Raw genomic sequence first — 69,721 nt, forward strand, 5'->3', positions numbered from 1 at the left:
TAAAGCAGCTAGGATGTTCATGGCGCTCTGAGGAACTCAAAGAGACATACAATGCCTTTTATTTGAAGAGCATTAAACAGCTTAGCAAGCACTCTAATATATTGGACCTCATTTCACCCGTGACAACCACGAAAGTAGCTGGCAGGCATCGTTCCTCTTGTTACAGAACAGGAAACTACCTAAGACCACACGAATAGGAGTGGCAGAGCCAGGGCTGGAAGCCAGGTCCCCTGGCTACCCGTCCACAGGCCTCCTTGGCACTGCATCCCTATTGCCCCCAAACCCTCCTGGACAGCAGTCTGGGGCTCAGTCAGGCACATTTTCCCAGGTTGAAGGAACAGAGAATTGGGGAAGAGAAAGGGATCACAGGCGGTAAGTATGTGTTGTAGTCACGGGCCCTGAAGTCACCTTCCCAGGTTCGGGTGTGGCTCTGCCTCAGTTGTAATAACCTGGCGGTTACTCGCCTTGCCGAGCCTTGGTCTCTGCCTCTGTAAAGGGAGATGCTGTGCTGCAAAGAGCTGCTGTAAACCTAGGGGAGGGGCGGGCTTTGTGACTGCCTTAACAATAAAGCACGGGGAAGTGACCCTCGGAGATTCTGGAAGCTAGATGGAAAAATGCAAGCTCTCTGCCTTGCTCTCCGTGAAGCAGTCTGACCTCCCCGAGGCTGCCAAGCTGTGAGGAAGCCAAACCAGCGCACACAGGGAGGCCACACGGAGGGGCCCTGAGGCCACATGAAGAGGGAAAGGTGCCTGGCTAGCCTCCAGCTGCCTCAGCTCCACGCTGGTCCAATTCTCTATCCGACTGCATCTGTATGAAAGATGGGGAGCCAGAACCGCCCAGCCAAGCCCTGCCCGAATTCCTCACCCAAAGAAACCATGAGCGATAAGAAAATGGTGGCTGCTGTTTGAAGTCACTACATTCTGGGGTTATTTACTGCATAGCAATGGAGCTGGAACAGAGGTGGCTGGGGTTGAATGGTATCTCTCCCTTCCCCCTCAAAAAGATATGTTCACCTGGAACCTCAGAATGTGACCCTATTTGGAATAAGGGGCTTTGCAGATGTAATTAAGATATGGATCTTGAGATGAGATCATCCTGGATTAATGGGGGCCTTACATCCAATGACGAGTGTCCTGACAAGAAACAGAAGAGAAGACACAGGGCTGGCCCCGTGGCTTGGTGGTTAGGTGCGCGTGTTCCGCTGCTGGCTGCCCGGGTTTGGATCCTGGGCGTGCACCAACGCATGGCTTCTCGGCCATGCTGAGGCCGCGTCCCACATACAGCGACTAGAAGGATGTGCAGCTATGACATACAACTATCTACTGGGGCTTTGGGGGAAAAAGTAAATAAATAAATAAATTGAAAAAAAAAAAAAGAAGAGAAGACACAGAGGTACAGAGGGAAAGGCCATGAGAAGTCAGAGGCAGAGACTGGAGGGATGTGGCCACAAGCCAAGGGACGCCTGGAGCCACCAGAAGTTGTAAACGGCAAGGAAGTATTCTCCCCCAGAGCCTTCAGAAGGACATGACCCTGCTGACGCCTTGATTTTGGACTTCTGGCCTCCTGAGCTGTGAGAAAGTAAATTTCTGTGGTTTCAAGCCCCTGGTTTGTGGTAGTTTCTTGTGGCAGTCCTAGGAAACCAACACAGGGGACAGTTCAGGACCCTCTGCCCTCATGACTGGAACTATATTTACGGCTCCTAAATCAGATGCAGAACTGACAGGCAGAAGTTCTGGTATCAGGACTCTGATGATGAACAATGCCTGTTTGCCACAGCTAGAGTGAGGCCCAGAGCAGACAGAAGTATCAGGGCAGGAAGCAGAGAGGAGCGGCTTGCCATCGGGCACGCTGTCTGTCACAGTTCCTTACAGAAAAGTTCACATAAAACAAAAATAAGCAAAAGTATGAATGACCTGTCGAGGGTTTCAGTTTCTTTATTATTTTTTTTTTTACTTATTTATTTTTTCCTCCAAAGCCCCAGTACATAGTTGTATGTCATAGCTGCACATCCTTCTAGTTGCTGTATGTGGGATGCGGCCTCAGCATGGCCGGAGAAGCGGTGCGTCGGTGCGCGCCCGGGATCCGAACCCAGGACGCCAGCAGCAGAGCACGTGCACTTAACCACTAAGCCACAGGGCTGGCCCAAGGGGTTTCAGTTTCTTGATCTTAGAGTTCAGGTTACCTCCCTCCGATTCTTGTAATTCAACTTTTTGGCAGAGTATGGCCAAAAATGCTCCCCCAAAAAATGTTGTATGGATTTGAGATTAAATCACCATCCAGCTGGAATTGATGTAACCAAAATACGATGCTTTAGAGAAGTATGAACATCTGCAACGGCAATAGGTTTTGAAAAAGGGGCTGCAAACTTCAGTGCTGACAGGGGCCAGGCAGGCAGCATAAATGAGAAAAGGCTGAGTATGAGAGACAATAGGGAGTGGTGAGAAGTGGGGCAAACTGAAGTGCTCCAGCTGCTGGTTGTTGTATAAGAATGTGTACCGAGAGCTGGCAGATCTTCCAGTTTTCTAAGAGAAGCTGGAAGTCCAGATTTTTATGTAAAATCTGATTTTTAAATTCTGTTTTGTGTGTGTGAGGAAGACTAGCCCTGAGCTAACATCTGTTGCCAATCCTCCTCTTTTTGCTGAGGAAGATTGGCCCTGGGCTAACATCCGTGCCCATCTTCCTTTACTCTACATGTGGGACACCTGCCACAGCATGGCTTGATAGGTGGTGCGTAGGTCTGCACCTGGGATCCGAACCGGCGAACCCCAGGCCACCGAAGAGGAGCATGCAAACTTAACCACCACACCACTGGGCCGGCCCTGATTTTTAAATTCTAGCAATCAATTGAAATTTGAAACACTGGGTGGATAAAACAAAACATGTCTGTAGGCTGAACTGGGCCTGAGCGCTGTGTTTGACATCTGTAACTGGGACTATCTAACTCAGCTTGGCACTATGGATGCCTTGCTTGTCTTTCAAACCCTTCACAGCAGTTCAGCCATCAGTTCTGAAGGTTCTGACTCTACCTTAGAAAAGGTCTTGCATCTGACTTCTCTTTTCCACCCTAAGTGCGATCACTCCGCGTCTTCTTTCATTTGGATCACCAACCCTGGATCCCAAGAGGCATCTCCTTGAGGGGCCAGGTCAGCACCTCTGTGGCCTTGCCCCATCCTCATCACCAGCCTCCAGTCCTCCTCTCTCCCTCTGTGGTCCCTTTCATAAGCCAATTGGGTTATTGTTGCTTTCTGAACCCGCTGAGACCCATAGGATCCACGTGTCCGTTCACACCATTCCTTCTGCTTAGAATTCCCTTCCCTCCCGCCTCTGAGTTCCTACCAATTGCTCCTGGCCCAGCTCGACTCTCACCCTTCTCATTCTCTCCTGAATTCTTCCATCCCCATTCCCAGCTCTCGTGGAGTCCCCTGTCCTCATTCCACGGCACTTAGCGTACTTCTCCTGTAACTGCTATCACCCAGATCTCAGCAACTGGTTGACTTTAGACTCCCTGATTAGATCTTGGAGACAGGAACCATGACTCAGTTTCTTTTGTACCTCGTGTCTGGCACATTGGGAAAATTCAGTAAGCGTCTGAAGAAATGGACCTGACAAATCAGGAAGCTATGGTAGGAAGAGGCAAACAAACTTGCAGAGGTCACCCAGCTGATCAGAGGCAGAGCTGGGACTTGAAACCACTTCCTAGCTGGCATTTTTCTGGCATTATCACTGAGTGGCTGGCTTGGCTGAGGAGTCAGTCAGTGAGTGCCAGGAACGAGGGGCTCAGATGTGTTTCTTGGCAGGGTGCCAGGACCCTGCCAAGAAACAACTTTTTGAGAAACGGTGACTTCAGAAACAGGGAGGGAGACATGGGCCATGAAGATGTTTGGGGTGGTCAGGTGAGAAAGTTCTGGAGCAGAATCAGCCTCAGCAGAATGGAGTGTCCAAGGAAGAACTTGATAGAGACAAATTCTGTGGCCAGGATCCAGAATCCACTAGAAACCATGAGGAAGTCCAGTGAGAGAGAGTAGTCAATGTGATCGACTAGGCTGGCCATTCTAACCGCCAACTCCCATGATCACTATTTCTACCAGCACCACAGTGATCTAAGACAATACTGACTCATATGTATACAGGCTTTACACATTACATAGCACATGTGTAGGGTGAATTGTGCCACCCCCTCAAAGAGATATGTTGAAGTCCTAACACCCAATACCTGTGAACACGAACTTATTTGGAAACAGGGTCTTTGCAGATGTAATGAAGTTAAGATGAGATCATACTGGGTGGGCCCTAAATCCAATGTGACTGGTGTCCTTATAAGAAGGCCATGTGAAGAGACAGACACACAGGGAGAAAGGCATGTGAGGACAAAGTAGAGATCGGAGTGATACAGCTACAAGCCAAAAAACACCAAGGATTGCCAGCAGCCAAGAGAAGCTGAAGAGACAAGCAAGGATTCTTCCCTAGAGCCTTCAAAGGGAACACGGCCCTGCTGACACCTTAATTTTGGACCTCTAGACTCCAGAACTGTAAGCGAATAAATTTCTGCTGTTTCAAGCAACCACTTTGTGGTACGGCAGCCCTAGAAAACTCATACAGCATGTTTACATCTATTCTTTGATTTGATCCTCCCAATGACCCTGTTAGTTGCTATATGTTACTATCTGTGATAGCAAGCCTCCAAGATGGCCCTGATGGTCCCACCTCCCAGTATTCACTTCTCTATGTAGTTCCCTTCCACACTGAATAGGGCTGACCTGTGTAACATATTGTAGAAATAACAATGTGTGCCTTCCATGGCTCAGTCGCTATGTTTCCGTTTCTGCCTTGCCCTCTCCTGGAACACTTGCCCACAACCATGTCCTGAGGCCACTCAAACAACCTGTGGAGAGGTCCATGAGGTGAGGAACTGAGGCCTCCAGCCAGCAACCAGCTCCAGCTGAGGGGCATCTTGGAAGCAGATCCTCCCACTCCGGTCCAGCCTTCAGATGAACTGCAGCCCCTGCTGACATCTTGGCTGCAGCCTCAGGAGAAACTCCAAGGCAGACCCCCCAGTTAATCCACTCCCTTATTCCTGACCACAGAAACTGTGTGTCATAATAAATGTTTACTGCTTTGTGCCACTAAATTTCTTGGCAATTTGTTACACAGCACCAGAGAGTGAATACATTGTTTCCTATCTCAACAGAGGCAGCAGTATGCATGGTAGTTAAGAGTACAAGTCCTGGGTCAACTATCACTGACTAGCTATTGACCTTGAACAAGTGACCTCAGCCTCTCTGAGTTTCCTCATGTATAAGCAGGCAGAATAACTGTATCCCCCTCATAGAGTGTTAGGAGGAGCAAAGAAGTTAATGCATAACTTATAATAGTCTCTGATACATAGCAAACATTAGTTATTGTTATTATATGGGTGAGAAAACAGCTCAAGAGAGATGAAGAGACATCTCCATGTTACACAGCCTGCTACTCAGCAGTCAGGCTGAGTCCTGAACCCAGGTCTCTCCCGACTCCCGGCACAGTGCTCATGGTTTAACCGAACAGCTGGGTAAGTCAGGCACTCTGTGAGTCTATAACTTCTATCATTCCCTCCCCCTGCAGCAGGCCATTTTAGTGGGATAACACTGTCAACAGCTGGCTGTGCACATTGTGCTGGAGGTGGGGGGAGAGCCAGCCGGGTCAGACTGTGGCTCTGGACCCTCAGCCCCTGCAGGAGGGGAGTTAGAAAGGCATGCAGGCTGGACACTCTCTGAGGGGGGCTTCTCTGGATCACATGTCATTGCCAGAGTGGGTCCAAGGGCAAGGAATGAGCCGCTGTTTTCAGCCTAGTTAGGAAGTGGCCAAGAGAGCAAGACAACTGTTTTGAAATGCAATACGGTATTAGGGCGAAAGGGCTGTCGGGAGTAAATCTCTACTGCACAGGCTGTTTAGTTTAAGCAGATCAAAATGACCTCGGACAAGAAGAGGCCCAGGAGCCACGAGCCCCCCTTCAAGTGTCCACTCCAATTTTTTCTCTAAGTCTGTGGCTCCTGCCCCACATCGATAGCAGGGAACAATGAATGGTTGTGGTGAGTGAGGCATAGGAAAAAAAGAGCAGAAGTAAGAAAAGGCAGAGGCATTTGAAACTTACCTTTGAATGAGCAATATCGTCTACGAAAATTGGATGCAAAGAACCTCCAGGTGTGTTGGTAGCTTTCTAATGACCCTCCTGCCAGGTGTAGCCCTTTGGGAAACATCAAGAAAGGTTACTGGGTGTGGTTTTCCCTCCATTGTCGCTGAAGAGTGGCAGCCTATCACACTCCAAAATACGCCTCTTTGGCATAAGGATTATTTTGAGCTGATTATTTTGAGCAACAGCAGACACAGAAGCTCTGAAAACAGAGTGTAGTTGCCCTTTTGTAAGGGAAATCTGCATTTATAAAGGAAATCTCCATTTGTAAGGGTGTCTCCCTCTCTGTACCAGGAAGAGAAGGATGCCGCTAAATCAAGGGACTCTTATCAATGCAGAAAGCCTGGGCGGAAATCTGCATAACAAACCTTACTCTTGTTTACCCCACTTTTCCTGGCCACCTCCCCATTAGTGGCCTCCTTCACAACTTTCTTTCTTTTGTCTTTAGCTGAAGGTGGTATTTAAGTCTGAGTTCTAAGCCACCTCTTTGAGTTACTCATTTTTCCCTGCGTATCTCCCATGTATACAGGAGGTATACATGCTAACTTCTGTTTGTTTTTCTCTTGATGATGTGTCTCGTGTTACAAAGTTCCCAACAGTGAACTTAGAAGCGTAGAGGGAAAATTATTCTTCCCTCCCCTACATCACTATGACCTAAAATGCCCCATACCAGCACCCAACGCCTTAACATCACTTCAGCTCTGGAGCTTACCGTTTCTAAGAAAGAGGAGTTTGGCTGTGAAGGGGGAAGATCAGACACCAACAGAAAATAATTCCATAACTGCCTCTGACCTTCAGGGAGAGGAAACCTACAAGGGGTCAGCTCCAGAAAAATGTTTGTGAGGGCTTGTCTTTGGGGCTGGCTCACATTTTCTTCTTGAGTTCTGCCCCCTCCCACCTCTGGGATCCTCACCCTGCAAGAGGTCAGAATCCAGGGCCTTCAGATCCTGTGAGTCCCGCCGACACTAGTCACTGCAGCGCTGCCCCACCCCGCAAGGACTCTATGCTCTAATTTACTTTCACTATGTCTCTCCCCATCAAAACCCCATTCCCAGGAGTGCGTCCATTTAATCAGACCACTCACTGACCACATGGCCTCCGGTCAGCTCTGCTCATCACTTTACCCTCCTGTGAAGTGTCTGCTCGTATTCAAGATAGATTTGTATTTCAGCAGCTCTCAAACTTTATTAGAGACAACCATCACCTGGAACACTTGTTAAAGTACAGAGTCTCTGAGGGTTCAGGAATCTCTAGTGTTAATACGCTCCTGAGCACTGTGATGGCAGTGAGCCTTGAGCTCTGAGAAACTGTGCCCTGAGATGATTTCACATGGGGCTGGAACACATTTGGGAACGGGGCAGGAGGGCAAGACAAAGGGGAAGCCTAACAGCGACTTCCTGATCCTTCATCATGCCTTCAACACAGGAGGGTGAAGGCAGGGTTGGGGAGGCACAGAGAAAACCGCAAGGCTCTCATTTCCTGGAACACTTCCTTTGTGGATCCACTCTGTGCTTCCCCACCCCGGCTCCATCCTTTCGATGTTCATCCTCCAAAGTCCCTCATTCCCCAAGAAGCAGGGAAGCTGCCCACCCGGCTGTGACGACACAGAACCCATCAGGGGGCACCCACACCTTTTGTATTGGCCTCTATTTCTCCTTCCTTTCCTCCTAACTTGAACAATTCTAGGTTTAACTTTGCCTCACTTGTTCTCAAGGTCAGTGTGCATGATTAATCACATTTGGGGGGCGTGGATTTTGTAAAATAGGCTCTCAGGCTTCTTGGTTAGAGACTCAGATTCAATAGTCCAGAATGGGACCAAGAAATCAGCTTTTGAAACGAACAACACAATTAATTCTGAGGCTGTGTGCTGAAGTTTGAGAAAGCCCAAGAACCAGCTTCACCACGATTTTTCTTGTTCTTTATTGATGTTTTAATGGTTTTTAACATTGTGAAATTTTGGGTTGTGCATTTTTGTTTGTCCATCACCACATATATGACTCCCTTCACCCCTTGCGCCCACCCCCCACCCCACTGCCCCTGGTAACCACAGTACAGTTTTCTCTGTCCATGTGTTGGTTTATATTCCACATATGAGTGAGATCATACAGTGTTTGTCTTTCTCTTTCTTCACCACGATTTTTTGGAGCCACTTTCTCCCTTCACAGATGGGGCAGTGGAGGGAAATGAGCCTGGGACCAGAAAGTCCCAAATCATTCGGCACTCCGGCCAGGGGCTCTCAGATCTATGGTTTCACATAATCTCTACGACAATCATGGGGGGCAGGGATTATCACCCCATTTTACAGAGAAGCGAGTTCTGTGCTCTTTGGACAACTCTGCTGCTCCTCCCAGCTCTAAAACTCTAGTTCCGTGACAGGAAGTCAAAACACCAGGCTTAAGCTTTACTTCCATCACTCTGTGACCTTGGGTAGGCTCTCTTCCCATCCTGGCGTCCAGTTCCCATCACCTCGGGGGCTTCTATGAGGGCCATCCAGAAACAGGTTAATCCCGGGGCCTAACTTAACGTGGTTGTGAGTTGGGTTTGCTTGTGACTCCAATCTTTGTCACCCAAACTCAGTCTTCACACTTTGTTGCTTACATTGGAGAATCAAACCAACCAGTCTCAATTAAAAAAAGAAAGAAAACAGGCCCTCAGAGAAAATCCATCATTGCATTTCATTGGGAGGGCCTGGGCCAGAATGCCTGTGAATGGGTTAACATAGCGGGGCGGGTATGATGACAAATTGTAAAACTAAAGGAAAATGACTATGGGCCATGTGAGTGACAGCAAGAATGAGGGCTGTTGCATCAGAGGGCTGAAGTATAGACTGTTTACAGCCAGGGCCCACTTTAGCATAACCACAGCTGCTATTAAGACCCTCAATGCGCCATCAGTGGTTCTGAACTTTGCGTAAAGGTTGAACTCTGCCTTATCATCAGAGGGGAGGAGGAGAACAGCGTGGAAACCGAAGGGGCTGGAATTTCAGCTGCTGTCAGGCATCCCGGAGCTCCATCACACTCCCAGAATAGCGCGGCCAGGTTCCCGGCAGCCTCCGGCTTCACCGCAGCTGGGCTTCCGGCGAGGGAGTCGGAGTCAAGCCCCAGGCAGTGCCCGGAACAGCTGGGACTGGACGCCACCCAGAAGCCAGCTGGCTGGCCCTGCCCTGCCGGAGGCGCCATCTCTGGTGAGTGCGAGCATGTCTGCCTCTCCCCCGGCACCCTCGCTCTCCCCCTACCACCTCGGGGTCCTGGCTGAGTTCGAGAGTCAGGGGCACCCCCAAATCCCAGGCGAGGGGGCGGGAGCAACGACTGGGTCTTTTGAATGCTGTTGCGTGAACCAGGTTGGTGGCTGGTGAGGCTCGTGAACGGCTGAGTGGCCCTGAAGGCAGGGCAGGCTGCAGTGTGTGCACAGAGGACGTGACCATAGGCGGCGAGCGGCCACCAGGAGAACAGGGTTGGAGAAGGAAAAAGGGGCAGAGAGGGAGACACACAGCCCTGCCACAGGCCAGGCAACTGCCCAGCGCAGCGCTGTCTTGAGCCTGGCTTCTGAAGGTGAAGGGATTGTCGGGAGAAGGGAAGGGAGCTGAGACGGGAGGCTGCTGGCTTGACACCAGGTCTACGCTGTAGCCAATGTCCTTCTCTTGTGCAGGCCTGTGCAGATCCTTCATCTCTTTATTCCCTCACCAATATTTATTGAGGCCCTATTGTGACCAAGGTACCAAGGGAATACAAAGATGCACCCATCTTTCCCTCAAAGAGCTTATACCGTGGTTGGGCACATAAGACACGTACATAAATAAACATTAATGAGGCAGAAAACATAAGAGCGATACAAGAGATGACAAAAGTGCTTTGGGATGTAGCACAGTGAAATGCAACTCCAGTGGAGTTAAAATAAACAGGTTCGGGGGGGCGGCCCGGTGGCATAGTGGTTAAGTTCGCGCACTCTGCTTTGGAGGCCTGGAGTTCGCAGGTTCGGATCCCTGGCGCAGACCTACACCCTGCTTATTAAACCATGCTGTGGCAGGCGTCCCACGTACGAAAATAGAGGAGGATGGGCACAGATGCTAGCTCAGAGCCAAGCTTCTTCAGCAAAAACAAAACAAAACAAAACAGGTTTGAATCCATGGCTAGTCCCTTATGAACCTCACTTTTTAAATCTATAAAATGGAGATAATAATATCTGCCTTATTGAACTCAGAGGGTTGTAAAGATCAAATATACATAAAAGACACTTTGAAAATCGTACAGTGCAGAGGAAAGCCATTATGGGCATCGCATTCTCAGACTAGCCAGTGTTTCTCTGAACTTCTTGGCCCGGGATTTCGGGCGCCAAACGGAGCCAGGGGTCTGAGTGCCGCGTTCATGACAGCAGCAAGGCCAACCCTGGACCCTGGGCCTTCCCTTTCCCCTCAGAGAAGGCTGATAGCCCCTCTCAGTTCTTGGCCAATCAATCCAATCATTCCACTGATATTTACTGCCCATTTTTTTGTGTGTGAAGATGATCAGCCCTGAGCTAACATCCAATGCCAATCCTCCTCTTTTTTTGCCGAGGAAGATTGGCCCTGGACTACCCATTTTTATTCTATGTATAAAGCACTATCCTAGGGGCTGCAGGCAAGGATAGGCTTGAAATCTAGAGTCCATTGCCCATTGAGCCTATCTCAGAATTAGGGAGGCAAGATATCTAGGCATAGATATCATTAACACTACAAAGCAGTGCTGGACAGGAGCTCCAGGAGAGCAGAGGGAGGAGGAGGCCCATGGGGTGGGGTCGCCAGCAAAAGCTTCTGGGAGCAGCAGAGGGCTTTAAAGGGGGATTGATTCAGAGAGGCCCAGAGGGGGCGTCCTGGATTGAGAGTGGGGGACAACGTGAGTGAAGCCACAGGAAGGCAAGCCCAGTGGCCGGACTCGAGCTGACCTCTCAGGCTGGAGTGGCCATCTGCTGTGGGGAAGAGGAGAGAGAGGAGGCTGGAGCCCAGGTCGAGTACAGGCTGCAGAGCCCTTGAAAGCTGGGTGAGGGAGCCTGGTGTTCCACATAAAGGCGGCAGGAGCCAGTGAAGGTGTTATGAGCAAGGAGTGCCAGGGTGAGGTCAGGGAATGTCGCACAATGGATGGGGGTCTGCAGAGTGACTGGAGGTGTGGTGGGGAGCCTGTAGGTAGGGGTCATCAGTTTGGGGTCGTGTAACCACTGTGGGGAGGTAGAGGGTTCGCCCACCCCTGGAATGTTCTCAGACCGGGGGTGAGACTCTTCCTGAAGGCAGGGTGAACTAAACGCTGCCTCTGTACACATTTCTGTTTTGTTTTTGGAAGCGGTGGGTAGGTTGAGTGGCCTGAATCCCTAGACCCTCAGCTTTGACTCTGGTTCCTAGGGTCACTCAGTCTGTTGATGGAAGCTGTCCAGACCTGGGCAGCTCAGAAAATCCAGTTCCCTCCTTCCACAGGGCGTTGATTAGTGGTCACTGAGCCATGGACAGGAGTGAGGATAGGGAGAAGCAGATTTTGTGGCCACTGTGGATGGGCTCAGCATCAGGTGACATTCCAGCTGGCTCTGCCCAAGGCCCCCTTCCAGGTACCTTTCCAAAGGGATCATCCATGGGCAGCTGGTTGTGGTGAAGGAGCGTTTAACTCGCCTGCTCCCCGGCCCCTGGCTTCCTGTTTCTTAAGGGGCCACCTTGTTACCTGGGTCCTTTCAGAAAACCAGGCGGTACCTGCTGCTCCGAGTAGGCAGTCCTATGAGCCTAAGAGAAAAGGAGACAGCCAGACACTGCAGCCCGGGCAGTAACCAGTTAAGGCCCGGGAGCAAGAAGAGGTCAAATGCAAAATCTGTTTACCAGCGGGTGTGGGGCACAAGATTCCAGGCACCTACTTGTCAGGGAGCCAAGGGCCCCACCCTCAGCTCAGCAAGGGACTGTTCTCACTCCACTGAGGCCAGGCACTCAAACTCCTAGGAAGGTGCAGCAGGCCTCCCACTCTCCCGAGGAGGAAATGGCTCCCAAAAGAGATTCTGCAAGCTGAAACTGCAATCCAGGACTCCAGCAGGCAAAAGGGAAGTCCTTCTAGGGAGCAAAACTGACCTCCGGCCCTCCGGGGTAGCCTCCTCCAGTGCCCCAAGCCGGGTTGCCAAGGCCCCCTACCCTGGACTCTGAACACAGGGCGTTGCTGGCCCTGGCGGAGGTGGGCTTCTCCAGCAGGCATTGGGGCTTGCCTGCTTCCCAGGAGGGCCTGGCACCAGTGGGCCGGGCATTTCAAGGCCCTTGGTGTGAGGGGGAAGGTCAGCAGGGGGTTACCCTCCAGGGAGGATCTCACCTCCTGCTGCTATTGTTCGGACCACAGAACAAGGGATCTACCACGTGCCAGGTTCTGTGCCAGATGCCGGGGACAACAAGATGAGTGAGACAGGCCCCTGCTCTTGAGAAGGGCACAGTCTCATTGGGAGACAACATTTCAGAAGGCTAATTAAGATACACTAGGATAAATGATAAACAAACAAATGCATAACAGGCCCTGGCTCAACAGGGCAGCTCACAACGTTCTTTCTGGGGAAGGTGAGGAAAGCTTCGCAGAGGAGGGCTATTGGAGCTGGGCCTTGAGGCAGGGCAGATTTTTAAAAATTTGGGTCAGACAGAGAAAGGAAGGTGGGAAGGACAGGATGTTGGAGGTACAAGGAATAGCACAGGCGAGGGCCCAGAGCATGGCATTGCAAGGCTGTTCAGATAATGGTAAAACAGAACTGGAAGAATGTCAGAGAAGCAGCTTCTACAAGAGTTTGGGTGAAAGACTGTTAGGTGTCTTTAACTCACAGGAGTAAGGTTCAGAGGGGGTGGACCAGGAAAGGAGAGGCTGACCACTGAGCATCTCTAAGTGCCAGGCTTGTGTGAGGAACATTTTAGACACAGCTCCATCCAGATGTGACAGCAAGATGTGGGGTGGTGTTGTCATGAACTTTTTACAGTATAGGAAAGTGGGGCTCAGAGAGATGAAGCGACTTGCCCAGGTCATACTGCTGGTGGGTGGCAGAGCTGCTCTCGACCTCTGGGCCTGGTCAGTACCTTAGACTCTTGAAGTACAAAGAAGGAAGTGTTCCAATGAACAAAGGTAGTTTGAATGGCCAACAGGAACTCCAGCACCATAGTAGGGGAGGGAGGGAGACAGACTCCTCCACAGTCCATTACTCCAGGATCTCTCTGCAGAGTGGGTGAGCAGTACCCACATGGGACCACTTCTCAAAGTATTTTTTGGTGAAAATAGGAATTCATAGGCTTATATGCCTGCGGATTATTAAATTGGGTGAAGGGCATTTGGGGGCGCAGATGACCCTGAAGTTGAAGTCTTGGAAAGCAACAACACCTCCCACAGAACGTCCCTTCTAGCCATTGCACCTGGCTGTGTCCAATAGCCCCCAGCTCCACCTGACTCTCCAGAGTGGGGGAGGGGCTCTCACGATCTCCACCTCCAGCCTTCCCGTCCCCTGACCAGGCACAGGTCTCAGGACACTAAAGGGATGTTACCAGGGATTCTGGGGACCCAGAGGCCCAGGTCATCCGCCCCAAGGTCTTGCTTTGTTTTGAAGGCAGATTGTGTTCCAGCGTGAGATAGGGTGAACAGTCTGCAGAAAAACTGCCCTACATTTCCTCTGCTATCTACCGCTCAGGGCTGGCGGAGGCCGGGGCTCAGCCCCTGCGGTGTCCAGGCCTCTTTCTAAACGACTCTCAGGGCGTGGCCACGCACCTACTTCCCCCGGCCTGGGCCGGGCGTGAGGGTGGGGAGAGTTGCCTCTTGGGAGAGGTCTCTGTATGGTTCCCGGAGCTTGAAAGCGAATTGAGCCGGTCTCGTGGATCCACAATTCATCCTAGGCGTCTGCGTGAGGTCACATTTTTCCCAGGCTCCGAGACTATTTCCTCTACACCTACCTTTCCCTGGCTCTTGAATTGGCTTTTCACGGACGCTAATGAGCGACCCCTCCCCGTAAACTGACTTCAGCATTAGTTGCCTCGTTAATGAAAACCGCAGTCAGTGTGACTTACTGGTCTCAGTAAGTCAGTAAGGTCTGACCCGCTGCTTGCCGTTCCAGGGTGGGCACCCAACTGCCTGGACCTTCCAAGGCCCTGCACACCCTCACACCGGGGCCTGGGGAAGAGGGGTGGGGGTAGAGTTGCGGGGGGAGGGAGACCAAGAGTAGAGCACAGCTTTGCAGCAGAAATGCGCTCTTCCTCTTAATATCTAAAAGAACTGAAACAATTTAGTCTTCGCCACATTTCCCGGACCAGCCAGCGAGGGCAAGGCGCAGGAAGGGATACAGGGTTCTAGAAAACCAGGGCCCCACCGCCAGCTCCGGCGGCTAAGCAAACACTCCCTCTTGGAGTCCGAAAAGCCGGTGTGCGAGGGGAGGAGCCGGCCTGAGGTTTATCGCTCCGGCAGCACCGGGTGATTCATAGAGTTTGACTCCTGGTTGTCATAGATTGAGGCGCGCAAACAAACAGCCCGGGAGGTACCTCTCCCCTTTCCCTGCCCCCGCAATCCCCTTGCTACCCCCTAGCCCGTGACCAGCTGCCTCCCCTCCCCCCCATGCCAGGCGCTCCGGGCTGAGCAAACACGCCCCACCGCCCGCCCCGCCACCGGCTGGCTCCGACCGCGCGCTGCTGGCGATCCCTCAGGCAACTCCGCGTCACGGGAACCAGCACCCCGGAGACCCGGAGCCCTGCCCTCCCCCCGCGTCCCCTGGGCTCCAGCCAGGCCCAACAACCTCTCCCTTCTCAGTGCGCGGGGCCCCTCCGGGCCTCCTGCGCTTGCTAACTAGGCCCCGCTGGGCGCCCCGGGACTGCACAGCCCACCTCCTGCAGAGCCCGTAGCCCCGGGGGAAGGCGGCCATAAAATCTCTTGTTTACTGGGCCCGGGAGGCCCCAGCCTGGATTCGCTTCCCCCTTTCTGCGCTTCCCTCTCTGCTGATTCCTGGGGCGGGAGAGGAAAGTGTGGCAGCCCGCTGATCCACCCCTGGGCAGGCAGTGGGGTGGGGCGCGGAGAGGGGCGGGGAGGGGCCCCCGAACTCGTGGAAAAGAGCCGGGGCGGCGGGAGCAGCAGGACTCGCAGTCAGGGCTGACGCGTCCCGGAGCGCAGAGACAGCGGGGGCCGGGTTAAACCCATTGTACCCCGGGGAACAGAACTGTGAAGGCTAATTAGGACAAGTCGGAACAGGGAACCGGGACGCGGGGAGGGGAGCGCGCGTTGAGTTGGACCGTGTCTGGAGCCGTAGCAGGAAACCCGGGCGCGGGGTAGTCGGGCCGGGGCGAAGTTTGCCCGCGGTCCTGAGTGGTTCTGGGCTCGGCCCACGGTGTTAGGGGCGCGCCCGGTGGCGTTCCCACGCACACTTGGAGACCCGTATGCCCGGGAAGGGCCGCGGATGCAAGAGGTGGACACTCAGTGTGTGGTGTGTCCACGTGTGCAAGCTCGGGGAGGGGAGGGGGCGCAGAAGGCGTGACTGAGTGTGCGCCTCGCTCCAGCCCCGAGCAGCCAACTGTGCCTGGCGTGTGTCTCACAGGAGAGCCAGGACGAAGGTGACAAAGGCTAGGTGTCTGCCTCGGAGAGACGCACCAAGGTGGTCCCCGCGCGTGTCTGTGAGCGCGCGCTGGGACATGCGGGGAGGGAGAGCCCGCCAGCGAGGTGTGCTGCGGTGCACCCCAAACCGCTTTCCGGAGAGAAAGCCAGGTCCAGAAAGTGAGTGCGCGTGAGTGTGCGCGCGCCCGCGTGCGGGGGCGTGGCAGTAAACAGCAACAACCCACACGCCAGCTTCGCCAGAAACTCCGATCTCCCTCCCCGGCCGGAAAGAGCGACTCGCCGGAGCCTGGAGGTGAGTCGGAGGGGGAGCGCCGGGCGGGCTTTGTTACTGTGTAAACGGACTGCACGTACCTGGAGCGCTGCGGGCGCCCGATAAGCGCCTGAATGGAGGTGATGTCACGGTGAGGCAGGCGCCGGCCCACCCTCGCCGAGAGAAAGGAGCCGAGCACCGGGAGGCCAGCGCGAGAGCGAGCGACCGAGCGCGGCCAGCTTAGCCAGGGTCCCAGGGAGAGGCAGGCCCTGCGCCCTGAGCCCCCGCCCGGACCCGCCACCCCAGGCCAGGGCTGGGCCTGGCCCCGCGCCCCGCGCCCTGCGCCCAGTCCCTCTCACCCCGCCCGCGCCCCGCCAGGGGCTGGAGTTGGCCCCAAACGCCGAGCCGGAGCCGGGCCGGCGGCGCGTCCCAGGTAAGGGTTGCTGCCTTCCGCTCCGCCCTCCCCTCGCCCGCCCGGAAGAGTCGGGTCGGGCTGGCGGGTGGTGGGTGAGGACAGAGGCCGGGGGGTGGAGAACCGTAGGGGGGAGGTTCGCCTCGCCAACTCCGCTCGGTGGCAGAAAGTTTCCAAACCAGAGCAGCCTGGGGACTGGGGGTAGGGAAAGCCCGGCACTGCGGCCCGGAGTGGGGGTCGGGGGAAGAACTCCACAATCGGGGTCCCCAAGGGGTGCCCCCTCCACTCCCACTGCCTCTCTGCGCGAGTCCACGGTCAACAGTGACTAGTGGGCCGGCCTCCTCTCTAATGCGGGGGCGTGAGGAGGGCAGGTTTCTGTGGCCAGCGGAGATGGAGGAGAGAGGCTGGCTCCCGGGCTCTTTCTGTTCCGACGCCAGGCGAACGCTGATGTAGACCCTAGGAGTGGGGAGAGGAGTGCGGAGGAGAGGACTCAGAGCCCTCCTGCGGGAAGTTTGGAATTTCAGACCATCAAAGAACCTCTACTTCTGCAAGCTTGGCTTCTAGACCACCACCTCCCCCCTCCCCCCGCGCCACCGCATGGTTTTTCCAGGGCCCTTTGCAGCCATAGAGGTTGGGTAGCGCCCCTGCGTCCCACACCCTCAGTTTTACACCCAAGAAAACCCAATCATTAAAAAATTTCACGATCTTGATCCCGAAGCAGGGGAACCAGAATATGTTGAAATAGGGTTTTGTGCTCCTGAAGGTTCCTCCTATGTGCCTCGTTAGTGGCTGGGCGAGGGAGTGCTGTTGGGGGGTGGGGCGCATTCCGGAGTGGCATTCCAGAGCAGACCCTTAGATTGAGGACTTCCAAGTTTCGGAATGCTCAGGGAATTTTGGCCCAAGTACCCACACTCAGTGTGGGGTTCTAGGCTGGGGTTCCAGGAGACCCCCAACCTGGGTACCTCAAAGAGAGGTAGCTCTTTACAGGCACAGGCATCTCGGGTCCCTCTTCTTATTGGTTGATTTATACACCAGAGCCCCCTGGACAGAGGAGTAAGATGACAGGACTCAGCCAGGGATGGAGAGAAAGGAGGAGATGGATGGGAGAAGGGGAGGAGGTGGGAAGGCTGTCAGTGGGTCCATCCATCTCTCCTGATTGGCTGCAGAGTGGTGGCAGATGCTCTGTGTTATCCCTGGGTGAGCTTGGGTGCCTCCGAGAGGGGGCTTGCAAGGGTCGTGGCACCCGTGAAGGTAACCACTGGCTGTGGGGCTACATCTTACTCTTGAGCTTGGGAGACAGACCCGGGCGGCGATGTGAAGCCCTTGGTGCTTTCTCTTCAGGATGGTGTCCTGTGCCTTGGGGTTCTCAGCCGCTTGTGTGGATGGTGGGGGGTGAGGAAGGGGGTTGCTCCGGAAAGGTGAGGGGGCCTGGCTGCCTCATCCTTGCTGGGTGGAGCTAGTTGTGGCTGGCTGGGCCTCCCAGCCCACTGCACTGCTGAGGCCTCTCTGCTCCCCCTGGAGAGGGAGAGAGGGAGGAAGGGGATTCTGGAACTGGATTGGGCTGACTCAGACCAGAGCTGGGGGCTGAGTGGCTGAGCCTGGGGAAAGGCCGATTTCAGAGGTGATTAAAAATATTTGTATTACTGATTCCAGGGAGGTGAGGCAAAAGGGCCCCTTTGTCTAGAAAATAATCTGAGGCTGGGCTGGACTGCAGCCGTGGTGTGGGGGAAACTCATGGGGCAGGAGGAGGTCCCCCTCCCTCTCCCCTCCTTGGTCCCACTGAGAACCTTAAAGCAGAAGACATTACTCCAAAATGAAGGAGGCAGGAGTGGGATTGGGGTGGAATGGACATCCAGTCCATTCAGCAAATCATTTTCGAACGCCTACTGTGTTCGAGCATGGTGCTAGATGCTGCAGGGACACTAACACAAACAAGTCTTGTTCACTACCCTCAGACCTTACAGCCTGGTCAGGGAAACACGCACACACACGATTCTAACGATCTCAGGAGACTCAGCCTGGAAGTAAAGTCTCCAGGGACCCGCAGGAGGGAGAGTCTCCAGATAGAGCTGGGTCCATTGCATGAAAGTCCTTTCCCCTTTGCCACCCCCTTAAACGGTAGCATGAGGGGACTGGCTGAATCTGCACTCCTCGAGATGGAGGGACCGGAGCTGAGCTCTTATGAGCTTCCTTCGCTTTAAGTATCTTGCTGGCCTCCAGGGGTCGCTGTTCTAAGCTGTGGTCGAGAGCCAGCCCCACCTGGCCCAATTTCCCCACTTGAGTTGGTGTATTCCTGTCTCCCCACTAGCCCTTCCATTTTCCGCGGAATGGAAGTAATGAGGCACTTCAGGGTGGGAAAGGTTTGTTTCGTCTGGGGCTGGTAAGTTTCAGGGCCGCTGGGCAGGATGGTACCTGGATGGGGAGGAGGGGCAGGTACGGGTTCCTGTTTCCTTCCTTGGAAGTTCTCATGTTGGTGGGGCAGACAGAGGCAAGACTTGAAGGGTGAGGTCCAGGACCAATAGCAAAGTTAGGAGGAAATTGGGGTGAGAGCTGTGAAGCTTCTGTGGACCTGGCCCAAGTGCCTGTGAGGCGCTGGATTCTGGCAAGGTATAGGCATGTATTTCTAAGAGCAAGATGGATCCAGAATGAGTGACAGAGGGGTTGCAGGGCTAAATGGGACCTGGCTTGGTGTTTTGAAATGATATGGCCGTTATCAAATTTGAACTTGTAGCATCTTTTCCCTTCACCTTCAACCAGGCCTGAGATTTTATTTTGGAAAGGATTTCTTGGATCTGGCCATTATGCCTTACCTTTGGCCTCTATCTTTAAACCAGGATGAATGTGTTCTCAACAAATCAATTGCCAATGCTTTTTGCCAGACTCAAATCTTAAAGCACAACCTGGTTATGCCCCCATCATGCTAAAAACAGCCTTCAGTGCCTCCCCGTTGCCTTTAGAAAAATGCCCCAAACTCCTTCCCTGTAGCATTTCTAATCTGTCGCCGGCCAGTCGCAACCTCCCTTTGCTAACTCAGTTCATACTCGGTGAACTTGATTTTTTTTCTCTTGCTCTGACCTTGACCTCATCTCAGGGCTTTTATTTATGCCATCTTTTTTTGTGTGTGTGTGAGGAAGATCAGCCCTGAGCTAACATCTGCCAATCCTCTTCTTGCTGAGGAAGACTGACCCTGGGCTAACATCCATGCCCATCTTCCTCCACTTTATATGGGATGCCGCCACAGCATGGCTTGACAAGCTGTGCGTCGGTGAGCGCCCAGGATCCGAACCCGCAAACCCCAGGCCGCCGCAGCGGAGTGCACGAACTTCACCCCTTGCGCCACCGGGCCTGCCCCTTCATTTCTTGAAATTGTCAATTTCACTTGATTTATGAATTTCATTTCTCCTGATTCGGTAGCTGGGCCCTTCTGCTTATCAATTATGGAGAGACAGTTTCTATTGACTGAGATTTCGGAATTTTGTCTGCCTGTTAGAAATTAAGTTACTGGGGGGCCGGCCCCGTGGCTTAGCGGATAAGTGCATGCACTCCACTGCTGGTGGCCCGGGTTCGGATCCCGGGTGCGCACCGACGCATCGCTTCTCCGGCCGTGCTGAGGCCGTGTCCCACGTACAACAACTAGAAGGATGTGCAGCTATAACATACAACTATCTACTGGGGCTTTGGGGGAAAAAATAAATAAATAAATAAAAATCTTAAAAAAAAAAAAAGAAATTGTTACTGGGAATGGTGAAAACATAAGGGGGTAAACTGTGCAAATGTCCCCCTAAAAAGGAGGAAGAAAGGTGGTGGGGAGGGTGGAGTCGGATCATGCCATTCCCCTGCCGGCCACTAGTGGTCACTTTCAGCCCAGGAAAGCTTGGTTGCTCTTTCCAGAGAGTTCCTGGGCCCAAGAGGTGAGGGAGGATGAGGCGGGGTTACAACCAGTCACTTGAACCTAAGGGATAATTTAAATGGAGAGTACTCCCATTTCATAGAATTTTGGAATTTGTAACTTGCTTTTTAGAGCATTTAAATTTTCTGTTTTCCAAGTAATTTAGTCTTTGATTGGAAAACTCACTGATTTGGTCCTTAATTTCTCTTGACCTGCCGAATTCTTTACCTCCACTTCCCCGGGGGAAATCCAGTTGGTGTGGAGAAGAGGGGTGTGGTTTCTGGTAGTGGCCTACAGCACAGGTAGAGTTGCTGTTGGGACTGGTCAGGACTGGTCGGGACTGGTCGGGACTGGTCAGATGAGGACCTGGAGTAATGAGTACCTTCCTGGTGTGAATAAAGATCTCTCTCCTGCACCCTCCACCCCCACCCCCACCTCCGAGCTACGAGCTACGATGCCTTCAAGGCCTCTTTTAGCGATTAATTCCTTTGGGTTTTGCCTTGCCCTTGCCTGGTTCTTGCTTTTATTTATTTATTTATTTATTTATTTATTTATTTATTTACTATTATTATTATTTCTTGGTGAGGAAGATTAGCCCTGAGCTAACATCTGTTGCTGATCCTCCCCTTTTTGCTGAGGAAGATTGGCCCTGGGCTAACCTCCGTGCCCATCTGCCTCTATTTTGTATGTGAGACTCCACCACAGCATGGCTTGATAAGTGGCGCGTATGTCCGCGCCTGTGATCCGAACCCGTGGAGCATGCGAACTTAACCACTATGCCACCGTGCCGCCCCGGTTCTTGCTTTTAAAACGTTAATGCCTCATTGGAGACTTTTTGCATTAAGTTGTTAACTCCCTAGCTGGGAAATCCGTTTATTTTATTCCTGACTCCAGCAACTGAGCTAGACAAAGCACCTTGGATTCTGAAGAGGAGGGTTGGCACTAAAAGTGGGGAAATGAAGGCACAAAAGGGAGGCGGTGGGAGGAATCAGGAAAGTGTTGACAGATACAACCTTTGAACTGTCCCTTCGTTGTTTCTGGCGGCAGGGTCTGCCTGTCGCAGGTGTTTGTTAAACTCTTGTTGAAGGAATGAATGAAAGCATGGCTGATTCCCCATGGGCTCGGGCGTCACTGGGACAGGGTTGAGGGGCACAGTATCTGGCCTTTTGAACTGTGGCAGCGAATGGGTGGCATGCTTAGTTTTGACTTGCTCACAGACCCTCTTACCCCGCTGCCCCCTAGCTTCGAGAGCTCAGGGAATATTTGGACCCAATTGTGGTTGGTGGCGGGGAGGGACCTGAAAATTCAGTGACAGTTTCCTTTTCCATGACCTGGAACAGGGATGACAAATGGGCTTCATCTCATTTGCCTCTCTAGTCAATTAATAATGACTTACAGGAGTTCTGTGTTAAGAAGGATTCTGAAGCCCAGAGGGTCAGTCCCGTCTGCCCTGATTCAGGATAGGGGAAGCAGCACTTCATGTGGCAGAGTCTGGCCTTGGAGGACTGATTTTGTCTTTTCTTCCTGTGTCTCTAGGGATCCAGCTGGAGCCTGGCCTGGGAGCCGGGATGGCCATCCACAAAGCCTTGCTGACGTGCCTGGGGCTGCCCCTCTTCCTATTCCCAGGGGCCCAGGCCCAGAACCACGCCCCACCTGGCTGCAGCCCGGACCTCAACCCCCTCTACTACAACCTGTGTGACCGCTCCGGGGCTTGGGGCATCATCTTGGAGGCAGTGGCTGGTGCGGGCATTGTCACCACTTTTGTCCTCACCATCATCCTCGTGGCCAGCCTCCCCTTTGTGCAGGATACCAAGAAGCGGAGCCTTCTGGGGACCCAGGTGTTCTTCCTGCTGGGGACCCTGGGTCTCTTCTGCCTCGTCTTTGCCTGCGTGGTGAAGCCCGACTTCTCCACCTGTGCGTCTCGGCAGTTCCTCTTTGGGGTCCTATTCGCCATCTGTTTCTCCTGCCTCGTGGCCCACGTCTTTGCCCTCAACCTCCTGGCCCGGAAGAACCATGGGCCCCGGGGCTGGGTGATCTTCACCATGGCTCTGCTGCTGACCCTTGTGGAGGTCATCATCAACATGGAGTGGCTGATCATTACGCTGGTCCGGGGAGGTGGCGAGGCGGGCAACCTGGGCAACGGCAGTGCTGGCTGGGCCGTGGCCTCCTCCTGTGCCATCGCCAACATGGACTTTGTCATGGCGCTCATCTATGTCATGCTGCTGCTGCTGGGCGCCTTCCTGGGGGCCTGGCCTGCCCTGTGTGGCCGCTTCAAGCGCTGGCGTAAGCACGGGGTCTTTGTGCTGCTCACCACGGCCACCTCCATCGCCATCTGGGTAGTGTGGATTGTCATGTATACCTACGGCAACAAGCAGCACAACAGCCCCACCTGGGATGACCCCACCCTGGCCATTGCCCTCGCTGCCAATGCCTGGGCCTTTGTCCTCTTCTACGTAATCCCTGAGATCTCCCAGGTGACCAAGCCCAGCCCGGAGCAAAGCTACCAGGGGGACATGTACCCCACGCGGGGTGTGGGCTACGAGACCATCCTGAAGGAGCAGAAGGGCCAGAGCATGTTCGTGGAGAACAAGGCGTTTTCCATGGACGAGCCAGCCTCAGGTAGGTCGCAGGACACCCTCCCCACGTCCCCTTCTTTTATTCCATGTCATTTACTGCAGGACAGGGGACTGGTCTCAAGCAAAATGGAATGTACTCAAGATTACCTATAGCTTTCTGCCCTAAAGTTCCTAAATTCTGTTTTTAAAAAGATATTTTTCCTATACTCATGTAATTTATGAACCTACTTTCACTGTAAAATTTCAAACATTACGGATAAAACAAAATTTCTCCCACCATCTCCCCACATCTACCCCATTCCTTCCTGTTCCATCCTCGGGACCGATCACTGTTGATTGGTATTTTCCCTCCATGTGCCTCAGTTTCCTCATTTGTAAAATGGGGCTAATAATGGATCCTGCTTCATAGGATTCTTGTGAGGATTAAATTCGTACATGTGCCTGGCACTTGGAAGTACTCTGGAAGTATCAGCTGTTAGCCGTCTGTATTACTATTATTTTACTGGTATTATTATCATTCCAGAACTTGCTTTTCTATTATGTACATAGCCATAGTTGTCTTAGTTTCCTTTAAAAGTCTTTTCAGTTAAAATTTTGTTCTTTTTAATAAAAGCGCTCGTGCCACATACCGATCTAAGGAGCACCCACGGTCCAGCTGGCTTATCCCCAAGCTCCTGCCCCGGCTCTTTCTTAGGAGCCAGCGCTGGAGGTTCCAGCCAGCCGCAGAGCCTTGGTGGGTGGAGCTGAGGGCGCCTGGAGGTGGGAGAGGCAGGAAGGGGTTGAAGCTTTGCAGCCTTAGCCCAGCCCCACTCTGGGGAGCAGCTTGGGAGGCGAGGAGTAGGGGATGGGTGGCCTTTCTCCGGGAGACTTGGCCAGACAAGCTCCCAGCTCCCGAAGAAAGGAGTATTTCTCTGGCGTTTGTGAAATGTGGGGACCCCTTGCATTTATTTAGCACCTACTCTCTGCTTTCCTGATGTATCCTGTCGCGTGCATCTCGCTTGCTTTCGCAGCCTGCTGGCGACAGCCCCTTCAAGTGACATGACCGGGGAAGCCGGAAGCTCAATCTCACTGCCCTGACCCTGACCCCAGACTGCTGATCAAGATATCTGGGGGCTTAAGACTTAACTGCCTGATTATTAAGCCCCGGCTCTGGGGCCTCTGTCGGAGGCCAGAGGCAGAGGCAGAGGAAGTTTCAGAATCAGAGAACTCCCTGCCTCTTCTCTACAAACTGAGACCCCCGTGATCTCTGCTTTGGGGAAAGGAGGGACCCTGTCCTGCCGGGCCCTCGATCTTTGATCTGAGTGGTCCCCCCCGGGGCGGGGGCCCTAGGCACGCGCACAGTAGGGCCAGTTGAGTTTTCGTGGGACCCCGGGGCATTGACGAAGCCACGGGAGAGAGGGCTTGTGGATAAGTGTTGGGAGGAGCTTCGGCCGCCCCCACCTCTGCCCTGACCCCAGGCCTGTTGGTCAGGGCCACACAGTCCTCGGCCTTTGTCCTCTCGAGGCAAACACTTCTGGGGCTCTGAGGATTTTTTTCTTTTTATTTTTTTTCTAAATGGAAAAATCAATCGAGTGAGTGCAGCACTTAGGAAGCCCTATATAGTCGTGGTCCCTCAGAGCTGTGGGGCCATCAGCCTGCAGCAGACAGACATCCGCAGGGCCTGACCTCACGGCCCATCTGGCTCGCAGGCCCCAGGGGTTAGTCAGCAGCTTTCCTCAAACTCCCTGGAAGCGTCCAGCAGGGTGGAACAGATCGGGAAACCTACATGCCCGAAGGCAGGAGAAAGTATTCCTGGAGCGGAAAATAGTTCTGGACAGTTGCCAAGGGGCCACAGCTCAGGATGTGCGTTCGGCCCCCTGGCGGGGCTCTGGCTGGGCGCGTCCTGCGGAATCAGCACCCAGCTCTGCCCCCTGAAGACGAGAGGAGTCTTGGGCTGTGGGGTCTCCACTACATGGACTCCAGCGCCTGGCAGTGGGCCCACAGCGGTAGAGGCCAGCGCTGGAGGCTGGCCATCTTGGAAGGTGGCCGAAGGCCCATGTGCCCCTCTTGGCCTCTGGCCCCAGAGAGCGGATGGGGATGTGAAGGTTGCTGACGGGGGCATTTTTCTGAGCTGGGGCTGGGGGGGGCGGTCCCCGAACTGCAGGAAAGCCTGAGGGGAAGGCAAGCAGGGTTGTGCTCTCTGTGTATCTGAACGAAGGGGTGCTGGGCTCCAGAGGGGCCCTCACACCTACGTCCTCGCTCCCAAGCTGGCTGCCCCTGGCCTGGCTCCCTCCCTGGGTTAGATGTTACCCCAGGGCCGGCCTAGCCCCCTCTCCCTCTCCCTGTCCCTGTCCCTGTCTCCAGGGAAGCCTTGCTTAAGCAGGGGAGAGGGAGCTGAGATCCCAGGCCTCACACCGCTCCCGCGTTTTCTTGCAGCTAAGAGACCGGTGTCACCGTACAGCGGGTACAATGGGCAGCTGCTGACCAGTGTGTACCAGCCCACCGAGATGGCCCTGATGCACAAAGGCCCGGTGAGTGTAGGCCACGGAGCCCAGCCTCAGTGGGTGAGTGGAGAGGGCCATGTGGCTGGTGCAGGGTGGGCTAGAGGGGGTAGGGCGAAGGCAGGCATCTCCACCTGGTACGTCAGCCTCAGTCAGCCCAGAGCCCTGCTCCTAATACCCCTTTCCTGGCGTGGATGTATCCACTGCCTTCAGCTGTGCTGCAGTGGGACCTGCCCCGTGTCTTTGGGGCATCACACACTGATGGGGCCCCATGGGGTGGAGAATGCAGAGCGGGCTCTCGTTGAGCTGGTGGGAGCTGCCAGGCTTTACCTAAGAAGCTTAGGGAGGGACAGGAGGGCCTCAGCCAGGTAGGCGTCATTCTTGGGGTCCCCCAAAGGACAGAGGACCAAATGGCAGGGCTGGGTAGGCATTTACTCCCCAATCACAGCTGCCCCAAGAGGGCCTCGGCTCCTCTCCCCCACCAGCAGGCAGCAGCTCTCGACCTTATACCTCCCCTGGGTTCTGGAAACCATTAGCCAAGGGGATGGGGGGTGGGAACAGGAAGATGGTGGGTTAGATTCACTCACTCCATGTATGTTCCTCCTCCCCAGCTGGCAGCCTCTGCGGGGAGGGGTCAGTGACCCTCCTTGGCAGGAAGCTGGGAACAGGAAGGAGGGAGGTCAGCAGGGTGGTGTTCCCATCCCCCTCCCTGCTGTGAGCCTGGGGGGCAGGGTGAAGCAAATGCATCTTAAATGTCCAACTCTAGCCCCTTCCCTCTCCCTAAGCCTGAACCTGTGGCCAGGCCATGGAGAGCAGGCCATGGCCAGAGGCTGGGATGGGCAGGAGTCTCTGAAGGCCATGAGCAGAGTCTTGCTACCCCTCACTCACCTGTGTCCATTGAGTCCTGCTAACTAATGGATGGTTTATCTAATACAGTGGTTCTCAAAAGGTGGTCCCCAGACTCCCAGCATTACCGTCACCTGGAACTTGCTAGAAATGCAAATCAGGTGGGGTCCTTGGTGTGATGGGAGCCCGTTATTAGCATCTCTTCAGTGATGTCACCTTGATAACTTGGAATCTGCCACGATGGGAGTAACCACCCAGGGAAATCTGCACACACTCCAGATCGCGTCTCCCTCCCTCTCCACCTTAAGTTCAGCATTTACCAGCCTGTCACTGGGTGTGGCTCGGCTAGGTGTGGGTGTGGCTTAACTAACAGTCAAGGTGATTCTGATGCACACCCAGGTTTGAGAACCACCATCTAGATGTTCCAGGAGCTACAGGGGGAGGGGGCACCACCCGGATCTGAATTGACCGGAGGTGGCCTGGGGCCCTTGAACTGCAGGGTTTGGTGGCAGCTCTGTCCCTGGGGATAAGGCAGGTGGGGCCAGGAGTTCGCCTTTCCTCCAGGGTGGGAGCTGGTGCCTCAAGACCCTTTGCATCCCGCAACCTGCGTCTCTCACCCACGAGGAACAAGATCACTGCAGCTCTAACCAGGTTCCAGGCAGAGAATTCAGGGTTTAAGCCTCCAAAACTTAAACTCTCAAACTCTTAGAACCCATTTGGGTTTTAAGTCTCCAAATCAAACTGGCCAGCCCAGACTCCGAGATAAGGAAGGTGTGCGTACACCCAGGGCCTGACAGAAGGGTGTCCTCAGCCAGGCACACCAGCAGCTGTGATGCAATTGGTGCTGTAGTGGCCCTGGGACTCCGATCAGAGTCTTGGAGGAAGGGAGCCTGGGAGCCCCAGACAGGTGAGACCAGCTCAGTGTGGTTTATCCTCCACTGGGCCCCAAGGTTTCCCTAAGGAATTGGGAGCAGGAGGGGGCTTGAGAAGAGGATCCTTCTGAAAAGGGCCAGCCTCTCTGTGAAGCCCCAGGACCATCGGAGGTGACCAGGGGCCTCGTCCCCATACATAGAGGCCTGGCCCTCTGCCGGATGAGATAAGGGGCTCGAGGTCAGAGGTCAGCCCCTCCGTTTCCAGAGGTGGAGTCATCCATCCCAGGCCTCCACTGGGGCCCAGCTTGGGGGACAGGGAAGGGGGGAGCTGGCAGGCACAGCCCTGCAGGAAGCAGAGTGTTTGTGCATCTGCCCTGGCGGAACCTGGCTGTGAGACCGCCTGTTCTTCCTTCCAGTCCGAAGGAGCTTACGATGTCATCCTCCCGCGGGCCACCGCCAACAGCCAGGTGATGGGCAGTGCCAACTCGACCCTGCGGGCTGAAGACATGTATACGGCCCAGAGCCACCAGGCCGCCACTCCGCAGAAAGATGGCAAGAACTCTCAGGTCTTTAGAAACCCCTACGTGTGGGACTGAGTCAGCGCCAGGAGGCTGGCAACTTGGGGAGGGCCCTCAGGACCTGGCGAGAGACTCCCCAGGAGCCCCGTGCTCTCCCCCCTGCCCCCTCGCTGGCTTGGGGCAGCTTGTGCCTCCGCCATGATGCCTCCCTGTCTGCCAATGTTTGGGTGGATGTCCTGGGTGTCCCCCACCCCCTCCTCAGTGTTTGTGGAATCCAGGAGCCAACCCCAACTTCATGCCAGGGTCACCTCTGGCGGTCATGCTCCAGCCAAATAGTGTTCTTGGGGTGGCGGCCGGTCAGTGCCTACATTCTCTGGAGTCTTTGGAGAGATTCCTGCAACCTCGAGCGATTTTGCAGGCGCGTCTGTCCTGGGTCTTGCTCCTCTGTGAGGAACATGGGTGCCTAATAAACACATTTCTGCTTTATTAACCCTTCCTCTGGGATGTCGTTTCTGACCCGGGTTCTCGGTTTCCGATGAACGGCTCCTCCACCGTGGCCTGTGGGTGGTTCCTTTCTCCTCTGCCCTCCATATCCAGCTCACGTTGAAAGCTGCTGCTGAGTTTTCCTTCCATCAATCGAGTAGCTGATGCCTCTACCCAGGGAAAGATTCTTCAGCTGAGCCTGTGTCCGTGTCGTGATCGGAATGAACTTCTGGGCCCGGCTCCTGTCTAGGGTTTAGTCCAGCATTTGGGCTCGTCTGAAACCAGGCAGCTTTCCTCTGGGACCCCCCTCTACTGGCCATATGTGGAGACGGAGCAGGGAAGGCAGGCCCACCAGCAGGCAGTTCTGTGGAGTGGGTGTGTATAAGGGAGATCGGTGAACTTCAGCCCCTCTCAGCGGGCACGGTGGTTAAGATCCTTCAGGGGACGAGACGGCTGTGCTATTAGATCACGCTGTGCATATGTGGAAGAGAGAAGGGATCTGAGGACCGGGACTTGTTTACAAAGGTGGAAAAGTTCTGCTTGGTTTCACTCCTGGCCAGGAATTAAAATGCCCATTTGCTCGTCCTATGGAGTAAATAGAGCCTGTCCACATCAGCTCATTTTAATCCTCGTGGCTGCCCCAAAAGGTGGGCAGGACCAGTATTCTCTCCCCTTTCCAGAGTCAGAATTCCAGAACCCTACCATTTTAGGATTAGACGGGGCCTTGGGCGTAACTTAGTTCTATAGCCCTCCTGCCCCCTCTTACAACTAAGCAAACTGACCAGAGAGGCTACACAGCCTCGAAGGGGCCACACCAGGACGAGCCAGGTTTTCTCAAGACTGTGACTTGCAGTGGCCTGGGCTTGGACGAGCAGCAGTATCCTGACCCTTGGACAGTGGCTCAGGCTTTCCGCCCCTCCCAGGCTTGGGAATGTTTCTCCCCAACCAGCCAGAAACTATTTTCTGACACCGGTAGTAGGAAAAAAAATGTTTCTGTTGGAAGGGAGAGAAAGGTTGCCGGAAGAAAAAAATCAAACTTCTCCCAAACTTTTCCTTCTATGTCAGTTTGCACCAGCCCCCCTGGGGAATCAAAACCCTTTTTTTAGTAAAAACCAGTGCTTGGGCCCCAAGCGGTAGGGTCCCCTTTGACTCTTGTTCTTTCTGGTTACTTTAGGCTCAGTCCCCACAAAATAACATGAGATGGTAGACGCCCTCTTCCCTGGACGGCACGTCGCCCTGATGTCCTCATTCTTCTGTGTCCAGGCTGAGCAGGGCCCACGCAGCACCTTTCCTGCCCTTGTCATTGGAGCTAGGAGGGACCAGAGGCCACGGAACTGGAGCAGTGGACCAAGAGGGAGGCCCTGTGAAACCCTGAGGCGTGCGGCTGGGGCTTCATGGCCAACCCCTCGCTGGCCAACCCCTCGCTACCCAGCCCAGCCTCTTCTGGTCCTCAAGTGACTGAGGCCACAAGGAGCTGTCTGCAGACCCCCCAGCCTGCCTCCATCCCCCTCTTGAACCCTCTCCCCAAATCACAGTCCCTGTGTCCTTATGCTGTGGTTCTCCAGATGGCCGTCCTCAGGGGCCCCTGTCGTCACACCATAGGCCTTCCAGGGTATCCAGCATCAGCTTGTCCTGCTCTGCACCTGGGAGAATCTCCTCCATGAGTCTTTGGAGCCAAGGCATGGCAGAAGTTGGCCCTTGCCCTTCTCACCAAGGCCTCCTGCCACCACCTGGACCATGGGAGGCCACTGAGCTGGGGCAGAGCTCTCTTGAGGCCTGGACAGAGACTGCTTCTCTTCATGGCCTGTGATCCTGGATCTGAGCCCCTTTGGTGCTTCACTTTCGTGCCCCTTTGTACTATGACCCCACACCTTCCCCACCTTCAATGAACTGGGTCCCATCAAGACACATGGTGGGGGTTTGGGATGTATTCTCAAGGACCAGTTGAGAGTCCTGGACCAGATGGATTGGAGTCTAGGCCTCTCCCAGGACGGAGACTTGTGGGACTTGGGGAGGCCCCTTAGATGTGTGGCATCCAGGACCAAAGATTGTGCCATTTCCTGATAGGCAGATGTATAGGTTTCTACCTCACCTTGGGCACCTTGATGTGCTGGCACTGCTCTCCTCACCCGGGGCATGCTCCAGAGGGTCCTGATCGCCACCCAGGGAAGTAGGGGGCATCCTCAGGACCTGCATGATGCTGGCACCAAGGATAGAGATGTGCACAGCTCCAGACGAATGGAAATTCTACAGCTTCGTCTCCCTGGCTTTGTCCTGCCCTCGGACACCAGACAGAGCTGACTGGTCCAAGGGGACCCTCCCTAGTTGTGCCCAGGAGCTCTGCCCTCAGCTCAGCATCACCTCTGGTGCCGAGCTGAGGGCAAGGATGAGAGCCACGGCAGTGGGTTGGGCTCTGTCACTCTGTGTCATCCTGTAGTCAGACCCACAGCTCTCTAGTGCTTCCCTCCTGCCCCAGCGGTCTGTGCCTTTGTCACTGGAGTATTTTTCCAGAGCTAAATTGGGTGAATAGGCCCTGCAGATGAAGTAGGATTGTACACTCGAATGTGACTGCCCATGACCACCACCATTCACCAATCCATTGGACTGGCTCGCTCAGTTCCATGAATGGAGGAGTATTACTTCCCTCTGATGGCAGGGAAGAGGGGAGCTTTGTGCACCTCAGACTTCTCTTGATCTGGGTCAGTGGCCCCAAGATCCCTCTCAGTGAATAAAGGCACTATCTTGCTTTTCAAGGCGATAGTCTCACGTGCGTCCTGGCAGTGCCAGGCAGCCTCAGGGAGCAGCCTGCAGTGAATGTGGGTTTGTTTATCAACTGAGTCCCCTGGGGTCTGCCGGTGAAGCTCGGGGAGGGACGGGCTTCTAAAAGAGGCAGGCCTGCCCGGGTTCAGGAATGCCCTGTGGCCCTGCTTACTCCGGTCCTTGGCCAAGCGGAGAAGACAAAGAAGGTGTCCTCGCAGAAAGACCTGGAATGGAAGAAACCAGAACAGGCCAGAACCTGTTGCAGGTAACATCAGGCCAACACCTTGGTAAATTCCACACCCATTTCTGTCAAACCGTGTAGCTCAAAGCAGAGTAGTTGGGACTTCATAAGTGCTCAGAATTAAACAACCTTATTCTCTCTTTGTGAGGGATTACTACCACTGAATCCCTGTGTGTTCGTTAAGCATTTTTCTGGGATTAATAATACATATTTGTGACTCCAACTCCCTGCCTTCTAGACCAACAAGGGCTGTTGAATTCCAACAAACCTTTTTCTTGGTTGGGGATTTATTCTAAGAGGGGAAACCAGGCCTCTCAAACCAGCAAAGCCCAAGACCAGCACCCTCCTCAAACCCAAGGCCTGGGGATGTGGTAGGGATGGGCTGGGAGAGGGAGACACCCTTGTCATAGTCCTGCTGCTGCTTGGCGTGCTGGGGGGCACCGGTGGGTGGAATGCTGGGCTCGTGGGAAGGCGTACTGGGGCCAGGGGATGATGAATACCCCTGGGGTGACGAGGACCCGCCAGTGCCACACCCAGCACTCAGTTTACACATGGGGTTCCCGCACTTGTTCAGGGCCCCTCAGCTCCTAGAAGAACAAGAAACAGCTTAAGTGATTTGCCCCTGGTCACTCAGCTAGTAAGGGTCCGTCAGCCCTCCAACCCACTCTCAAAAGCCTAGCACTTTCTTTAGCCCTGGGGAATGTGTCGCAGTCAGGCCCAGGCGGGTGACCAGACGGTTTCCTGTCTGCTGTCTGTACTCCAGGCCTTTCCGGAAGCTGCAGCCCCTGCTCCCGGCAGCCTCGTGAATTATTTAGCATCTGCACCAGCCCGGTAGTGCTCTGACCTCATCCTTCTTGGGCTCAGGGGGAGGCTCAGACCTCGGTCTCCTTGAAGAAAGGATGCTGATGGGTGGAGGCTGGGGTAGTGGATCCCTGTGTGGGGTGCAGATGATTGAGAGAGGGACACCGGTACCCTCAGGGAAGGAGGTGAGGACCAGAGACCAACCGCCCTGGCAGCAGGAGGCTGCTCTGCAGAGGAGAGAACATGACCCAGGAATCCGACGGCCACAGGTTCAGATCCTGGCTCTTGCTCACTAGCTTTGTGACCTTGGGCAGCTCTCTGGACCCTCCTTCAGTTTCCTCATCTGTGAAATGGAAGTACTAACACTCTGAGTTTATAGTTATTTAGTGTTCTAGCCCCTCAAAGTCAGTCCTGAAAGATGTGGCCAAGGCAGAGCATCCAGGAGCGAGCTGCCCAGTGTTTCCCGCCCAGACACACTGGTCTTCAGGCCAGATCTCACCGTTTTCTGCCTGGAGGTGCCACATCTTCCCTTTCCTCTGCTGTCCCTCACACACTGGGACCCCAGAGTGGGTGGGATGGCAGCTTGCCACAATTGGGGGGAGATGCTAAGGAGGGGGACAGATGCTTGGCAGTGCCCTGGGATTAACAATAAAGGAGTTAAGAGGGTCACTTGGGGCACAGGAAGTTAAGAAGCCAGGCTGAAGAGCTAGGATTGAACTGCTTTCAGCCAGTCAGCAAATGTCTATTGCGTGCCTACTCTGGGACAAGGAGATGAGCAAGATCTGGTCCCTGCCCCCCAGGGTGGGGGCAGGTGGTGGCTGGCAGCCTAACTCCTCCTTTGCTGGATCAGACTCAGGAGCTAAAGTAGGAGTGTTGATGGTGGGTTCCACCCCAGATCCATGTTGGCATTAGGCAGGCAAATCATGCTTCCACCAGGCGCCCCCACCTAAGTGTCACCTTTGCTGTCAACAGGGTGCCTCCGGTGGGACCTGGTTCTTACTATCTCCCTGACCTTGGGCAGCTCCCCCGACCCTGCCTCAGTTTCCTCATCTGTAAAATGGACCCCGAGCCTCCAGCTCTGCCTAACCCCTGGAGTTGGGGCCCCCAGCAGTTGAGCGGGTACCCCAAACCACAGGGCTGTGCTGAGGGTGTGCCCCAACGGCCTCGCCTCAAGGTCTGGAGCAGAACTGGGCGGGCAGGGCCACCGCCTGGCTGTGCCTGGAACAGAGGCGCCGGGGGCCGTGGGCGAGGGGGGCCGAGGCCCAGGCGGCTTCCCGCTCGCCCCCACGAGCCTCTCCAAGCCAGGGCCCCAGGGGAGGCGCCCTCCTACTGATTGCACCGCCTCGGGTGGGCGCACCAAGACGACAGCTGCTGCTTCACCATCCGCCGGCACCAGAGGGCCAGCGGGGGCCGGAGGCCGGGAAACAGTGTATGTAGACCTTAACCGAGCGTTGCAGCAGCGGCCCAGCCCTGAGGGGGTGGCGGGAGGGCGCAGGCTCCCGAATCCCTTTGGATGGACTTGCAGACACCCCACTGTCGCCCACGCACCTGGTGTGGCGGGAGGTAGGGGTGGGGACTGAGCCTCGGGCGCCGGACGTCACTCTCCGGCGAGGGCCCGCCCCCCAGTCCCCGGCCAACCCGAGGCAGCCTCCTGTTCCCCACCCCGAGCCCCGCCCCGACACCCTGCAACCTGATCCTCGCCGCGGGGCGAGCCGGCCCTGACCGGCTGTCTCCGCTCCTGCAGGAGTAGGAGGCCCGCCCGCCCGCGCTCCCCCCTCCCGCCTGGGGGCGGCCGTCGCAGTGTCCCCTCCCCACCCTCAGGGCCCGATCAAGACCAGATCCTTCCAAACGGCCTCCCCTCCAGGGATTGCTGTAGTTTGTGACCTTTTTCCTGTCCGCTCCCAGGCTGCGAGCCCCGCACCCGGCCGATACCTGCAGCGTTCATCCCTCTATCTCTGCGCCCAGCACAGAGCGGGGCCCAGGGAAGCACGTCCCTGTTGCCAAGAGGAGGAGTCCCCGCCGGGAGGCCCGCCGCGCTGGTTACGTTGGGATGGGTGGGTGCAATGGGGCCCGATGCGCGGGGAGCCCTCCCACTGCCTTGGGTCTGCCTCTAACGCAGGGTTTCTCAGCTTCGCACGGCTAGCGTTTGGGTCCGGATCATTCTTTGTGGTGTGGGCCGTCCTGTGCATCCCTAGCTTCCACCTACTAGGTGCCAGTAGCACCACCAGCCCCCTAGTTGTGACAACCAAAAATGTCTCCAGACATTGCCAAGTGTCCCTTGGGGGCAACCTCTCCTGGGTTGAGAACCACTCCTCTGGGGTATTATAGTGGGCTGTGAGCCATCCACGCACAGGGAGCCAGAGGTCCCTGCCAGCCCAGGACTCCACGATGGCATTCCTGGGCCCCCCTTCTCCACGCTGGTTTACAGATGTCTCAGGCCAGCATGGGGACTGTGACCCTTAGTCAGACAACATTTGGGCAGCATGTGACCAGCCAGCTCCTCTCACTGTGCGAACACCTTCTCAGCTCCTGCCCTGCCGTGGGTGCTGAGCGGGGCCCTGGGACAGGGCTTGTGGGACTCTCAGAGGTTTTCCTGTCACTAGCAGTCGGTGTAGTTGAGGCACCAGAAAGAGACTCCCACCGTGTGTCCATCAGGCAGCCCCTGTCAGGCAGACTGGGGTTCATGGAGAGGAGCCGGGGGAGGGGGCACGGTGGGCTGAGGCCTCCAGCTGAGACCCAGGGGCTGTCAGGACTGAGGGTCAGGGGAGCATCCTGGTCAGCAGGGCCTCGGCGAGGGACCCCAATCCTTGGGGCCTATCAGACGTGGCAGGGCTCAGCCTCTGTTCTCTCTTTCCACAGGGGAGGCAAAAATCGGGCAACCCCTGCAACACACACACACACACACACACACACACACACACACACGGAGGTAGGGGGTGGGGGAGTGGGGCTTCTGAGAAGGACAAAAAGTGAATCAGTCTCAGCTGGGGAAGATGCCATCGAGTCGGTTACCAGGCCCATTTGGGGTGGTCGTCATAGCCAGGTGGAAGGCAGAGAGAGGGTGGGGGCGGATGCTGTGGGCACCAACCCCCCCCACATGCAAAGTAGAGTTTTCAAAAAGATCCAATCCCAGACTTATGGGAGAAGGTTTTAATAGTCCTCCCTCCCCGTGGATATTCATGTTTACCTGTATTTGCATCAAGAGTCAAAAGACACCATAACAGGTTAAAGTGCAGGGGTGGGGTCACTGGGACCAGGCAGGTGAGGGACAGTAAGACTTTTTTCTCCTTCCCTCCCTCCCATCCCCCTTCCTCCACTCTTTCCCTCCTCTCATTCTTTCCTTCTCTATGAAAATAAATTACATATTTAAAAAAAGTTGATCTGAAAGAAAAAAAGGAACCCCCAAGCGAGCTCACCTGTAGCAGCCCCCCCCCATTTGCCTGCGTTGTCACTGCCCCACCCTCAAAAGGGCAGACCCACAGCAATCCTTGGCCACACCTCTTGCTCCTCATCCGCCCTCCAAAAATGATGGGCCAGCTTTCACCCTGCCCAGTTTTTCCAGTGCATTCTCCCCTTGGGAGGATTTTTGAGGAGGCTGTGAACAGGGGGCCTGGGGAAGGCAGTGTGTGTTCATTGCATGTAAGTGCGTGGGACCCCACGGCCACCCCTCCACCCTAACCTTACTAAATAATTGCGATTCTGAGGAGAGTGAGTTAGATTTGCGTTCCTGGAACAGATCGGTGTGCTGACGCCATTTGCAGTGTCTCTGCATGTAGCTCATCCCTATAAAACATGCCGTGTCCTGCAGGGCAGACAGTTCAGACATGGGAATAACATTTGGCTCATTAATTCATTCATTCAACAGTTCTTCATCAATATTCATTAAAGGCTGTTCCCTGCCGTCATTCTAATTGACGCCAATTCCCACACTGAACTCTCTCCGAGCACCCAAGTCTGTCTGGCACACAATTCTCCGACCTCCTCAAATCTGGGAGCTCCATCTTCCCATGTCACTTCAGCCACGTGTCCCACGTCTCTGGGAGGAACGGACTACTCTTTGCATGGATTCTACAGCTTCTTTGCATGGATTCTACAGCTACTTTACCGTATCAGTAAGGTGCTGTTAGACTCTAGGGCTGCAAGGACAAAACCACGCCATGTGTGCGCAAGTATCAATGTACCTGTGTTGGGGGTGAGGGCTTACCTGGGAGAGGTGTGTCCCAGATTGGAAAGTGGAGCCGAAGGGAACAGCCTGGGCTGGGATGAGAGAGTCTCTCCATTGGTCATAATCATGAAGGTCAAGAGGGGAGTTTCTGAGTCATTAGAAGGTCCAGTCTCCATGGGGACTAGTGAGGAGGGATCCTGGTGAATTAGTTTGCTAGGATCTGTCTGACAAAGTGCCGCAGACTGAGTGGCTTAAGCAACAGAAATTTTTTATCTCATAGCTCTGGAGGTTGGAAGTCTGAAATCAAGATGTGCTCAGGGTTCCTTCATAGGGCTGTGAGAGAAGGATCTAGTCCAGGCCTCTCTCCTTGGCTTGCAGGTGGCCGGCCGTCTTCTCCCTGTGTCTCTTTGCGTCATCTTCCCTCTACGCATGTCTCTGTGTCCAAATTTCCCCTTTTTATAAAGACACCAATCGTATTGGATTAGGGATCACCCTAATGACCTCATTTTAACTTGGTTACCCCTGTAAAGACCCTCTTTCCAAATCTGAGGTACTAGGACTTAACCATATGAATTTGGGGCGACACAATTCAACCATAACACCTGGCTAGTCTTGACGAGGTTGAAGGGGACGAGGGAACAAGAGGATGAAGTTGGCCCCGTTGGTGAAGGCAGTAACCTGGGCAGCTTGGGGAAAGGGGCAGGCCCTAGGAAGAAGGGGCCACAGGGTGCCGCCTTCGGAAGTGCAGTCTTGCAAACGAGGCTGTTGTGTTTCAAGTACCCTCCTGCGTATTTCCTTTGATGGGACACCCCCACGTGGGGGCTGAGACTCCCTAGCACCATCATGTTGAGATTCTTTTCCTCCTCTCCAGGAAAGCAGATGGTGTTAATAAACAGAGACAATTATCTATTGTTTGTGAACCAAGAACAGTGAGATCCGCGTGCCCCTTCCCAGATGCAGGCTACAGATCTGGGTCGGGGGGCCGGCAGTGAGCCAACACGAAGAGTAAAGTGCCTCTGTTGAGAAAGTGTGCTTCCTCGTCCCTCATGTTTTAATAAAAGAGTAGGGAAGAAACTGCTCCCTCAGCATCTCAACTGAGGAAGAGAGCTGTGATGGGACGTCACAGGGGGCACACAGTGGCCCCCAGGGAAGCCATAAAGCCTTGGGTATCTCCCCACCTTTTGTCACAGAGGTGCCACTGTAAGTGTCGGCCACCCCCAGGAGTGAGCGGCACCAGGCGCTCCAACCCCATTCCCCCCACCCCCATATTCCTGGGTGCACGGCCCTGAGGAAATGCCTTTTAAAATGCCCATCCTGCCTCAGCTGTCCCAACAACACAAGGGAAGGTTTTCTCGCCGCCCTTGGACCAGAGTGTGGAAGGGCTATCTGGGGCCGGCAGGGAAGAGGGACTCAGGGACAGTCAAGACTTCTGGGAGGAATATCGCTTTAGTTTGACGTTAACCTTGGAAGTTCCAGGTTTGAGCCTCCTAAAGGTCATGACTTTCTTCATGAAGTCCCTCCACTGCAAAGTTTCAAACCCTGAAATCCTTTCCTCTGGCCATAACCTCTTCACCCTCCACCTTCCTTCCCTCTCCCTGGACTTATTTTGCCCTCATTGGGGTCTCCCATGTCCCAGCCCCTTCATCCCTCTCACTCCAATCTGCCAGGACACGGGCCTGGACGCGATCCTCCCAGTGCGCCTGGGCAAGCCGCGTACCTGGGCTGCACGGTCTGCAAATAGCGGTGCTGCTGGCCACAGCCTCACCAGTGACCAAAAAGTGGTCCAAGCCACCTTACTCCATCCCCATTAGTCTATTCTTAACACAGCTCTGGAAGAATCTGGATCGCCACAACCATTAGTTATCTTTCCATTGCTCGTACATGCTTCAACAAATATTTCCAAAGCTCGGGGAGGCAGAGGCACAGTGGGTGCAGCATTAAGCTCTTCACTAGGACTCCAGGGCCCTCCTTCTAGATGGGACACTCACCCTAATGCCCTCGACCTCTGGGAACCCAGGGGGAATCCGGAGACTGTCTGGGGGATGCTGCACAGCTGCCCACCACCATACCCCTGTGCAGGTACCTGGAGCTCTTTAAGCCACTCCCGCCGATTCATTTCATTCCACACATGTCTGTCGAGTTGGCTACCATGTGCAAAGCACAGTCTTGTTCTATCGCCGCCTCTGAGCACAAGTAGAGTCGCAGGCATTCCACAAATCCTGCACGGTAGTTTCCTAAACTTGTTTGATTGTGGGCATCGTCTTGCAGAGCTTGTTAAAATGACAGATTCCCAGTCCCAGCCCCAGAGAATCCCGAGGCAGGAGGTCTGAGACGGGCCCAGGCATCTGTACTTTCAACCAGACACCCAGGTGTCTGTGACATCAGCCATGCTTGGGACCCTAGATGGAGACCTAGATGAACTGTATTCAGTCCCCACCCCTGACCTCACAGTCCTATAAACGCTGCTTGGGAGAGTTGGAGGAGCTGGGTGACTGGCGGACAGGGGAAACTTTCAAACACCTCCTGACCTTTCTTGGGACTGCGGTGGGGGCAGGGCGTGGGGGGCAGAATAGGGGAGAGTCAGCCTTAGGCTAGTCCCCCAACACTTCTTATGGCTGAGGCTCCATTTGGGTTCAGTCCAGACAGCCTTCTGGAATTTTCAAGGGCTCTGTCCATCCTCCTCCCAGAATTCCTCAAGGAGGACAGAGATCTAGTGGGACTGAAATGGGGGCGCAGGGCTGGGGTTCAGGACCTGGCGGCCACTTGTCTGCACCATTCCTGGGTCTGGTAGAAGGGGAGAGGCCCCTCACCCAGGCCACTGGGGCTTTCGCCTTGACCTAAGGACCACTACTACCTTTTAAGGTGATCCTTTGTTTTCCTGTCTTTGTTTGCATGTTTTCCAGTAAGCCACGAACTCCTGGAAAGGAGAATTGTTGTGTTTTTAGCTTCATGTCCCTATCTTTGGGCCCAGGGCTTGGCACAACATAGGGAGCCATTAAATGTTTTGTCAAATAAACAAATAAACCGTGCCTAGGCATAGAGTGCCCCCTGGTGGAGTCAGAGAGTAGGGCAGCATCTTAGATCTTGGCTGGAACGGTCAACCTGGAGGGACAGGTCCTGGCCCCCTGGTTCTGGGCAGCCCGTCCAAGTGTGAGGTCGTGTGGCGCTGGGGTACGTGTAAGGGTCCCTGGATAAAGTCTGGTGGGGAGGGGCTGGCTGGGCCATTGAAAGGAGAAGTCTGAGCTGACAGGCAGAGGAGGTGAGGACCAAGAAGGCTGTTCTGTTGGTTTTGGACATTTAGGAAGAGGCACAAGCTGTGGCCCACTGCGCTTTCCCCGTGAACATGGCAAGGTGGTGGTGATGTGATAAAGGCAGTGGAGATAACAACAACCTCAAACCTTTAGCGAGTGTGGACACTAGGGAGTAGTGTAATTATTCTCCCCCTTTTACAGGTGGAGAAGCTGAGGCTCAGAGAGGTTGATAACTCAGCCGAGGTCATATAGCTTGTCAGCAGTAGGGCTGGGCTTCAGAGCCAGGCAGTGAGACCCAGGGTCCATGCTCTTAAGCACTTTCAGCATTCGTTCATCCGTCCATTCATCCATCCATTCACTCTTTTTCAGAACCAACTTTATGGATCTGATCCTGTGGAAGGGTTGGGCTAGGACACCAGGTCCCACAGCCACGGGCTTTGTTGTCACGTTGATCCTCCTGTAGGAACCCCCTCCTTCTCTGGGGAGAGTCTTGGTGGTCAGGGGTAGAGCGTGGCTCCCTGAAATCAAGTCCCTGGCTGACTTCTGTGCTTCCTCCACCCCGTCCTGGGCGTGCCCAGTGTCTGTCTGAAGCCTCTTTTCTCCCTTGCAGCGTCCTCCGTCCCTCTCTTCCTCAGGGCATGGGTGCCGTGCCAGGGCTCCACCCGGATCAACCGAGTCAGAACCTAGGGGAACAGTTGGGTGGGGAAGAGGGGGAGTGAGGTTGGGGAGGTGGCTCAGGCATTGAACAAGCTCCCTAAAGCTCACCATTTGAAAAACTCCGCAAGAGATTCTAATATGCCTCCAGGGTTGAGACCCCCACCGGCTTCTGTGTAAACAAATGTGGTCAGCGGGATTGGGAAGCCCTATCAGGATTATGCCTCTTTCTGCTTCACCCCACCGGGCCCTGCAGTGCTGTGCTCTTTCTTCTACGTCCTCCCCCACCCCTCATACACACACACACGCACTCTGACCCCTGAAACTGCCCACGACAGAAGTCGAGCCTCCTATGCTCTAGAGCTGCAAATCTCAGCAGCTTTCAGGTCTCATGCTTGGGTCCCTGCTCCTGTGGCCAAAACCCGTGTTCAGAAAGGGGTACCTGTTGAGCCAGCCCTGATGGTCTAGTGGTTAAAGTTCAGCGTGCTCCGCTTCGGCGGCCCGGGTTCGCTTCCCGGTGGTGGAACCACATCACCCGTCTGTCAGTTGCCATGCTGTGGTGGCTCGCACAGTGGAACTAGAAGGACTTACAACTAGGATATACAAGCACGTACTGGGGCTTTGGGGAGGGGAAAAAAGAAAAAAGAGGAAGATTGGCAACAGATGTTAGCTCAGGGTGACTCTTTCTCTGAAAAATAAAAAAAAAAGAAAGGGGTACCTGTCAGCTGGGAGCCTTGGGGTGGTGCAGCCTCGAACCCAGAGCCTTAAGGTAGAGAACCTTACTGGAAGAGGAGGGCAAGAAGATACGAGACCTGCTTCCCTGTCTCTGCCTTCCCAGTCCCCGAGGTTAGGCTGCTGACCCTCCCTTCCACTTGCAGCCTCAGCCCTGCCCCCTTCTAGAACAGTTCAGTGGTGGCAGGAAGTGGAACAACATCCTGTTCACCTTGATGGGGCAGCTGGATGGTCCCAGGTGGGCCTCAGAGCTGGTGGTCTGATTGGGCATCTGAGTGCCCCCTGGGTCTCACTGGCAGCAAACCGGGAGCCCGAGAGGCCCCGGAACCTGATCCCCGGCATTCCCCCTCCCTTCTGGGTGGCCTGGTCTGAGCGCTGAGCACTGTCCCATTTCCTCCTCTGTGACTTCTGCCCCATCTCCTTTCACCTTCTCCTCCACCACGGGGAGCCATCCTGCTTCTCTGAAGCCCCCAGGTCCTCTTTCCAAGGGGCTGGAGCCTTCCTCCTTGTTCCTGGTCTACTAGAAGGATCAATGTCACACACCTGGGTTGTACGGAAGTCTCTCCACTTGAGGTGGGAACCAAGTTACCTGCCCAAGACAGCCAGCAGTTCTGGAAACCACCAACAGATGGCGATAGGGGCAGCTCGTGGCCGGCCAACTCAGACTTCACCTGGGCTCTGAGAACCGCTTCTCTATCGCTGCCGACGGCACTGCTTCTGGGCTGCTGCGTCCCACTACCTGCTTTGTATTCCCTGGTGCCGGCCACCTTGGGAATTGGGACCAGCACTCTTGGACCTCCCAGCACTGCCCCACAACCTGCCTGCTCAAGGCTAGGTTTTTTTTTTCCTCCAGTTTTATTGAGAAATAATTGACATACGTCACTGTATAAGTTTAAGGCATACAGCATGATGGTTTGATTTACATATATTGTGAAACGATTACCACAAGAGTTTCAGCTAACATCCGTCTTCTGATATAGACACAATGAAAAGAAAAGAAAGAAGAAAAGAATAAAGGAAAAAATTTGCAAGAGAATTGCAGTGTTAACACCGAGGCTAGGTTTGGCAGTCTGGTCCGCCCCAGCTCCCCTCTGTTCCGTCCCTGCTCACTCCCCTCCCCACCACCCTGAGTCTCTAGGGCCAGCCAGAGACGGTGGAGACAAGCAGGGACGGGCTGGGACGGAGCCCAGGTGAAGCCAGGAGTCTGGAGCCAAGCGGGCAGTCAGGAGTTGGAGCATGGAAGGTACTGGAACTCAGAGAGCAATGGAGCTGGACAGGAATGAGCTGGGCACACCGGAGTCCAGGCCCCGCCAGGGCAGTCAGTGGATCTTGCCTTCGGCTCTATTGACAAGCAGCACCCACACCCTGCACCTAACTCCTCACTCCCTAGGGAGGGGTAGAGACACCCGGCCCCTCTGTGGAAGTTTTTAACTACTTTGGTACTTGGTCTGCTGACAGCCTTCCCTGTTTCCTCTCACTTGGCAGGAAGGAGGGAGTCGGCTCTTTGAAATACTACCATTTGATCATGCCAGGAAGGGCCTGTGGGAGGGTGGGGCAGATGACAGGATAAAAAAACAGGAGAAAGGCACACAGAGGTCAAGGTAGATGGATGGGGGGAGGGTATTTTGGCTCATATCCACAATAGCTTCAAATTTGCTTCTTAAAAATTTACGTATAACTTACATACCATAAAATTTACTCATTTTAAATGTATAATTCAACTATTTTTAGTAAATTTACAGAGATGTGCCACCATTACCAGAAACCAATTTTGGAACATTTCCTCAAACTTGGTATTGACATTATCTCTAAGTGAATTCGTCCTTTTTAAAGTCCAAGAGTTGATGGGATTTCCCCTGCGGAGAAGGAGGGAAGGTGCCCTTCCCGTAACTCTATATACCTGGGTCCGGTTACCAGCCCTTACCATAAATTAATATTTTTATAAATCTTGTAATTGTCTGAAGAATAGTCTGATTTTGTCGCCCTGTATGTGTGTGTCGCCTGGTAAAATCTTTGATTTGTTAAATGCTCTAATTTTCATTAATCCTCTCTTAGAACCTCTTCATTTTGTAATACACTGAGATTCAGAAAATGGAAGTGGCCCAGACCTCCCTGGATCTCAGAGAGATGCAGGAAACCAGAGAGAAATGAAGAGAGCACACGGGGCTCCAGGCAAGCCGGGAACGCATACTTGGCTCCACCGTCGTGAACAGGTGCACGTATGGTCCTCACCTGCTGCCTTGGGACAGGGATGGACACACAGCCCGTCTCTACCTAGCACTCACCTGTTACAATGTACTGTTACCTCTTGGCTCTACTCAAGCAGCCCTTTGAAACACACACATTCAACCAGCTTCTGGAAATGTCTGTGGGAAGACTGCTGTGGTGCTGAGACAGACAAGCAGAGGGGTCAAGATGGTTGTAGGGGTGTGTGTGTGTGTGTGTGTGTGTGTGTGTGTGTATGTGTGTGTGTGGAGGCTCCTGACCTCCCTGAGGCCTTGGGAGGTGGGGTCATCCCCAGAGTCTCAGAAGCTCACGTATTCAAGCTCAAGGCCAAATGTGCCAACTCTTAGAGGTTTTGAGCTGACTGCTTGCTGTTCATCCCCCCGACCCTTTGTCAGCATGGGGCGGGTGGGCAAGAGCCGACAGGACTGCTCTGCGTTTGTCTGGCCTGAGGCTGTCCCTCGGGTGAGGAAGGAGGAGGTGGCGGTGGTGATAGGGAGGCCAGGGAGAGCGGGGACTCCCTGGCAAGTCCGTCATTTTGGGTTCTCATGGCCCTAATTGCCCAACATCCTCTTTCCCATCATGCTCCTGGGTCAGCTGTTTGGGCGCCTTCACCGCCTTCCCGAAGCCACTCTCTCCCTGCCCACTGTAGTCACCCCCCTCGTGAGGCATGGTGTGGTGGACAGAAGTCTGGGGTTTAATACGGACGCATGTGGGTTCTTGCGGGTGAGTCATCTCCTCTCTCCGAGTTGTGAGGAGTAGAGACTGACACACGTGCAGGGTGGGAGTTCCGTAACAACAGCCACAGTGACATATGAGCGCACTCACACCGCTGGTCTCATGGGAAGCCTCCCGGGACGTGGGCGGTGTGGGTAGTGGTGTCCCCATCTCACAGAAGGAGAAAGTGACTGAGCAAGGACGCGCATGCAGCTAGGATGCAGCTCAGGACGAAGACACAAAGACCGGACTTCCCCCCACTGTGTGCTGTGCTGCGCCCGTTGTCACAGCCCCGGGTCCTCCAGAGGCCGGCTCCCCTCACCCTCCTCCCGCCCAGCCTCGCTCCCTGGAGGGAACCCAGGTGATTGCCTGGGATTCAGGAGACGCCTGAGGCCTGTGCTGGGAGGAGGCCGCCCGCTTAGTCACTGCCATCCTTGTGCGTCCCTGGGGAGGGGGAGAAGGGGTGTTGATTGATGAGCAGCCTGATGCTGTCGTGGCTTCCCTTTCCGGTGTGCAGACCGCTGGCCGCTGCTTGAGCCTAGTTTTTGTTGAGGTGTAACATAGGGGAAGTGCACAGACCTTAAGTCGGATGGTTTAACATGCTCGCACCATCTCAAGTTCCCTGCCTTTCTTCTCCCGGGGCTGGAATTTGGCAAGAGGACAAGGGAGGCCTTGATGCCCTGACTTCTCTGTATCTGTCCCAGTTCTGGTTTCCCTTTCCCGACAAGTGCAGTGGGCATGTGAGCCTGGGGCTGTGGGGGCCTGCGTGGTCCCTGCTTTCATGAAGTCCTACAGTCTTACCACAAAAAGGAAGCCATGCGGTGACCACCTCACCTCCCACCCCCGCCCGCCAGGGCAGGTGATCAAGTACCAAAACAGGCACTGCAGGGGACAGGGATGGCAGAGGGGGGATCATGGGGCCTGAAGAAGGAAGGGGTGTCTTCTGAGGAGATGGCTTGAAGAGTCATCCATGGCCCTCCCACTGCGGATACCCCAAATTCTGTGACTATGACACTGAGGAAGCCCCAAGACCGTCTGTCCAGAGAGAGCCAGGAGCAGGCCGCAGGTGGATGCTCCCCTTGTGAGCCCGCCCCGACGGGTGCTCCTGCTGAGCTCCACAGGCTTCTGTCAGACCAGGTCTCAATCCTGGGTCCTCTCTCCAGGCACCTCTGATGGGGGGCAGGGCCTGCATGGAGCAGCAGCTCTGTGGACAGGAAGCCTCGCAGAGCCCCCCGGGGGACAGTGAGGGCTCTCAGGCCTCTGGCCAGGACTGCCACCCATCTGCTGGCCCACAGCTCCCTCTTCCCTCTTCCTCCCTGTCTAGGCCACAGCGTGCCCAGGACTAAGCAGGAGAACATGTGGCCTCAGCTGGCTATGGACTGTGGCCCCGGGACTGTGGGATGCACAGTGCCACATTGTTGGGTTGGTCAAGCTGCCTCAGCCCCTGGAGGGTCCAGCCACGCTGGAGTAGCGTCCCCAGAGAGAAGCAGGAGGGTGGGGTATGGCAGTCCCCAGGAGTTCAGCGGGGAGGCAGGCCAGGCCCGACTGGGTAGGGTCAGACCATGGATGCTGGTCTCACGCGGGCACCTGGGAAAGAGAAACCAGATGCTCCCAGTGCTCTGCCCTCCTTTCCCTCTGTGCTTTCCCCACTGCTTCTCATTCAGAGTCAGTCATTTGCCTCAAGGATCGTGCAGCTGTTAAACCCCGAGTTATGTGCATTCAACCAGGACAAAAGCATCTGGCGCAGAGTCGTGATCAGCGGATGGCAGTTCCTCTCGTCCCCTCCATCACCAGCTCACCCAGCTGTCAAGTTCTTTCTCCTGCTGCAGCCACAGTCATGCGGGCCACTTCCTGCTTCTCAGCCTCAGTGCCCAGCCCCCTGGCCCCTGGCCGCACCCATAGCAGGCAGGGCACACCCTGAGGCCCCCTCGGCCTTGGAGCTCAGAAGGAGGAAGGGGGCAGAGTGGATGGAGAGCCACAGCCTGCCCTGGGGAGAGGGCGGCTCTGAGACTGTGCTGGTTAGAGAGTGAGGTTCTGCCAAGAGGCCCACAGCTCAACCACTCCCAAATCTTTTCTGGGGCCCCTACAGTTTGTGGGACTTGATGCTGCCGCTGCACGTCTGCCAAGTCTTCCCACCGCCGGGAAGACACTCCGGACCTGATGAGAGGTTCTGTGGTTGCAGGACCTCTCCTGAGAAAGGGGGTTCAGCTCTCGGGTTTGGTCTCCCCTACGTCATGTCAGCTAGTGGTTATTAGGGTGCAGTGGAGAAAGTGCACTTCCTTAATTTTCTGACATCGGGGGCAGTTTTGCATCATTTTATTTCTTCCTTAGTGTTTGTGTGCAGGTTGGGGCTAGCAGGATGGTGTGATGGGATCAGTCCCCCTGCCCTTTCCTCTCCCCAGTCGTTCGGGTGTCTCTCTGGTCCTAAGGAGAATCACATCCCATAGGTTGTTTGTAAAGCATCCCTCTCCCTCCCATGCCTTTCATTAAAGTAAAGACAGACGTGTTCCCTTAGGAAAAAATTGGCCTGAGGACATTATTATCTCATGTTTGAGTATTTTTATAATTATTGTATGATTTATTCCCACAAATGAGCTATTATTATGGACATTTTACCAGAGGCACAGGTTTTGCTCAAGGTCACACAAGCGGGAAGTGGACAAGCCACATGGGAACCCACCCTCCTGCGTCTCAGTCTGGTGCCTCCCCCTCTTGACCTTGACATTCAAGACCGTAGCAAAGCCTTGTCAACACGAATAATCAATAATCATTCCATCGCAAAAGAAAAGAAGAGAGTTTTATTCAAGCCAAACTGAGGGCTATAGCCCAGGAGTCACAGCCTTGGCAAGAGAAGAAGGCGTTCTGGAGAAGAGTGGTTTTCAGCACAGTTATATACCATTTCCAAACAAAGAGACATACATCAACACGACAGGGGTACATTCTTTCAAGGGTTCAAGGAGAGATTTTGTTACAGGTTAGCACTCACACAGCAAGTCAACAGACCCTGGTGTCATGGGAAGGGAGACATCTTCAGAGTGCTGGCGTCACAAGAAGGGAGGCATCTATTCTTATAGTCAAAGAGTACATTCTTTACTTTAGGATAATGATTAAAGCAGATGTGCAGTCTGTGTTTAACAGGCCGTAAGTCAGGCTTCTTTGGCTCAAATAAAATTTAGGCCAAATCAACTTTAAACCAGAATGGCTTCCCTATACACCTCAATATATAAAATTTTCTTCTTTTTTTTTTTTTGTGAGGAAGATCAGCCCTGAGCTAACATCCATGCCACTCCTCCTCTTTTTGCTGAGGAAGACCAGCTCTGAGCTAACATCTATTGCCAGTCCTCCTCCTTTTTTTTGCGCCCAAAGCCCCAGTAGATAGTTGTATGTCATAGATGCACATCCTTCTAGTTGCTGTATGTGGGACGCGGCCTCAGCATGGCCGGAGAAGCGGTGCCTCCATGCGTGCCCGGGATCCCAACCCGGGCCGCCAGTAGTGGAGCGCACGCGCTTAACCGCTAGGCCACGGGGCCGGCCCCTATAAAATTTTCTTTCATCGTTTTCCCCTTTTGATCAATAATCTTTTGATAGAAAGCATTGATGATCAAAATATTGTCCCTTGATGCCAGGGTGCTTGCGTCCTCCCCTGGGTCCATCATGTCCCTTGGAGCTGGGCTTTATTTTAATTGACCTGCCCAGTTATCCACGTGGGGGGGGAATAGTCAAATATAATTGAAAATCATAGAAGTACGCACTGACAGGGAAAGTGGCCACATCTGAGCAGTAAGGAGGCGGTCAGGAAATGAGTCTTAGGCATAGTCTTTATGTGGAAAAAGAATCAAGTCCTTTGTTTGCTTGGAGTTGCAAGATTAATCAATCATCTCAAGTTGTTGAGCAATCATCACTCTAGCAGTAGAGACAGACATACAGCATCATGAAATGCAAATCATTAGCAATTTAAAGGTGGCAAATACAGAACAAATCAGAATAATAATCATTAGTAAGTCCTGAAACACTGATCTTAAAATAGCTCCGAGCCCAGCCCGGTGGCCTAGCAGTTAAGTGCGCGAGCTCCACTCTGGCCGGCCCGGGGTTCGCCGGTTCAGATCCCGGGCGTGCACCGACGCACAGCTTGTCAAGCCATGCTATGGCAGCATCCCTTATAAAGTAGAGGAAGATGGGCACCAATGTTAGCCCAGGGCCAATCTTCCTCAGCAAAAAGAGGAGGATTGGCATCGGATGTTAGCTCAGGGCTGATCTTCCTCACAAAAAAAAAAAAGAACTCGGAGCCCAGAGGGCAGCCAACCAGACAGATCAAAGTGGTCTAGGAGGCCAGCAGTATGACCTATGTCATTGAGGAGATTTATATTCTTTTATGATCTTTAGCTCTCCTTTTATGTGACCAGACTCGTTTACATAAAAGCAGCATTCTTCTCCCAGGAGTGCACAACTGCCCCCTTGTTGAGCAGTTAGGATGTCAAGAGCTCTTCAGTTTTGAAGGACAGCTTCTGCTAGACTTTCTATTTGGCTCTGTTGATATTTGGTAGGTTTTGGGTGGCATTCAAGGTTGAAGCCATCAAAAGGGAGACGCTACAAATGGTCTTTTCAGGGTCAATTACCCCATAAGTGGGAAACCATGCTCTAGAAAGGCATATCCCATTCCTGTTTTGTTTATAATTGGGTTGTATGTAGGAAGTCCCTGGGAGTCATCGTTTCTTTTGGCTCCTTTGAGTTGATATGAGAATGAGCATCAGGGGCGAGTGCTGCTATTCCACATCATCTTTTCCAGGAAACAAGGGGGTGGAAAAAATATTGGAGTCACACAGAAGAAAGTATCCAGTGTTTTCGAGAGATATGGCATAAGTGGGTCCCTGCACCCAGACTCTCTTGTTAGGTTCAAAAGAGGGAATCTCATGGTCAGAAACGTAATCATTCTCACAGAGGACATGGTGGTCAGGACTAGTAGTGTTGTGAGAATGGTTATAGGAACAACAAAGGTTTCTATAAATTTGAAGCAAAGGTGAGATTGATTTTGGCCAGTTGAATTTTGTTGAGTGTCAATTGGGTTATTAAGGCTATCGTAGTTTTTACTTAATTCCCACCATTCTCCTGATTTTTGATCTGTACTCCAATGGGTGCCCATTAAGGGGAGTATGTCAACTTCCCAATTGCCAGTTGCATTATTTTGGGAGTCTCTCCACCATAAAGACACATCAAGGGATGTAACATCATAATGGTTTACTGAACCCCAGTGAGGTGTGAATTCATGGTCAACAGAATTATAGAGAAGAGTGAAGTTACAAATATTAAGTGGTAAGCAACCCAGAGTTTTTCCAGTGCCATTTATATTTTCAATACACAGGGAAAGATTATGGGTGATTAGCCAAATTTGTGTAAGAGAGACACCATGGTGAGCTGGAGGTGTCCAATGAAATGTGATAATATCTGGGGCTTGTTTTCAGAAGGGAGGCTGATAGATGGTTACAAAAATGCCATAGGAAAGTCCTACATCTTTTCCAGTTAGATTCTTCCAACCTTCTAAGGACAGAGGCCATGCTACCACTTCAGGAATATCATGAGTGTGGTTTGCCCTTGCACACATCCAGCAATTGGCAAGATTGGCACTCTTAGCAAGTTTCTGTAGAGTTGGGACAAAAGGGTGAGATAAGGTGGTGCAAAGTGGACTGTAGCTTATTGTAATAAGCACCATTAAGGCAACTCTCATCCAGATCCCAGACATTTTGTTATTAACTAATTGGTGATTTAGTTAAACAATTTTAGATGGTTATTATGAAAGGATTATTAGAACTGAGTTTCATGATTAGGATCTAGCTTATTTTATACAAAACTTAGAGGAGGTGAACATAAGGAGTGAAGTCTCAAGGTGGGTAAGGACAATAGGGCAATAGTTAAAACGATATTAAAAAGGCGATTGAAAGCACAAGGAAGGCGACCTCCGTCACGTAAGAGTATTAAAATTGCTAACATACTCAGGAGTGTGATTATTGTAGCAATTATAAAGTAGGTATATGGTTTGTGCATTACAAGGATTTAAATGGGGAAGATATAAGATTAGGAATATTGGCCTGGTCCGGTGTCTTGGGTTTTGCAAATCTTGGGATTCGTTGTATTCTTCTCATCCCAGTTTTGGGGTGTTTGTTTTAGTCAGTGGGAGCTAGGTATCAGAAACAGGAGTTGAAGTGCACTCAGGTGGAGGGGCCTTTTTTAAAGGAGAAATGTGAATCCATGAGCTTACTCCTTTTAATTTTGCAGTGCATGGATTAGTCAATAATACTTGATAAGTTTCTTTCCAACAGCGCTGCAAAGAGTCTTTTATTTGATGCCTTTTCCAATAAACAAAGTCCCAGGTTGTAGTCCATGATTCTTGAGGTCTTTGTCTCCCAGGAACTCGCTGTGTAAGTGTTACCACACAAAGGGCGTGATCTGCTTGCTGCAAGACAAAAGCCAATCGTCAAGAGGCAAGATGGTGGCACAGAAAGGGCATTTTATTACAGCTTGCTAGCAAGATGTCTGAAAGAACCATCTTAAGGGGTGCACAGAATCTTGAAGCAGTTATATAGGCCTGTGGATTACAGGGGCGGGTGTTAGGAATGTTGAGCCTCTGGTGTTACAGACTGGGAGTGGCCACACCAGATAGACTCTCTGTCCCGGGGTCATCACATTCCTAAGGAACTCAAAAGAACAAATTTATCGTCTTATCGCATACATGCGATACATGTACGGGTACATGCACAGGCAGGGGTGATAAAATCTACAGAGCAGGTAGATCTCCTGGAGGGTGCATATCCAGCTGGGTTAGTTAGTCAGAGGTCATTCAAAGTTACAATAGGGTTTCTTTTCTACAATATGGCTTCCTTCATGTCAACCTTGTGTTGAGCCAGTATCAAAAGGAACTGGTTACCAGCTTTTCATTTTTTCTAAGTGCCTTAATAAGACCCTGACAATAGTGTAATATGTTCCCTTTAAGTAAAATTGGTTCATACATTCCTTCATTTAATTGCATAGGTCGTCCTGTTAGCATTTCAAAAGTAGACAGCTGATGTTTACCAAAACATGGGGACCACAAGGAAACGGGAGCAGTTACTGGGCCTGCCTGGAAGGAAACCTGGCCCTGCGGTCTTGGGGGATATGAAAGAGGGGGAGGCACAGGTCTGGGAGCTGTGGGGGGAGGAGGGGGTGGTCTCCTCATTGGAAATATCCACGGAACCTGTGTCTCAGCTGGGATGATGTAGGAGGGTGCACGGGCCCAGGGGTGTCTCAGCCACTGGGGCTCTGCTCCCTCAGTGTTTCCATTTTCTGACCAGCTCTAGGAGCAGAATCGAAAAGAAGCTGAACAAGGAAGCAGCGGGGCACAAAGAAAAGCAGAAGTGGAAGCCATGGAGACTTGACCCTCCTCCTTGAGGGGACTGAAGCCTCGGGTTCCCCTGGGGCCTGGTGCGGCAGTCGGTGATGTCCGTGCTGGAGCCATGACCCAGCAGGGCCGGGCTGCGTGGCTGCCTTCAGCTCTGCTGCTTCTCTGGGTCCCAGGTGAGGGGCTGCCCTGGACTAAAACTCTGCCCGGGGAGGGTCCGCGGGAGGGAGGGGGTTGTGAGAGATGGGGCTGCAGGGGAGGTGTTACGTGAAGCATCCTGACTTTGGCCTCCATACTGAACTCAGAATGGGGTGTGCTCTGTCCACCACGTAAGATGGACAGACGGAAGGACCACAGCCCCGGGAGGGGAGGACTGAGGGTCTGTCTCTCCTTCTGCCCCCTCTTGACCTTGGATGAGCCACAGTGGAGTGTGGGGCAAAAGGGTGGGCATGGAGGAGAGGCTTTGCAGGAGGTTTTTGGATGAATTGTTACAGAAAGAAGAGAGGCAGGACGCAGCAGGGTGGGTGGGAGAGTGGCCGCTGAGCACACCTGAGGGGCCTGAGTTTTCACGGGAGGCGCCCTCCCAGTTCACAGATTCCGAGGTGTGGAGGAAGCATGGGGACGGGACAGGAGCAGGCCATGGTCTCAGGACACGGAGGTGTACCCAGGGCAGCTCAAGGGACTGGAGCCTGGGTGCCGGGGGGTCAGTCACGTGCAAGGAAAGGAGATGGGGACAGAGGGGAGGGGAAGGGGTGAGGAGGAAGCAGGGAGCAGAGAAACTCTGGGAAGGGAAGGCATTCAACTTTCTCCAGGGAGAAGATAAATCCTTCCCACCGATTTATCTTCCGTGCCTCAGTAGCGTTCACAGCTCTCCTCAATCAGGTCCTGCAGTCTGATTAGGTTTATTCCTAGGATATTTTTTTAAATATCTTTTTGGTTGTTTTGCTAAATTGCATGTTTTCTTTGATTCTATTTGCTAACTGGTTGCCTATAGGAAAGCTATGACTTTTTGTGTATTAATCTGGAAACCGGTCATCCTCTCCCACTCGTTTGTCTATTGACTTCTCCGGTGTTCTTGTGTTTTCACGGGATCTGCACTGACTGAGCTCTTGGTTCATTTCCGATGTCCATCTGTCTTGTTTCTTTCTCTCAGTGATCGCAGGCTGGTACAGCCAGAATGATGCTCAGGACCGAGGCGGCAGTGGTCGTCCTTGCCTCATCCCTGACTAGGCAGGAGTCCACTGTTTCCCAGTAAGTGTGAAGAAGGCGTCCGCTTGTGTCTATTCATGGAGTGTTTTTAAAAACAACAGCAGCAAGTGTCAGGTGCTTTTCTGTTATCTATAGAGATGATTTTTTTTTCTCCTTTGAACTATTAAGATGGTGAATTATACTAAGAGAGTCAGCTGGATTTTAGTCTCGATATATTACACTGACTTCATGGAAAGAATTAGAGAGGTTTTCCTCTTTCTATATTCTCTGAAAATGTTTAAATAAAATTGGAATTTTTTGCTCCTTGAAGGTTTGAGAGAACTAACTTGTGAAACTAGGTTTAATTTTTTTTTCTTTGGAAGAGAAATAACCCTTTTTTTTTGCATTTCCCCCCAGCTTTATTGAAGTATAAATAGCAAATAAAAATTGTGTATGTTTACAGTGTACACTTGATGTTTTCATATACGTAAACATTGAGACCTGATTACCACATCACCTCACACAGTTGTCATCTGGAAAGGACTCTTTGCTACCGCTCATGATTATTGGTCTACATTAAAAAAAAATCTATTCTGGGCCAATAGTGGTAATTTATATTTTCGTAGAAAATCATCAGTTTCATCCAAGTTTACAGACTTATTTGTAGAGACTTGCAAATTACCCTGGTTATTTTTCTTTTTAATTGTGCAAGTGTGTCTTCTTTTTTCCTGATTTGGCCACCCACTAGAACGTCTATTTCGTTTGTCTCTCCCAAAAGGAAAATCAGCTTTTTAGTGTACGTACTAATTCCACCGTTTTTCTGTTTCCTAATTCACCAACTTCTGCTTTGGCTTTACTCTTTCCTTCCTCCTGGGTTGGGTGTGTACACACGTGCTCCTCTCCTGACTTCTTGAGTCCGGGGAGTCACTCCTTTATCTTGGATTTAGTGGGATGAAACTTTGTGGTCCAAAAGTAAAACATTAGGACAACAGAGGAACATCCTGGTAGAAGAGGTTTGGAAATAGTGAGGCCCCTGACCCAAGTGGTCTCCTGTCTCCTGGTTTCTGGTCAGCGGGCAGCCAGGCAGTGATAAGTGTTGGACCAGTGAAAGCAGAGAGAAGCAAAATGGGGAGGATGGTACATAAGTGCTAGTGTTCCAGGTCAGTGGGACAGTGAGCTGAAGGTTTTCTGACCCCCTCATCTCTAAGTTACAATGTCACCTTCACAGGTGCAAAATCTTTTGGGAGAAATGGTGACATTTTTTCACCCAAGATTTCAGATACGGGATGTCCTCATAAGGGTGGTTTATTTTTGTTGTTGCTAAGAGGAGAAAAGTGAATCAGGAGAGAGAGAGAGACGGAAAAACAGAGAAACAGAGACAGAGAGAGAGAGGACAGACAGACACAGAGAGAGACAGAGAGAGAGAAGGACAGACAGACAGACAGAGAGTGAGAAAGAGAAAGAAAAAGAGACAGAAAAAGAGACAGACAGGGAGAGAGACAGAGATAGAAACAGAGCAAGAGGGACAGACACACAGAGAGAGACGGAGTGAGCACGTGAAAGGAAGTGAGACACTAGAGACAGACAGGGTGGGTGGTGTGGGTGGGGATGATGGGGTCAGCCAGATCAGGGAAGGGAGCCAAGACCCGGGCAGAGAAAGATGACTTTCTTTCTTTTTCATGGCTGAGAAGAGGTAGGGAATCCAGGCAGGACATGGGGACCAGGAAGAGCATCTTGGATGAAGGAAGGCTGGAACAGATATTTATTTATTAAGCACTTGATATGTGTCAATTTTAGTGACTTACGTTTTTCTAGAAAATCACGTATTCATCCAGAGTCACACATTTTCATGGAGAGAATTTCTGCAAAGTACCATCTTGATTCTTTTCATTTTCTCTGTGTCTGTGGTTATTTTCTCTTTTCATTTCTTAATTTGGCTAGACAGAGGGTTATCTATTTTTATTAGATTGAATCTTATGAAATTCCTGTGTTCTTGGTCAAAAACAGTTGAATATCAGCAATTTCATATGTTTCAACCTAATATTATTTGCCAGGCATTTTACACCCATTATTTCATTCAATATCCCCAAATGCCAAATGAGGCCTATGAATTATCACTACTTTACAGATGAGGCATCTGAAATTCAGAGAGGTTAAGTAACTTGCCTCAGAACACACAGCTGATATGTAATAGAGGCGAAACATGAACCCAGATTCTTCTGTTGTCCTTTCCACTTCACCTTGACAATCACTACCGAGCATCTCAGTAAACGTCACACCTGTGACGCAGCTTGGGAAGGCTTTCTCTGCAGGGCACCTGCACACTCAGGCCAGGAGAGGAGGTCCTGATGGGCCCCTGGGAGAGGGACTGATGGGAGCTTGTGGTCAGCTGTGGGCAACCATGGACGTAGACCCAGGATGGGGTGGGGGAGGCGCTCATGTTGAAGTATTTATTGTGGGCCTACTATGCACCGGCACTTGTAGACATAGAAGATACAAGAAGGAGGCCCCTGCTTTCCTGGAGCCACATTTGAATGGTCTCGAAGTCTTCAAGTGAGGGCTTTAAGAACCTGAAAAAGCGAGTAAAATTAAGGGGTTCTAACTCTAGGAAAAGAGAGCCAGCCACACCTCCTCCACACACCAACTGGGGAGCCTGACCACAGTGTTGTGAGGGTGGTGAGGGGCTGCACACACAGTGCCCAGGGCAGGTGCGTCCTCTGCTTTGTGGCCAGTGTTAGCTTCACACGCATCTTCCTCTCCCAGCTCTTTCTCTGAGAACTTGTGGGAAAATGCAGACATAAATCTTGGAAATAAAGAACGAGCTTCCTTGAAAATTGAGTCTGTAGGAGCTGGGCAAATGGAAGTAAGGCCCAGAAGGAAACGCAGGCTGTCGTCAGTCAACTTTTCGTGTGGGAATGAGTTTTTATCCACAAGATTTACCAAGCGTGTCCGGTGTTCTTTGTGAACTCCTTGGCAGCCTGCTTTCAGCCCTGTTCGTATTGCCGTGGTGGGAGCAGACGGGTCTGCGAGCGGTTCTTCACATTATTGAGATGCTTAGGGCTGGGGGTGGCCCACGGGGCAGAGCGGGGTGCTTGAGGGTGAGTTCTTATGGTCCCGACAAGCGTGGAAGTGGGAGGGGTCAGTGAGGGATGGGAAGGGCAGCAGGAAGGGAGGCTGGGGTCTGGAGAGAGGGGCTGCTGTGATCAAAGTCTTGGAGGTGACAGAGAGGAAGGGGAGGGCACTCAAGGTGTGAACTGGCTGATGGGGGCAGCTGACGTGGGGCATTTTGAGGGGGTGACCCCCAGTGAGTCCTGGACCCAGGCCCATCTGGTGAGGAGCTGGGACTCGGCTGTGTTTTCCAGGCTCTTTGTCTCTGAGTGGCCCCAGCAACGTGACTGGCACCGTGGGGGGATCCCTGAGCGTGCAGTGTCGGTACGAGGAGAAATTCACAGAAAATAAGAAATACTGGTGCAAAAGCTCATGTTCGTTACTGTGGAGGGAGAAGATTGTGGAGACCACAGAGTCAGAGAGAGAAGAGAGGAGCGGCCACGTGTCCATCAGGGACCATCCAGCAAACCTCAGCTTCACGGTGACCATGGAGAGGCTCACAAAGGATGATGAAGGCACATACTGGTGTGGGATCGAAACATCGTGGTTCCAAGGAGTTCTACTTGACCCCATCTTCCAGGTCGTGGTGTCTGTGTTCCCAGGTGAGCATACACACCTGCTCCCCTTGTACCAGCGCCAGGGCCACCTGAAGAGGCTTAGGTCAGAATAGCCGAGGCAGCAATCAGATCAGAGACTTGGAGCAAACTTTGAGTGTATGTGTGTGTGTGTGTGTGTGTGTATGTGTGTGTGAGAGAGAGAGAGAGGAAGGGAGTGAGTGAGTCAGGGGGCCTCCTGGAGGAGCTGGCACCTCTGCCCAGTCTTGAGGGATGGGAAGGTGCTTGTCAGGCGAAGGGCAGGCTGAGAGAGGGAGCAGAGTGTGCAAAGGAGAGAGGAGGGCGCCGTGGGTCAGCCCCGCAGAAACCCAGAGCTGCCTGGGGGAATGTTGAGAATTGCAGTTCAGACAGACATCTCTGGCAGGCAGCGTGCGGCTGTGGCTGGAGGGGGACGGGACTGCGGGTGCTGAGGTGACTTAGGGGCCCTCTGGAGGGCCCTGACCCTCCTCGGCAGGGTGGAATCAGGACTGTTGGAGGTGGTACCAGTGTCTTGTTTGGAAGTGCTCCCTTGGCCCAGGAGGGTCCTGGGGTGACTTTGGCCCCAGCGTCCTCCGTCTTGCCCCTTTCCTGAGTATTTTGTGTGAAATCAAACAAAAAGGTATTGGCGACTGGTGGGAGAGTCAGAAAGGAGATCCCTGGCTCTGACTTGTGTTTCTGCACCTGCACCAGCACCAGCGTCAGCCCCACCTACAAGTATCTCTGTAGCCAAGACCTCGACCATCACCACCTCGGCCATCACCACCTCGGCCATCACCACCTCGGCCACCACCACCCTGGCCACCACCACCCCAGCCACCCCGAGTGCCACTCGCAGCACGAGCAGCCAGGAGAAACTGCAGCAGACCCAGGGCTGGGGGTAAGGCGCCCTAGTCCCCGTGTCCCAGAGGGGGGCCTCCTCCTCAGGAGGAGCTCGGGGCAGGCACCTCCTCCCCGGGCCGGGTGGGGGCCTCTGGCTCCCTTTGTGCCAGGCCCGGGCTGGAAGCCGCAGTCTCCATCTCCTAGCCTGGGTTGTTGAGGCCGCACTGGACCTGCCCTGGGCCCCGAAAGGGGGCTCAGCTGGGGAGAAGCTGAGGGTGGATGGAACGAAAGTAACAGTTAATGAGAGCTGATGCTATCCTACCAGGCCCGTGCCCAGGGCCTTACGTGAGTGTTCTCATAGCTCCTCGCTGCAACCCTGTACCGTCACTCCCCTCATTTTACAGAGGAGTGAACCGAGCACGGAGAGGTTGAGCGATTTGCCAGGTCATGTAGCTACAGGACGCAGGCTGGGCTTCCAGCCCAGGTTTATGTGATTCTGAAGTCTTAGATTCTTCCTTCTAAATTCGTGATTCTTGACCTTTTTGGGGTCACAAATCCCCAGGAGAATCTGACAACATTTATAGACTCTCTTCCCAGAAAAACACATGCCATCATAAGCCATTTCTGGGGTTCACAGACTCCCTATTCTGACGCCACCTGGCTCGGGCACTGAGCGCCTGGGGTTAGCACAGACCCTGCAGGTGAAGGGCTCAGGCCCATAAGACCACCTGACTTCAGATGCCAGAGCACTTTGGGGATTCCCAGGCCATCGCATTTCTGACCAATTGACTACAAATTTGGGGGTTCCCATGACCCCCTTGGGTTTGGCAATTGTCTAGATAACTCAGAATGCAGGCAAGGGCTATACTTACAATTATGGTTTTATCATGAAGGATAAAGGTCAGGTCCAGCCAAGTGAAGAGACACGTAGGGTGAGGTCTGCGAGGGTCCTGGACGCAGAGTTTCCGTGCCCTCTCCCAGTGGAGTCAGGACACGTCACCCTCCTGGGGCAGTGATGTGTTCACCAACCAGGAATCTCCTCCAAGCTTGGGGGTCCAGAGGTTTTTTTGGCATGATTACACAGGCACGATTGATTGAATCATCAGCAGCCGCGTGGTGGAACTCAGTCCCCAGCCCCCTCCACTTCCTGAAGGCTGGCTCAGAGCCCCAAATCTCTGATCACATGGTTGGTCTTTCTGGTGACCAGTCCCCATCCCGAGTCATCTCATCTCTTAGCATAAACTCGGTGTGATCCAAGGGGCTCATGGGGAACAAAGACACTCCTTTACTGGGGACATTCCTAGGATCTAGAGCCTCCCTCCAGGAGCCAGGGGCAAAGGCCAGTCAGATTCTTTATTATATGACACCCCCAAAGCCCTTCCACTGGCTTCCAGCCAACCCGAGTGACAATCTTAATATCAGGCAAGGTGAGATTCAGGCCCCAAACATGCCACTTCCAGAAACTGACTCTGCAGATACATGTGTGGGGGTCAGAGCTAGGTTTTGTGGAGCTTGAAGCCTGTGTAATTTGGGGGGATGGGAGGTGCATCTTTAAGAAAAAGACCAGAACATTATGAATGAAAACTAGATATGATAGAAGGGGCCCAAGCAAGTGAGGGGTCCAAACCCTAAGCTGTGTCAGCTTCCCAGTAAATCTGTGTTTCTTGTCCAAGTGTGCAGTGGTGGAGCTACAAGGAGATTGTTTGCAGTGATTTTTGTAATTGCAGAAGACTGGAGGAAGTGCCTCTTAAAGGGGAAGAGTTAAATAAATTGTGATCCATCCATGCAATGGAATACTATGCAGCTGTGAAAAAAGAGGAGGGACTTCTTTACATACTGACATGGAAAAATCTCCAAGACGTATTGTTAAGTAAAAAACTAGTGTTTATACTATGCCTCCTTTGTGTGAAAAAAGGAGGAAAACAATGTGCATTCATATTTTCTTGTACCTGAATGAAGAGCTTCTGGAAGTGTCTTAAGTTATACCATGTATGTGTATGTGAGGGAAATTGGGTAGATGCAGGATGTGTAGAAAGGAGACTTTATTCTATCTACTTCCCCACCCCCAAAGCCCCAGTAGATAGTTGTATGTCATAGCTGCATATCCTTCTAGTTGCTGTATGTGGGACGCGGCCTCAGCATGGCTGGAGAAGCAGTGCGTCGGTGCGCGCCCGGGATCCGAACCCGGGCCGCCAGCAGCGGAGCGCGCACACTTAACTGCTAAGCCCCGGGGCCGGCCCCTCTATCTACCTTTTAAATGCGACCTTATTTGGAAACAACAGAGGGAAGGCGAGATCCCCAAGCCCACCCCGCCCTATCCCGTGTCTCCCCTCTAGGCTCCAAGTGCTGCTTTCCTTGTTAGCAGTTCTGCTGCTTCTGTCGGCGGGGACCTCACTGCTGGCCTGGAGAATGGTTCAGAGACGGATCACAGGTGAGTTAGCTCCCTCACCCCCGCCCCCAGGATGGACGGGCCCTCACTACACCCTCTTGTCTTCGAGGCTCTGTGTCCTTGTTCCCCAGAATGAGTACCGAATGCACACCCTCAGACCACTCAGCCTGGGTGACCCTAGAGGGAAGACCCCAGAAGAGGTGTCCCTGGTATGGCAGACACAGGCTGTGAGCAGTGGCTTCCTAGGAGACCTTTCCTCCCATGGTGGGGCCTGGGGCGGTTGCCTGTGAAGCAGTGTCCCTCTTTTGTTTAAAACCCTTCTATGACCTCCCACACCCTCAAAAGTCCAGGCCCCTAAGGATGGTCAAGGCTCTCCACGATCTGGCCCTGCCCACCCCTCCTGCCCATGACAGGCAGCCGTTCCCAACTTCTTGTCACTTGGCAAGAGCCATGGCCTCAGTCTCCCCTTCTGCATTTGCTCTGGGCCCCCGGAGGGCCTCCCCTGCCCTCTTTCCTGGGCTCACTCCTGGTGGGCCCTAAGGGCTGCCCTCAGGCCGTCCTTCCTCTGGGACCTTTACCTGGCCTCCCAAATAGGAGCTTGGGGGCCTCTCCTGGGTGTACCCCACAGCCCTTTTCACACCAGATTGCCACTGCCTGCTTCCTCGCCTGCCTCCCCACCAGCTCTGCAACTCCTTGAGATCAGGGACCATGACTTGAGGAAACGCACAATCAGTATGTGTTGAATTAACGTATTATTTAATATCTCCACCCACAACGGGAACCTCAGGAAGCTCCATGCATCCTGTGGTCCACTCACGCTCCTCTGGCTCAGAATAAAAGAAAGAACACATTTGGTGCACCCAGCACCCTGTCTGGCTCTCAGTAAGTAGGTGCTCGCTGCACACTTGGTGAGTGAATTTAACAGGGGAACAACAGAGGGGCGCACGGAGTCGTGGCCTTCTCTTGCTGGCTGGAGGCCCAGCTGTCACCTGTAGGGGACCAGATTTCTGCCTGAGATGGAGCGTGAGCCTTATGTTTCCCTCTTGTTCTAAGAGATCTTGACTCCGTGAGCAGAGGGTTCTTAGGGGAACGTTTGTCCACGGTCACCGAAGCTAAACCTTCCAAAGGCTGCGGTCAGATTGGGGTGGGAGGAGACGGGGCTGCTCTCCCCACAGCTGCAGAGCTCACAGGGAGCTGGTGTGTGCTGGGGGCCGGGCCGAGGACCACAGTTGTACACTCTCACCTCCAGCCCTGCCGTGAGGCCCAGTCTCTCCCTGGAGCACGGCTCAGGCCCTCAGGAGAGAAATCAGCCTCAGCATATCTGTGATTGACGTACGGAGAGAAAACCACTTCCTCTTACCCGCTGCCCCTCCCATATCATTTTTGGGTACCCTCCTTCTCAACTTCAGCCCACGTCTGGACGCTGCTGACCACACGGGGATTTTCCCAGTCGGGATTGCCTCAGATCTGTGGCTCCCAGTGGTCTCCATGGTGCCCTTTCACCCAGAAAGCCTCCCCTTTCAAAAAAGGGATATGTGATTGCTGTAGAAAATTCAAAAAATAAGTAAAAACACAAAGAAGGAAATAAATTCCCCATAATATGTAAACTCCCATCCCCCAGGGGGAACCAACCACTGACATTTGAGTTACGTCCTTCCAGTCTTTTCTTGATGCCTGTTTATGCAGATATGATTTCTTAAAATGTTTGCTTCACACCATAATCCCTCTTTTAAACCTGTTCTGTTTTACACTTAACATATTGTATGATTTTCCCTGCTATTAAACGTTCTTCTAAAAACTCCTGACTGCAGAGGGTACCGGTGTGTGTGTGTGATTCCGCCTTGTTTAACTGAGCCTCTGTGGCAGGAGAAGGGCTTCCCGTTCCAATATCCTGGCCCTCCCTCCCCTGTTCCAGTCCAGTTTCCCATCCAGCTGGCTACTGCCGAACTTTCTCAATGCCGTGCTCCTCCCCCAGCGATGAACTCCCATCTCTTCCCCACCAGCGTCTTTCCTCCTTCCCATCAGAGCAGCTGTCCCAGCCGAGGAGAGGGAGGGTGGCGTGGAGCTGGCATGCGGCATTTGGAACAGAATGTGTTCACACTTCAGAGCATCCAGTTGCATTTTCTTTTAAGTCAACTGATAGGGCTCAGCAAACACTTCCGTCACCGGTGGTCTTGTGTCTCCTGACTGTGGGTATCTCACCTTTGACTTTGGGGCTCCTTGAGGGGCGGACAGTGTCTCTTCCTGTGGCATCTAGTGCAGTGGACTCGGGGGTTGCCTGGCCAGGGTGTGTGCATCACCCACTGCCCACCTGCTCCTGGGGCCCCGGGTTGAAAGGGCCAGGGGCGCACAGAGCTGTGCTCAGAGCCAGGACCCCCGCAGGGCAATGCTGCAGGTGCCAGGAGCAAAGGTTGTGTGGCCTGAGCTGTGATCCCTCGGAGCTGACAGGGCCTCCTGCCTGTGAGGGGCAGACCCCCAGGCAAGGGGTGGGAGCGGATGACCCCAGTGATTTCTCATGGTTTGATGCCATTCTAGGTCTCTGCAAGGGCAGTTCCTTTTTAGCTTTTTAGCTTTTTTAGGGCTTGTTGAAACACAAATTGCTGAACCCCATCGCCAGCATTTCTGATTGAGTACATCTGGGGTAGGGCCTACAGATCTGCATTTTTTTTTATTGTGGCAAAAAGTACATAACTTAAAATTTGCCATCTTAACCATTTTTAGGTTTTCAGTTCAGTAGTATCAAGTATATTCACATTGTTGTGAAGGAGATCTCCAGAACTTTCTCATCTTGCCGACAGGTCTTCTTAAATGGGAGTCCTTCCTTTCCTGTCTTCTCCCACCTGGGCACATTTCCTGAGTGACTGTTTTGAGAACTAGCTTTCTTGGTCCCTCTCCCCACGCTGGAGCCTTCCTGCTCGGTTCGATTATTCACTCACTCATTCATTCATTCATTCATTCATTCATTCATTTCCTCATTCACTAATTTGCTCGTTCGACAAACCCTTGAGTTCCTACTGTGCTGCAGACCTGAAGTGATAGGTCCCCAGAGCTGAAGTCTGTAGGGAAAGATCTTTCTTCAGATGGATGGTAGGGATCCCATCCCTGCCCTTTTTCTGGGATTCAATCTCTTTACTCTCCTCTTGTCTCTTTAGCTGGTGAGAATCCAGAGCCACTCCAGAACCCCAGTCAGGTAAGAAAGGCTACAGCAAGAGGTGTGTCGGGGTGGCTGGGGGGAAGCACAGGGGATGTTGAGGGTTGGATATTCCCATCGGCCAGTGGAGGTCTGCATGGATCATTGATGGATGGAAAGGGGTGCTTTCCCAGAGCAGGAAGAATGTTGCCTGGGAGATCTGGTCACTGGGTCTCATCGAGAGCTCTGGCCAGTCTGTCCACTCCCCCCAGGGGAAGTGGAATGAGAGACAGTTCTCCCAGCGAGGCTACTGACCTGGGGAGCATTCAAATACCTCCCAGAGAGGACCAGAGTAGGAGACGGAGGAGGCAGGGTGGGAAGGCTGGGGCTGGGGCATAAAGGGAAGGGGGAGATGTCTGCAGAGAAGCAGGGAGAGAGGCCCTCTGGGCTGGACCACAGCAGGGCTCCATGGACACCAGCCAAGCCCCCACACCCCCTGCCCACCCCAGGCTGCTGACCCCAGTGAGCCCTGCTATGTGAATCTGGAGCTGCAGATGTGTCCCCTTCGGGAAGAGCCCGTGCAACGGAGCCAGGAGGAGATGGTATACAGCACCGTGGTGAGTACGAGGGCCTGGCTCCCAGCATGGGAGGACCTTAAGGTGGCAGTGGGGAGAGAGGGAAGTGAGGTGCAGGCTTGGTGATCTTATGCCTCTGCAGGACAGGGCCACACAGAAAATGGGGCAAGTGAAGATTTTGCCAGAGCAGATGTCCTTAGCAGGGCTTGGTGTCATTGTGGCTGGAGTGTGGGGTGGGAGATGGAGGGGCTAAGGGGATAGCCAGTGAATATGGTCCTGATAGTCAATAAAGTACAGCTTTTATTAAGCACCTACTATATACCATACAGCCAATGTTAAAACCTGTGATTTCTCACTGTTTTGGTTCCATCATCTCTTTGGTGTCACCTCTGCTTTTAAGATTTTAATCAACGAGCTCCTGTAGGTCAGCGCTTAGGCACAGCCACTGTAAAGTGGAGTAATGGAAGAGGCTGCCCCCCAGGATGGAGACCCACCTGTCAGTGGAAGAGTTCAGGCAGAGGCCAGGGGACCAGTTGGTGGAGAAGATGGGGGAGAGACTTAAGCATCAGACCTGGAGCTGCATGGGGAGACCTCCAAGTCCCCTGGCCTGTGAGCCAATCGAGCCATCCCAGATATGCCATGTGATGCCATGGAGGGCTGGCATCAGGGTGACGGGTCACCCGAGCTGCTGGTCTGTCTGGAAAAGTGGCCCAACTCGCTGGGATATTTCCAACCTGGCACCATTCACCCAGGCTGCTGTTCCCGCACCATGTGGAGGAATGGGGGATCCAGTCTGGCACCACTGCTGGGTCCCCGGGGCGCCCTGCCCCTGCGCGGCCTCAGGCCAGCTGTCTGGGTGAGGATGAGGTATGGTCTGGGAGCCCAGAACCTGGTCCCATTCTCCAGGGCCTCTGAGCAGCTGGCACAGCCTGGTGACACTCTGAGGGCTCCTGACCAAGTGTCTGAAGGCCCCTGCAAAGGACTAACTTAATTCTTCCTCATGTGATGTTTTCTCATGTCCACACAGCCATGTGGCCCTGGGACTAGCAACACCTTGGTGTTCTAACTTGGTGACTCATGATCTCAGAATGGATTTGCGGCCTGGTCCTACTCCTCTGCCTGCCCCCTTGGTCCAAGCCAGGACTTGTGTCCACAGCTCAGCAAGTTAGTCATAGAGCATCAGAGCCAAAGCGGGACCCCCTGGGCTGGCCTGGGCTCTACCTGGAAGGCCACGAGTCCTCTGCAGACTTTTCTGAGTCCCCAAAAGGGACCCGTGGGCTGCTTCATTCCCAGGACATTTCATTAAGAGGAGCACAGAGGCTGTCACGGGGGAGCCCAGCCAATTCCTGTAAACCTCTTGGGCCCTCAGTCTCCTCTTTGTAGAATGGAACACGCTGGGTCAGGCCCAGGATCCCAGTGGAGCCCGGCTCTGAGGCCTGGGACTTTCTGCTGTGGCTGGACCGGGTGGGGTGGACAGGGTGCAGAGCCCAGTCCTTGTGAGAGAACGAGGCCAGGGCAGCGGGGAGGCTGGAGCCCCCCACTGGAGCCCCTCCAACATCATTGTGGGTGTCCCCCCTCCCTGCCCCAAGCTGGGGGTCCGTCCTTCCCCCGCCTCTCCCTGAGCCTCGGGTCTCTCTCTGCAGGCAGCCCCCAGGGAAGATCTTCACTACACCTCAGTGGTATTTGACCCCCAGAGTCAGGATTCTGAGGCCAATGGGATTCCCTCCCAGAGGTCCCCGACGAAGGAGCCAGAGTACAGCGTGATTAAGAAGACATAAGCCTGCGTCTCCGGCCTCACCATCTGGAGGTCTCTGTGGGCCACAGGGCCGCCCCCCTCAGCCCCCACCCACGCCCCCCTCAGGCTTGCCCCCTCAATGCTGACCGACAAGGCCTCTGGGCTCCCTTGGGCTGTCCCTCATGCACCATCATCCTGGCCGGCTTCATTGAGGATGAGCAAGAGGGAATGGGGTTCTGGAGGGGCTGTGGGAAACCCTCTCATCCTGCTGGCTCTTGTCGCATCTTCCTCTCTTTCTCTGGTTCATTCCAGCTCTGTGAGTGCAGGACAGCAGCCCAGTCCCATGTGGCTCCAGGAAAAGACGTGGCTCATGTAGGATGGTCCCTACGAATAGCTTTGTGAATCCCAGCCCCATGGAAGTGTCTGGGATTGCTGGGGAATGGGAGGGCTGGCAGAGAGCTGGGAGAATGCAGAGGCACCAACGATGGGGTCCCCCTCACCTCGCAGACAAGGACACTGAGGCCAGAGAGGAGAGGCTTGCCTCTGGCTCCAGAACCAGCAGTGGGCAGCGTCCTCGGTTCCTCTGGACTCTTAGATAGATTTATTTTTAACATAAGAGATATCAATAAAGTTTACAATATCTTAAGAGACAAGAAAAAAATTATTTAAACAACGCCTGCTACGGGTGTGCAACCCTGTGTTAAAGAAAGCTCCTGGCTTTGATCCCAAATGAGCACAGAAAAGTTTGGAGGATCCAAGGGGTTGGGGACATCCTGAGACACGTCATCATTGGGTGGGAGAGGGACAGTCACAGCCATTGCCTCCGTGCTGGAAAATGTGGCAGAGTTTTCCCGTCTGGAGATTTTAAACTCGCTGCAAACAGTCCCGGGCTCTCTTAGAACCACGCCTGCCGCCCTTTCGGCTGTGCGAAATCTCAGGGATTTTCTTTCAACTCTTAACAATGTTTTGACCTGTTTTAAGTAAACAACAGTTAAAGACAAGGGCTGTATTTCACTTAAGTCAAGGGTTTTTGACCACTGACATTACAACCAAATTGTGCCTTTTGAGCAATTTTCTCTGAAATGTAGTCCCATAGCTTTCAGAAGATTCTCCAAGGGGTAAGTGGCCCTCGGAGGGTGGCAAGACACTGCTCTGGTTGGTGTCCTCTTTAGATTTTTAATTATTTGCATGAGTGTGAGTGCAAGCATGAGTCATCCCAAACACTTCCTCTCTCTTTTTACTAGTGTTCTGAGATGCAAAAGGGGAAACACACACACACACAGAGTGCGGCCCAGCTGTGTGTGGAGAGGGCCCAGAGAGGCTGGGTGTCCTCAGCAGGCCAGTGGGTGCAGGTCCCCAGAGCCCCAGGATGCTCTCAGCTCGCCCTAGGTTGCTTCCACCTGAAGGGGAGCTGTGGGCAACGTGCTCTCTATTCATCTACCCCACACACGAGCAGATGGGACTCCATATTCCTGAGGAGGAAGTGGGGAAGCTGTGACCAAAAATGACAGAGGGTTGGCCCCTAAAGCAGTGCAGGCACAAATTCAGTGCACTCTGGGTGACCAAACCTGGTCTGTAAAGTAGGGAAGAGAGGGAGGGAGACGGAGTGGGGCTTCCTGGTGTGGTCTGAGTCGCCTTTGGCTTTGAAAATGGAGGATGGGGCCATGAGCCAAGAAATGCATGCAGCCTCTAGAAACTGAAAAATGCAAGGAAATAGATTCTCCCCTAGAGCCTCCAGAAGGAACACAGTCCAGCTGACACCTTCATTTGTAGGAATTTCAACCTTCAGAACTGTATGATAATGAATTTGTATTGTTTTAAGCCACTAAGTTGTGTGGTAACTTATTAGAGCAGCAGTAAGAAACTAACACACACAGCTATTCTAACTTGAATAGTACAGTCGCCAGCCAATGTGCCCTGCTAGAGATTGTGTCCCACAGGCAGTGCTGGTGACACCCCTGAGACACTGGGAGGGTGGGCTCGTGGGTGTGTGCTTCAGCGGCGGGGAGAAAGACAAGCCTCCAGAGAGAAGCAAGGAGACCCCATGAGGATTTAACTTCTGTCCTTTCCCTGGAGCTCTGGCAACAATCATACGGAGGATCCAGTTTTAATACGTTTCTCCAATGTTCTAATTGCACTCAGTTACCCCCAACTCTCCAGTCAAGTGTACAGACCTGGGTTGGTGCGGGTGTGGGAATTAAGAGGTAGGCACATAGCAGAAGTGTGGCCTCATCCATGTCTCACCGTGGTCCCTGAGTCCATCGGGCAGCATTGTGCCAGGAGGACGGACAGCCCCGGAGCTGCAGGAGGTGGCAGGGAGGGAGGCGAGGGTAAGACTTTGAAAGGGGTGGATGTGAGATGAGCCGCCTTCCCCCCAAGTAGAGGGGAGTAGGGGGCCCTGGGTGCGGGGGTGCTGATGCAGGTCACAGGTGAATAAACAGGTGTTATCGTGCAGAGACTAAGCGAGCTGAAGGGGGCAGACACAGAGGACAGAGGGTGCATTTGTGTGGCATGTGAGTGTGAAGTCCGCAGGGGCGGGCTTGGGAGGATGAGGGAAGCTGGGTGAGGTGAGGGGGTGCAGGACATGGGCTGTTGGCAGCTTGTCTGAGTTTCAGGCCAATTCTTGTAGCGGACGGACGCTGTATGTGGCTGACCCAACCCCGACCCCTGCTGCTTGTCTGTAGCCATCTTGCGTCTGGGAGCATCTTTCATCTGGCACTCACCAGTGCCAGCCGGTGAGATGTAAGCCGGTGTGGCTGGGTGGCTTCCAGGAAGCCCATTTAAAAGAAACACTCTTGGTTGGCCTGCTTCCTTTTTCTTTCTTTTTTTTTTTCCAATTTTTAAATTGTGGTAAAGTGCGCATAACATAAAATTTACCATCTTACCCATTTTAAGTGTTCAGTTCAGTGGTATTAAATACATTCATAATGTTGTGCAACCATCACCACCATCCACCTCATAACTCTTTTCATCTTGTAAAACTAAAGCTCTGTTCCCATTGAACAACAATCCCCCATTCCCCACCTCACCCCTGGCAACCACCATTCTGCTTTCTGTCTCTATGAATTTGACTACTCTAAGTACCTCATATAAGTGGAATCATACAGTATTCGGTCTTTTTATGACTCGCTTATTTCACTTAGTATAATGTCCTCAGGGATCATCCATTTTGTAACATTTGTCAGAATTTCCTTACTTTTAAAGGCTGAATAACATTCCATTGTATGTATAGACTACTTTTTGCTTATCCATTCATCTGTTGATAGACACTTGGGTTGCTTCCTAAGTGAATTAGCTATTGTGAATAATGCTACTATGAACATGGTATATAAATATCCCTTCAAGACCCTGCTTTCAATTCTTTTGGATATATACCCAGAAATGGAATTCCTGGACCATAAGGTCAATCTATTTTTAATTTTTTGAGAAACTGCTATACTGTTTTCCGCAGCAGCTATACCATTTTACATTCCCACCAACAGTGTACAAGGTTTCCAGTTTCTTCACATCCTCACCAACATTTGTTATTTTATGTTTTTTTTTTTTTAAGTAGCCGTCCCACTGAGTGTGAGGTGGTATCTAATCATAGTTTTGATTTGCATTTCCCTAATGATTAGTGATGTTGGGTATCTTTTCATGTGCTTATTGGCCATTTGTATACCTTCTTTGGAGAAATGTCTATTCAAGTGCTTTGTCCATTTTTGAATTCGGTTGTTTTGTTTTCTTTAATTAACTTTTAGGAGTTCTCTATATATTCTGGATATTAATCCCTTATTAGATTTATGATTTGCAACTATTTCCTCTCATTTTGTGGGTTGCAGTTTTACACTGTTGATAATGTCTTTTGATGCACAAAACTTTTAAAATTTTCATGAAGTCCAATTTGCCTATTTTTTCTTTCATTACCTGTGCCCTTGAGATCATATCCAAGGAATCACTGCCAAATTCAACGTTGTGAAGCTTTTTCCCTATGTTTTCTTCCAAGAGTTTTATAGCTCTTTTGGGTCTTTGATCCATTTTGAGCTAATTTTTTTTTAAAGGTCATGGCCATGATAAAGTCACCTGACCCACAGGAAAATACAGTGCTCTTTTTTTTTTTTTGAAGATTGGTCCTGAGCTAACATCTGTTGCCAATCTTCCTGCTTTTCTTTTTTCTCCCCAAAGCCCCAGCACATAATTGTATATCACAGTGCAGGTCCTTCTAGTTCTTCTATGTGGGACACCGCCTCAGCATGGCTTGATGAGGGGTGAGTACGTCCGCACCCAGGATCCGAACCAGCCACCCCCAGGCTGCCCAAGCTGAGTGCGCAAACTTAACCACTATGCCACCAGGCCGGCCCCTGAGCTAATTTTTGTATACGCTGTTAGGTAAGGGACCAACTTCATTCTTTTCCATGTGGATATCCAGTTTTTCCAGTAACATTTGTTGAAAAGACTGTTCTTTCCCCACGGGATAATCTTGACCTCCTTGTCGAAAATCATTTGACCATCTATGTGAGGGTTTACTTCTGAACTCTATTTTGTTTCATTGGTCTATACGTCTGACTTGAAGCCTGCATCACTCTATTTAATTGCTCTATTGTGGTAAGTTTTGAAATCAGGTAATGTGAATCCTCCAACTTTGGTCTTCTTTTTCAAGATTTTTTTGGCTATTCAGAGTTATTTGAGATTCTGTATGACTTTTAGGATGAGTTTTTCTATTTCTGAAAAAAATATAATTGGGATTTTGACAGAGATTGCATTGAATCTGTAGATTGCTCTGGGTAGTATTGACATCTTATATATATATATTTGTGTGTGTGTGTGAGGAAGATCAGCCCTGAGCTAACATCCGTGCTAATCCTCCTCTTTTTTGCTGAGGAAGACCAGCTCTGAGCTAACATCTATTGCCAATCCTCCTCCTTTTTTTCCCCCAAAGCCCCAGTAGATAGCTGTATGTCATAGCTGCACATCCTTCTAGTTGCTGTATGTGGGACGCGGCCTCAGCATGGCCGGAGGAGCGGTGTGTCGGTGCACGCCCGGGATCCAAACCCGGGCTGCCAGTAGCGGAGCACACGCACTTAACCACTAAGCCACGGGGCCGGCCCTCTAAGTATTTTCTAATTCCCCTTATGATTTCTTCCTCAATTCATTGGTTGCATAAGAGTGTGTTGTTTAGTTTCAACAAATCTGTGAATTTTCCAGTTTTACTTTTGTTATTAATTTCTAACTTCATCCTGTTG

The 69,721-nt window shown here is 52.9% G+C and overlaps 2 protein-coding genes across 18 annotated transcripts in view; both read left to right on the forward strand.

Moving 5' to 3' along the window:
• The first annotated feature begins 9,331 nt into the window (after positions 1-9,331).
• GPRC5C (G protein-coupled receptor class C group 5 member C) lies at positions 9,332-31,215 on the forward strand. Of its 11 annotated transcripts, none has more exons than XR_015554758.1 (5): positions 9,332-9,353; positions 21,811-22,893; positions 25,266-25,360; positions 27,465-28,424; positions 29,224-31,215. XR_015554758.1 is itself a non-coding variant. In XM_087441512.1 (5 exons), exons 2-5 carry the CDS (start codon positions 21,843-21,845, stop codon positions 29,254-29,256), a joined length of 1,362 nt encoding a protein of 453 aa, XP_087297638.1. In that variant the 5' UTR covers positions 9,332-9,353; positions 21,811-21,842; the 3' UTR covers positions 29,257-31,215. The 11 variants fall into 11 exon arrangements, 7 of the variants coding, with proteins under 7 accessions (XP_087297638.1, XP_087297637.1, XP_014644705.1 ...); XM_087441512.1 differs by having other exon boundaries at positions 25,266-25,393; positions 27,465-27,614; XM_087441511.1 differs by lacking the exon at positions 9,332-9,353 and adding an exon at positions 15,261-16,015 and having other exon boundaries at positions 25,266-25,393; positions 27,465-27,614.
• A 19,760-nt stretch (positions 31,216-50,975) lies between these two features.
• The window catches only part of CD300A (CD300a molecule), a 21,162-nt gene continuing 2,416 nt past the window's right edge, over positions 50,976-69,721 (forward strand). For 2 of the 7 annotated variants that reach the window (XM_087441515.1, XM_087441517.1), the window contains exons 1-6: positions 50,976-51,138; positions 55,513-55,860; positions 56,542-56,728; positions 59,007-59,101; positions 62,212-62,249; positions 62,699-62,806. In XM_087441515.1, coding sequence (XP_087297641.1) covers positions 51,078-51,138; positions 55,513-55,860; positions 56,542-56,728; positions 59,007-59,101; positions 62,212-62,249; positions 62,699-62,806 — 837 coding nt within the window. In that variant the 5' untranslated portion in view covers positions 50,976-51,077. The other 5 variants (XR_015554760.1, XM_087441519.1, XM_087441518.1 and 2 more) reach the window with 5 other exon arrangements.

This window comes from Ceratotherium simum, chromosome 16, assembly GCF_057802395.1.
Source record: "Ceratotherium simum simum isolate JZ-2026a chromosome 16, ASM5780239v1, whole genome shotgun sequence".
Classification (NCBI taxonomy): domain Eukaryota; kingdom Metazoa; phylum Chordata; class Mammalia; order Perissodactyla; family Rhinocerotidae; genus Ceratotherium; species Ceratotherium simum.

Coding starts and splice junctions, on each gene's coding strand:
- GPRC5C (XM_087441512.1), top strand. CDS start 21,843: ATGGCCATCCACAAAGCCTTGCTGACGTGCCTGGGGCTGCCCCTCTTC. Junction 22,894..25,265: donor CATGGACGAGCCAGCCTCAG/GTAGGTCGCAGG, acceptor GTTTTCTTGCAG/CTAAGAGACCGGTGTCACCG. Junction 27,615..29,223: donor AAGATGGCAAGAACTCTCAG/GTCTTTAGAAAC, acceptor TGGTTACTTTAG/GCTCAGTCCCCACAAAATAA.